The sequence below is a fragment of the Triturus cristatus genome, chromosome 11, assembly GCF_964204655.1.
Source record: "Triturus cristatus chromosome 11, aTriCri1.1, whole genome shotgun sequence".
Classification (NCBI taxonomy): domain Eukaryota; kingdom Metazoa; phylum Chordata; class Amphibia; order Caudata; family Salamandridae; genus Triturus; species Triturus cristatus.
In genome coordinates, this window is record NC_140594.1 from 1,169,717,690 (window position 1) to 1,169,783,846 (window position 66,157).

At 47.7% G+C, this 66,157-nt stretch overlaps 1 protein-coding gene across 2 annotated transcripts; it reads left to right on the forward strand.

The window, feature by feature from the left end:
- The first annotated feature begins 13,532 nt into the window (after positions 1–13,532).
- Positions 13,533–56,119, forward strand: UTS2B (urotensin 2B). Of its 2 annotated transcripts, XM_085634113.1 has the most exons (5): positions 13,533–13,879; positions 25,434–25,535; positions 51,380–51,417; positions 53,268–53,361; positions 55,412–56,119. In XM_085634113.1, exons 1-5 carry the CDS (start codon positions 13,621–13,623, stop codon positions 55,435–55,437), a joined length of 519 nt encoding a protein of 172 aa, XP_085490239.1. In that variant the 5' UTR covers positions 13,533–13,620; the 3' UTR covers positions 55,438–56,119. The 2 variants fall into 2 exon arrangements, with proteins under 2 accessions (XP_085490239.1, XP_085490240.1); XM_085634114.1 differs by lacking the exon at positions 25,434–25,535.
- Positions 56,120–66,157: the final 10,038 nt, after the last annotated feature.

The window sequence follows — 66,157 nt, forward strand, 5'->3', positions numbered from 1 at the left end:
ACTCCTCCCCAGCCATCAAGCTGCTGATCTCCCCATTCACCACTGGGTGACTCATCCTGACTCTGGGGAATCCCTAGCCCGTCACATGACCTCCACCAGCCAATCGCCAGACAAGCCACACATTTTACACTGCACACCGAAGTGCCCACTTCTAGAAGTGGCACTTCCACACTAGGTACATGCACGCCGCACACATCATCGCGCAGCATTCAATCACACGAGTCCGCACATACCAAACTCGGGCCTGCACATCCCACGCATCAGGAACTACCAGGGACACATACATTCCCCATGCATTCCTATGGGAGGGCAGGCCTATCTCACCACATGCACTCAGAATGCGCACGCACTTTCCTCTGGGACACAGGGAAAGTGCGCAGAAACCAAAAAATCACCACACCAAGTCACCAATAAAAAGCCAAAAAAGTTCAGGGGTGAACCTGCCAGAAGGGCCAAGTCCAACATGTCTTATATGCCAACAGCTAAACCCTGGAAGGAAGACAATAGTGGGTTTGTGAAAAAATAGGACGTGAAGGAGGTCCTTTTACCAGAATGCAATTAAATGTTATTGAAATGCCCCCGAGTAACAGATTGAGGTATGTCTTGGTGGTTGTCTGTTTGTTCTCTCGTTGGGTGGAGGCCTATCCGACAAGAAGGAATGATGGAGTTACTGTAGCTAAGCTCCTACTGAGAGAATTCATTCCTAGATATGGTTTTCCAGTAACGATAGAAACAGATAGAGGAATCCATTTCCAGAATTAAATTATCTAGCTGATATGTGAAGCGCTGGATATTCAGCAAAACCTGCACTGTGCCTACAGACCAGAGGCTTCTGGGGTGGTAGAGCAAGTAAATGGCACCATCAAGAATAGGCTGGGAAAAATGTGCCAGACCACAGGACTCAGATGGCCAGATGCCTGGCCCCTCGTGCTCATGTGCATAAGGAGCGTACACGACAGAAAAACAGGTCTGAGTCCTCATGAAATAATAATGGGACGAGTAATGAGACAAACACACTAACCTGTCAACAAACTGCTGACTATAACTGATGACTTAATTCTGGACTATTGCAAAGGATTGGCTGATGTGGTGCATTCTGTGTTTCATCAGGTTTGGCCGGGTGCGACCACTCTTGAGAGAAAACCAGCTCATGATCTGAGTCCAGGAGACTGGGCCCATATAAAAGTCCACAGAAGAAGAAATTGCTTGGTTCCTCGTTGGGATAAGCCACGACAGGTGATTCTGGTGACTATCACAGCAGTAAAGTGTGCAGGTGTGAAAAATTGGATTCATGCCAGCCATACAATCAGAGTTCCAGATCCTGAAGATCGACCTGTAAGTCGACATCTGGAAATATCGGACACAAGTTCGACATCTGAAACAGAACTATCTGAATCTAGTGAAAGACAAGCAGAAGAATTTGAAAGACAAATAATTGATACTGAAACAAGAGAGACTGAAATAATTCACAGTGATAGTGAACAACCAAGTACAAGTTTTGGGGAAATCCCTTCAGAAATAATTGAAACAACAGAAGAAAATCTTGATTCAGACCAAGGATCAGAGATCATAAAATTCAAAGTTAAAGAAGGTGAAGTGAGATCTGAAACAGAATCCGAGGAAAGTGAAGAAGAGATAAGGCAAAGACGAGGACCGAGAAAGAGAGCTTGGAAAGTGGAACGTGGGTAAAAGCAAAACGAACCAAAAAGGTCAAGGAAAGGAGATAATTGGTCCGACGAAAATGAAAGAATGAGATATAAAATAATAAATTTGAATAAAAATAAAGACGAACAAGTGAATGAAATAACAAGCCAGAGAAAACAAATAAAATGGAACAAAGGATAATTGCAGAGACCCAAAAGAGTGAAAAGACGTTAATTTGAAATAGAAATCGCCTGAATGGACATACATAGCACTTCCTGACATTGAAGAGGTGGATAGCAGTCACGAAAACCCAAAAAAGGACTGTAAACAAGTAGGTGAGAGTGAACTGTGCACTTTTTGAGGAGACCAAAGAAACCAGAAAAGACACATGAACTCATAAAGTCAAAAGAAAATTTTTAAAGGACTAAAAAGTACGCTAAAAGCATTTGACTCCGGTCAACAATAAAGAAAGGGGAAAGTGGCGAAGGTCATTGTGGGAGTGTGGAAAGATAAATTTTTCCTGTACATATTTTAGACTATAGTTCACTATGGTGGACACTAAGGGTAGAAGATCTAGATGTGAGTTCCTCCGTAGATGGTGTAAGATGTGTTTCTATTGTACAGGTTTACTGATGCTTATTTGGTTTATTTTAGTGTTAGAATCCGGGGTCTCTGGTTGGCGCAGGTATGCACTTGTGACAAGCAGGGACCCTTTGCTCTAAGTCAGGGCGAAGGATTACTCTGGGAAAATAACCCCTGCTCACCCTCTAGGTAACGAGGCGCGAGCAGTCAGGCTAGATTCCAGAGGGCATTAGGTTAAGCATTCAAGATGTCCCACACAACAACCACCAACCCACCACACAGAGACACAAGACTGTATTTTTGTAAAAACAAACTCGTTATATAAAAGGTTTCTTCAAGCAGGCTTTAAAAATACAGTTCTTCACTTCAAATGGGGTTCCAGTTACTTGTAATGACTTTTCAGCAGTCCACAGTTCTTAAAATGGCAATTCTTGGTTCAACATACGCTCCTTTGAGGTCTGTGCGCTTCGTAGCGCCTTCCGTACGCTTCTTACCGCTATTTGGACACGTCGTGCCATTTCTCACACTTCTCGTGTGAGCACGCGTACGAGGACTTGAGCCGTACGGACCGTACCCTCGTAGGTACGCGTCGTACAAGTCCGGTACACCTCTTGCCGAACCTCACGCTTCCCGCTTGAGCAACGTCTATATATTTTCAACGGTACGGACCGTACCTTCGCTGGGACGCTCCGTACAGCTGGTGCGACCCGTACCAAAGCTCACACTTCACGCGTGAATAGCGTAGCGCGACGCCAGCGCTGGTACGGACCGTACAAAGGCAAGTACGGTTCGTAAGAGGGCACTTTCAGCTCACAGTACCTGGGATCTTTTTAGGGAGTTCGTGGTGGCCTCAGCAGTCCCGCACAGGGCGTCCCGCGTCGCGTTGCAGTCCCGGCTCTTCCGTGGACGGCGATGCTTCGGGGGGCGCTCGGGGACGTCTCAGCATACCACGGAGGTCGGAAGGAGGAGGGGCAGCTCGGGGGTGATTCTCAACGCGTTGCGCTGTCGGCAGACACCAGGTTCGGCGAACAGTGCACCTTGGGTCCTTACAGTGGTCTCAGCGGCTCAGGGTTACAGAGACTCTGCGCTTGGACGCAGGTCGTCTCCCTTCACGTTGCGAGCTACGGCTCGAGGGGGCAGTTGTTTGCTTTGGTCAGGCCAGGCGGGCTGGTCTTCACGGTACTCACAGCAGCCCGGGCAGCCAGAGGCCGTGGTGCTCAGCGAGATGGGGGCACACAGGTTCTCTGGGGTCAGCATTGCAGGGTCACCCACAGCAGCTTCCTCTTCTTCCAGGGAAAGGTAGCGCCCACTTTTGCTGGGGCGCAGTTCAGGGGGCAAGTTCACACGCAAGCCCTTGGAGATTGTTTGTAAAGCACAAGTTGAATAAAAGTCTATTCCTCAGTCTTTTCCTCTCCTTCCAGCAGCAAGGCACCCACCACAGGCCAGTCTCTCAGGCTTATTGACAGTACTCCTCCATGCAGCTTTCCCAGGTCCTTCTCTTCAGGCAGAGTTTCTTCTTGGCGCAAACAGGATCTGATTTCTTAGGAGCAGGGCTCCTTCTTTTATACAGCAATTCTTTTGTTCTTTGTCGCCAGGGGGCCTGGGCCTGGCTCAGTCCGGTTTTGGAGCACTTTGTTGTGGTGACTCTGCTCTTTCTTTCAGCAGCAGGGCAGGGACATCAGCCGCTCCACAGGGGGCGGAGCCGGCATTGTGGTGGCAGAGCACAGGTCTATTCAGAGTCAAGGTGTACTCCTCCCACCCATCCTGGTGTAATCTCTCTACCCACCACTTGGCAGCCAGCCTGTCTCCTGCAATTCCCCAGCCCTGCCCCTCACTGAAACTAGGCAGCACACACACACAGCAGAGGCGGACTGAAATGGCTAAGCAAGTAAATACTAACTTTCTAAAAGTAGTATTTACAAACACAGGATACTAAAATAAACTTTACTAAAAGAAGTATTTTATTATTCTGAGTTCAGGCATACTAAACTTGACTTTCTACCATGCTCTATGAGTCCACTGGGATTACAGCGTGTAGTAATTCCAGCAGCCCATTCTGGCCTATGGAGAGCAGGTAGCCTTCAATAGTGAAAAACGAAAATGGCTGTAATTCACTATTAAGACATGCCACACACATCAGGGCATGTCCTACCTTATGCCTACAATGCACCCTGCCCTTGGGCCTACCAGAGGGGTCACTAATATGTAGTTAAGGGAAGGTTTAGGGACTGGCAAGTGGGTGCACTTGCGCAGTCAGCACGACAGTACCAGACTGCACGCAGGTTCTGCAGTGGAAGACCTTAGACACATTTTACTAGGCCGCTTCTGTGGGTGACACAACCAGTGCTGCAAGCCCACCAGCAGCATTTGTATTTACAAGCCCTGGCACTCCTGGTGCACTTTACTAGGGGCTGATAGTAAACCAAATAAGCCAAACATGGACACCAATCAATGTATACATTTTTCATAAGGGAGCACTTGCACTGTGGCACTGATTGGCAGTGGCACAGTGCTCTGAGCAGCCAACACCAACAAAACACATGAGGCACATCAGCAAAAAGTGGAAGGGAAACTCACGCCAAGGTGCCAGGTCTAACATTTAGCAATAATTATTCCAATTAGACTAGTTGAAGAAAATACATCTAAAATCAACAATGACACAAATAGTGACAAGACATATAACTTAATGGACACCACAACACTGATAGATAACACTGAACTTTAAAGAGACAAGTCAATAACTGATTTTTCAAAGAATGTTTTCACAAACCTTTTGTATGAATATGTAGAGACAATGGACGTCAGGGATTGTTATGTCTGCATGCAGTTACCCGCTTCTGAGTCAGAAGGTGTAACATATCATCACCTTCCTTTGAGGTATGGAATAACTTGTAGTGTTCTAGCAAGCTTATTTTATAAGACAGGCAAATTAGAATATTATCACACTGACATAGATGCTGTGTTTGCTAAAGTTTCCGTAGTCCCTGAGCTAGATAAGGTGAAAATTGCAAAGATTTTTGGAGAATTTTTCTTAGAAACAAAAGAATTAGCATTAGATTACGCCTTTAGACACAATCTTACTTGTAGATTGAGGAAAGAAGAAAAGGTCTTTTTAGACATGATAGAAGACACAAGGGTTAAGTTTCAAAGAAAAGCAACAGGAGAGAAGATGAAAATGCCACCTTGGGTTTTTGAGGAAGGAAGTTACAATAAATGTGAAACCAATGCAGCAATGGTTTTAGATTGGCCACAACAAGGAAAATTGTGTATTAGCAGAGATAACACTATGTATGATAACTATTTTGTGGGTTCTAGTGAGTGCCGAGATACATACAAAATTATAGGAGGATGGGGATTCAAAGGAGGAAAAGATCCAGTATTTCCTGGGATCTATTATATTTGCGGGAACAAAGCTTATTATAGGTTACCGGACCATTGGTATGGAACATGTTATCTAGGCCTGGTCTTTCCAAAGATATTTCATGTGGAAAGGGGAACTAAGGGAATTCACGAGATAGGTAAATCATTAACACGTAGAAGAAGGGAAAGCTTCTCAGAAATAATAGGTGACTTTTTGGAGCATTGATACCAGCAGTGGGTGTATCTTTGAATGCATACAAAATTCGGAAATTATCTACAGTAGTAGATCGTTTGTCAACGAATACTGCTGGAGGGTTCTTGATTGTAAATACCGAAATGGTTGCCATGAGAGCTATGGTGATGCAAAATCGACTTGCCCTTGATATTCTTTTGACAAAAGAGGGTGGAGTCTGTGGAATGCTGGAGGTACAACATTGTTGCACTAACATTCCAGATAAGAGTCACAATATAGAAAAATACATAAAGAACATTACTGAATTGCATAAAGAAATTGCCCCACTGGAGGTTGAAGGTGCTTGGGAGATGCTTGGTAAGAGTTTTTCTTCAATAAAGAAATGGTTCACCGAAGTAGGTAGTTCTCTAATTGGGAAAATACTAATTCCAGTGACATTGCTAATATTGATCACATTGATGTTGAGATTAGCATGTATGTGTGTTAAACGGAAAAAAAGACAAAACAAAGTAAAAAGAGAAAATGTAAAAAATAAGGAAAGAGAGCGAGAAATGTGAGAGATTGAATTAGAAGAATTTAAAGAGAACCTGTATAACAAGTCTAAGAAACAAAATGAAAAGAACACAATTGTCTGAAATAACAAATGCAGACGGACAAGAAACATGATTCCTGAAAATTTGATAAAGATAGGTTTTAGTGGTGATATTAAAAATCACCAAAGGGGGGAATTGATGGAGCAGGGGAAAAACAAAATATTTTTTTGTACCCCTTCGAAATTAATGACCTCGTAACTTTAACCCCTTCCCTGCTCATGACGGAACCACTCCGTCATGAGCCACGGTTGCGCTGTGCTCATGACGGAGTGGTTCCGTCATGCTGCGGCCGTTGGCCGCCGCTCCGCCCACGCGGCGCTAATTCCCCGCCTGTGCGGGCGATTAGCGCAGTGGGCGGAGACGTGACGGAACCACTCCGTCATGAGCACTGCTCAACCGTGGCTTGTGACGGAGCGGTTCCGTCACAAGCACAGCACCACCGCGCTGCCCCCAAACCCCCCCAAGCGCCGCGGCGGAATTCCTGCCGCGGCGAAGGGGTTAATGATACTAATTGTTTGAACGCATGTACTAATCAAAGAAATGCACCTTTATTAGACACTACATGTGGGAAAACTAACTGGCTTTGCAAAATCTAATTTATTTACAAGCGTGGATTAAATAACATAGTTCTTGTCATTTGCGTACATGGATTTGTTGTGTAGTAAAATTATACTGTGGCAAAGAATGCAGATGGTAAGTAAAATGGCTTTAAATGTTGCTTTTACTAGGTAATATCTAACACGGATTATTAGAATGGCGGGTGGTAAACAGAAAGGCTTATTTTCTATGTCTAAATTCTCTTGTGTTTGTTCTTATATTAGTTTCGTTCAGACCTGGTAGGCCATGCCTTAAAAATGTCTGCCGGAGAGGGATGGGATTGCGTGTGCCGAAAAAGATGGCCCCGCGAATGAGCAGAGTGAATGCTCCAGTCACGTGTATGCGGCCTATGCCCGGATTGAGAGATGTCAAGGCCAGCCTGACCTGAAATGAGAGTCTTGCCAAGAGTTCAGCATGTATAAGGATGGGAGAACAGAGCTACAAAGGATGACATCGGAGTTTGTGACAAATTTCATTAACAAGTAAAATTTCCCTTGGGCATTGTGGATCACGAGAACTACTGTATGCACTTATTGTTTGCAAACCGGTTCGAACAAGGAGGGCAATGAGGTGACCATCACCACCCCTCCAATGGACCAATTGGAATGAATTCAGCCCCTAAAGATTTCAATTTTGAGTGTAGCGAGTTAGAAGAAAAGGTATAAATGAGTCTGCGCTTACTTTATGGTGTGCTGGAATCCTTAGTATGTTTGTCTGTTCGGTTTGGTTCGATCAGATTCGATTTGATTCGACATTCCTTCATTTTTCTATCCTGATTCTACAAGAGATTCTGTCATTTTGGACTTCGAACTTTGATGGGGAGTAGGAACGAGACCGTCGCGGGAGTTGCCCCGGGAGGAGATTGCGTCCGAGGAGGTTAGAGGGACAGTCGGTCAGTGTTGGGAGATCTATCCTGTGATCTGCGGTTCATTCTTCTTTCTTGTTAACCATTCTCTTCATCGCCCTATGGCCAAGGGTAATGAGTATTTTCCATTTCTATTTTAATTTTACTTAAATGTTTACGGATATTGTTAAATGTATTTGCCTAATAAAACTTTTCTTATTTACTTTCATTTAATGAATTCAGATAAAATCATTTGCTAACTCTAAGATTGAGACTTCTATTCTTAAATTAAACATGATCAATAAATGTTAAAGGTTTTAATCGTGATTGAGCTGGACTTAATCACCATCAACTGATTCTACTAGTTGGTCCATCGACCGAATAGCGGAGTACCTTGATGTTTAGAACCGACAGTTTATAAGATTAATGTATATAACGTGTATAATGTACATTCGGTCATTTTAATAAGGTACCCCGTTCGTCCAGCAGCTCGTCTACTTATCATGAATCCAGAAAACTGAGTAGATTTGTGTATTCGGTGTCATGGGCCCCAACGACATAGGTTTATATGAGCAAATAGGTGTAGGGGTTTTCTGGGTTGATGTCATAAGGAAAAGGGTTTTTAATAGCCACGCTGCATTAGATGCATCACCTCCTGTGTGTAGGAAGGAACTGATGCATCGGTTTGCTTTTCCAACGCCTCACCTCCCCTGCGCCTTGCACCGTCTTTAATTTTTGACATATCTAAGGTACTTTATTCTTAAACTACACTTGCTTAATCTTTTAAAAGTGATATTTTGACTTGTGTTTGTTGGATTTTTGTCATTTTAGTCTTGTTTTTTTAGATAAACATTGGCTATTTTTCTGAGCTAGTGTGGACTCCTTTTGTTGTGTTTTTACTGTGTTACTGTGTGTGTGGGTACCAATGCTTTACACATTGCCTCTGAGGTAAGCCTGACTGCTCATGCTAAGATGCCAAGGGGGTGAGCAGGGGTATCTTAGATGTGTGAATCCCTCACTCTGATCAGAGTGAGGGTTCCTACTTGGACAGGGTGCAAACCACTGCCGACTAGAGACTCCATTTCTAATACTGTCTATACTCACACACTTCCAAATGTTCGTGTTTGTGGTGTGTTGTTCCTTCATTGTGGTGGGTGTTTCTTCATTGTGGTTTGGACTTCCTTCTTTGTGGTGTGGTGTTCCTTCATTGTGGTGTGTTGCTCCTTCATTGTGGTGGGTGTTACTTCATTGTGGTGTGTTGTTCCTTCATTGTGGTGGGTGTTTCTTCATTGTGGTGTGTTGTTCCTTCATTGTGGTGTGTTGCTCCTTCATTGTGGTGGGTGTTACTTCATTGTGGTGTGTTGTTCCTTCATTGTGGTTTGGTGTTCCTTCCTTGTGTTGGGTATTCCTTCTCAGGGAATTGATCCACAGGTCCTGGCCACATCTGATGGCTCCTGATTGGTGGAGTTTGGTCAGATACTACCAGTCTTCGCTCCTTCCTTCTATGCCTCTTCTGTATTTCTTCTGAAGTCCAGGTCTCTGCATCTGATCCGGAGCCTTGACTCTCCTCTCGGCACAAGAGCACCAAACTCACAACTGAGGGTGTAGCCCAGCCCCGTTCTCCCAGTCCTGCCCTAAGACACCTAGGAAGTGCTTCAAGCTAGGGTGTTGGAGCAGCGAGCTGCTGCTTCTGATGGACAGAGGCTGCTACCATACCTGCCATGTTTAGGTCTTTCCTGCAGACAGTTTTTAGCTTTCGCTGTCTGTTCTTGAAGACCCATTGCGGACAAGTGCAATACACAAAGTGGAACTTGGTCAGCCCATTGCTTACCATTGGTTGGCTTTCTTGTCTATCACACTTGCTTGCCTTCTTCTGTTAGTCTTTCCCCTGTAGCATCACTTGTTTATCACAGTTTTCTGTAAATGACTTGCATCCTTCCAATGCTTAGATTCTATGGACTACTTTTTCCGTTTTTCCTGCAGCACTCAATCTGAGTGATGTGTTTACTTGTTTTCTTCCTCATTTGCTGCTTTCCACTGCAATCCTCGCCACCTGATTTTCCATGTTGCTCCACTTTCACACCCAAGCATGCCTGTTTCTTACCCGTCCCTCATGGGTTTTTCAATTTTTTTCCATATTTACTCCCCCAACCAACTTCTCCTTTCCCCTGCATCTCCTCTAAATCACCTCCAGTCCATGCCACTATTGCATCTCCCTGTCACCATTGCATTCTTTTTTTTAATTCTTTTGTTCACATTTGTTGTAGGTCCCAGCCACTGAAGTTTGCAGCCCAGACACTCCTTTTTAGAGAAGCATCTACTATTTTTTCAATTTTTTTTATTAATGTACTCCATAAGTGGCACCTGCTTAGTTGCAGTGAAAAAAAATATAATGAAAAAACAAAATGGCCGCCACGTCATGACGCCTGTGAGGTGATGCCTGCATGCTCATAGGTGCTGAGGACCTGCCTCCGGTTATGTCATCATGCATTCACATGCAAGCATGATGGCCCATTTGTGCACATACTGTAGCACGCTACTTTTGTTGTTCAGATGCTCTTTTACAGTGGCAAACACATTTGTTTTCTTTTTGCTGATGTGGAGCAGTATCAGCAAAATCACCGATAAAGCCAAAAGGTCGAACACCACCACCACTGAAAGTCAAGACCTATTGGTTTTGCCAATGCTTGTGTTTCTTTTTACTGCCCTATGACCCCTTGCAGCTCAGTCTATGTACCATATAAAAAAAAATGTGAATCCTGTACAGGCAGCTCCTTGTAGAGCATGAACAGTGCACCCTGTACAGAGCACTCCATGTAGAGTATGAAAGTTGGCTGGATGAAGAGAAACTCTTTAAAGATCAACACGGATAAGACCAAGGTATTGATTTTCGGACCTCAGAAGTCCATCTGGTCTAAGGCATGATGGCCTACAGAATGCGGACCTCTTCCTGTCCCTGTAAAAATGACCAAAAATGTAGGGGTCATTTTCGATGACAGTCTGTCCTTTGATGCCCAGGTCAATCGTACTGTTAGTACATGCTTTTATATTTTAAAAACCCTCAGAAAGGCCCTTCCACTCATCCCACCAGAACTCCATCGGCCCTCTATTATCACCTTGATCACTTCTCAGCTAGATTATTGTAATGCCCTCTACCTCAATATCACCGCTGCATCTCTGGACAGACTTCAGATGGGTCAGAATGCAGCTGCAAGACTGATTTTAAACACCCCTAAGGATCAATCTGCTAGAGAACGCATTCGGTCTTTACACTGGCTCCCGGTAAAGGAACGCATCTCATTCAAGACCCTCACTACAGTATATAAGGCCGTGCATTGCAAGGGTCCGTCCCAACTCAAATCTTTGTTCCACCGATATACCCCTGGAAGGACCTTGAGATCATCCACACAGCTTAAACTTGTGGCGCCCAGATTTAGTAAATCCAGATGGGGCGGACGCGCTTTTTCGGTGGCTGCTGCCAAGCTTTGGAATCTTCTCCCCCCTGCCATCGTCAATGCTAGTTCCCTCTCTATTTTCAGAAAACTTCTGAAAACTTTGTTATTTTCCTCTTAGCTGGTGGCCGTGTTCCGTCCTCCCTACTGTGCCTGCTTAGTGCCTTGACACCTATGGGTATAGTGCGCTCTATAAATGCTATCTTATCTTATCTCATCCTGCACTCACAGCGATCACAATGCACTCACACTGATCACCATGCACTCACATCATTCTCTCGCTCACCCTGCACTCACAGTGATCACTCTGCACTCACAAAGCACTTGCGCTGTTCACCCTGTACCTCACCCTGCAGTTGCACAAGCACACTACTCACCCTGCACTCATGTGACACTTCACTCACTTGTCCCCCTCACTACTCACTCTGCAATCTCACTCAAACAAGCCCATCACTAACCATGCATTCATTCAGCCCATTCTGCACTTACATCCGCACCCAAATTCATATGGTCACCTCACTCACCCTGCAGTCACTCCTCTTACCCTACTCTCACACTGTCGCATCGTTCACCGTGCACTCACATGGGCACTTCTGCCACCCGTGCAGAGGGTTAATGTGCCTGCTACAAAGAATGTGAAACATAAAGATCACAGAACTAAGTATTAGTAAAGTATGAGTAGCGCTATAAATAAAATGAAATGTTTGTCAGAAAGGTGCTATAGAGAGATGGGGTGCATTGTTACTGAGTGGTAGTGAGGGAATTCATGGAGAAGGAGGAAATGGGGGAGGGGGCGCCAAAAAATGATTGTTGCACCGTCTGCGACCAGTGCTAGGGCCAGCCCTGGATGGGAGTGTTAGCCCCCCCAAAGTTCGAGGCTAGTTACGCCCCCGGCAGGGGTAAAGGTGGGTGTAAGGGAAGAAAAGCATGTACATCTAGAAGTCCATTGCAAAATGCTAAAGCAGAAATCCCGGAATCAATCTTGGCCTTCCTACGTGACTAAATTGTGTGAACCTGGGCAATTGTTTTATTTCACTTCCCCCCTTTTACTTCATTGTGACATATAAGAGGACCTTAAAATACGTGACCTCAAGATGTACGAAACCTCCCGTGTTTGATGTAATAAACTATAATGTTGTCTGTGCACATTTACAAACCAGGCCACCCAAAGGCTTCACACAACAACTGACTAGCCTCCTAGTTCACTATTAGCACTCTTGTCAGGTTGGTTGGAACCATTAATTTGTCTAAATCCATGTTTGAAAACAATCATATAAAATATATATATATACATATATACTTCCCAATGCACTGATATAATTTGTACTGAAGTAAAGTGGTTCTGCATGTCAATGAAACACACTTTTTGAATTTGAAGAGAATGAATCTGTACTTTTACACATTTATTGCAAAATGTCTTTAAACATGAAGGTATTCCTGAAGCTGAGCGCTGCAGGACACCCTAGTTGCTTTCTTTGCTTTCAATGAAATTGTAAATAATTGCATGAACGTTGATTTTACACGTGTAATGTTGGTGCTGAGGCGAGTAAACAGCAGCCCGGTGCTGCTGTTGAGGGCGGTGTGGGGGGGCACATTTACAGGCCAGGAGGGCCGCTGGTGGCCCACGGGCCGTATTTTGAGTATCACTCAACTAGAGTTAGTCCAACCAGCCCAACCTTTAATTCCAGAATTACTTTCTGCAGTTTGTTGTGTGACTAAGAATCTCAGAAGATGTCTCCCCCTGACCCAACGCGGGGCTGGACAGGACGGACAGGCCACGTCTCTCCAGCCAGACAGACACGCGGCACAAGATTAAAAAAGTGTCATTGATGTATGGCGCCAGGGGAGCTGGCGACGTGTCCGACTCACACCTGGAGCCATCGGCTCAGAGGACAGGCATCGATCCCCGATTAATCACGCCGCAGTGCCGTTCAATCCCAGCCCGGTGCCCGTCCGAGCCCCCCCGACTCTCGGAGGACATTCGGCCTCTCTGATTAATCTCAGACCTGTCCTGATCTTGTGTTCCCGGACCCCTTTGTGTTGCTTCCTCCAAGCGATCTTAAGTCCTAAAGCCGAGGAGAAAAGAAACAGTTTTGGAGCCGGGCCTCCCACCTGCGCAATCAATGGCGACCACGCCCCCTGCCGTCAAGTTTGGCCCCACTTGGAAGATCCCCAGGTTAATTAAAACAAGAGCCTAACAACACCTTGATTAATGACCCCCACCTCGACGTCCCACCCTCATTTCTCGCCAGCCCTCATCACACCAATGATGTATGAAATATATGAACTATATCGACCTGCTTTTGACGTCAGTCACGAGCCCCATTTTTCCGTCAGTTTTCCAAGAAGTGACTGATGGTGGCAGGGCGGATTATATTTCTTGGTATATTGCAGAGGATGACACAGCGCGCACGCGTGTCCCACCACATAAAAGGCCCCACGCCCTGGACACCACTCTTCATTCCTCCCTCTGGCCCTCAGCTTCCACTGGACTCGACACTGGTCACCCACCGCAGCATGGACAGGATGACGCTTCCCTTCTGCCTGGGGACCCTCGTCCTCCTGGTGGTGGTCGCGCTTCAGGTGGCGCAAGGCAAGCCCTTCATGCTACAAGGTAAGTCAAGAGGGGCGCCTTGAAGTCATGCCTGTCCTGGAGCCATGGGCTCCCCCCAAACTTCCCTGCCCCCTGGGGATTGCTTAGCTGCGTGCATAGCCCGCCCGCCCGTCCCTGAGGTCAAGTTACAGAAGGGTGAAGGGGCATCACTTAAGGGTCTTCTAGTGGTATCCGTTCCTACTTACCACACAGTTCTCCCTCAGGATGGTGTGGGAACCTCTCACTCTGAGGCTGTAGGAAACATCTACCCATCAGCAGACCTGCTTTATGTTCCACCTTCAAAATGTTTTGGTAAATTTATCTTAAATCCGCCTCCATGTGCCTCGAAGATATTAATATATCATCAAGGCACCTATACGTGAAGTTAAGCGTAGTACACCTGGACTTACCTACATAGCCTTACCTTCAAGATATCCTGAAAGTTTATATTTTTGCAACAATATTTTGGTAGGTTGATATTAATACATCAATATTCTGGAAGTCACCATTGTTACCGCTAAATTTTAGAAGTTCAGTGTCAATAAGCAGATCCTCTGGGAGTCAATATTTCCCCCAAAATATCTTGGCAGGTCGGGATTAATTCCTTGATACTCTGGTCGCGGATATTTTTAGCACGATAACTTGGCAGATCAATAAAGTAATACGTCTCCGCACAATTTTGAACACAATACTTTGGCAGTTCGATATTAATATGCTATTATCCTGGTAGACAATATTTTTTGTCACAATATTTTGGCGAGTTGATGTTAATGCAGCAACATTCTGGTCGTCCATCGTTTCACCGTTGCCTCCGGGTGATACAGAGACCGCTTCAGTTAGCGCCTGGTTAACACCAATGTGCTGCTGCAGCACGTTATTACCACAGTTCTCGTGTTTAGTATTTCACGTAAGTGAGAGTGGATCCCAGGGTTATGGTAGTGAGTGTGAATGTCGCTCTCTTGTGCGATGGTTCACCAACCAGCCTGTAGAAGATCTTCCTGTGATGACTTCATGAGAAGTCAACCAGGACATCACCGGTGCTGTGTTTAGTATTTCACATAAGTGAGAGTGAATCCCAGGGTTATGATAGTGAGTGTGAATGTCGCTCTCTTGTGCGATGATTCCCAAAACCAGCCTGTAGAAGATCTTCCTGTGATGACTTCATGAGAACTCAACCAGGACTTCCCCGGTGCTGTGTTTAGTATTTCACATAAGTGAGAGTTTATCCCAGGGTTATGGTAGTGAGTGTGAATGTCGGTCTCTTGTGCGATGATTCACCAACCAGCCTGTAGAAGATCATCCTGTGATGACTTCATGAGAACTCAACCAGGACTTCACCGGTGCTGTGTTTAGTATTTCACATAAGTGAGAGTTTATCCCAGGGTTATGGTAGTGAGTGTGAATGTCGGTCTCTTGTGCGATGATTCACCAACCAGCCTGTAGAAGATCTTCCTGTGATGACTTCATGAGAAGTCAGCCAGGACTTCACCGGTGCTGTGTTTAGTATTTCACGTAAGTGAGAGTGGATCCCAGGGTTATGTTAGTGAGTGTGAATGTCGGTCTCTTGTGCGATGATTCACCAACCAGCCTGTAGAAGATCTTCCTGTGATGACTTCATGAGAAGTCAACCAGGACATCACCGGTGCTGTGTTTAGTATTTCACATAAGTGAGAGTGGACCCCAGGGTTATGGTAGTGAGTGTGAATGTCGGCCTCTTGTGCGATGATTCACCAACCAGCCTGTAGAAGATCTTCCTGTGATGACTTCATGAGAACTCAACCAGGACTTCCCCGGTGCTGTGTTTAGTATTTCACGTAAGTGAGAGTGGATCCCAGGGTTATGGTAGTGAGTGTGAATGTCACTCTCTTGTGCGATGATTCACCAACCAGCCTGTAGAAGATCTTCCTGTGATGACTTCATGAGAACTCAACCAGGACTTCCCCGGTGCTGTGTTTAGTATTTCACGTAAGTGAGAGTGGATCCCAGGGTTATGGTAGTGAGTGTGAATGTCACTCTCTTGTGCGATGATTCCCCAACCAGCCTGTAGAAGATCTTCCTGTGATGACTTCATGAGAAGTCAACCAGGACTTCACCGGTTCTGTGTTTAGTATTTCACATAAGTGAGAGTTTATCCCAGGGTTATGGTAGTGAGTGTGAATGTCGGTCTCTTGTGCGATGATTCACCAACCAGCCTGTAGAAGATCTTCCTGTGATGACTTCATGAGAACTCAACCAGGACTTCACCGGTGCTGTGTTTAGTATTTCACATAAGTACGAGTGGATCCCAGGGTTATGGTAGTGAGTGTGAATGTCGGTCTCTTGTGCGATGATTTACCAACTAGCCTGTAGAAGGTCTTCCTGTGATGACTTCATGAGAAGTCAACAAGGACTTCACCGGTGCTGTTCAGTATTTCACGTAAGTGAGAGTGGATCCCAGGGTTATGGTAGTGAGTGTGAATGTCGGTCTCTTGTGCGATGATTCACCAACCAGCCAATAAAAGATCTTCCTGTGATGACTTCATGAGAAGTCAACCAGGACTTCACCGATGCTGTGTTTAGTATTTCACGTAAGTGAGAGTGGATCCCAGGATTTGGTAGTGAGTGTGAATGTCGCTCTCTTCTGCGATGATTCCCCAACCAGCCTGTAGAAGGTCTTCCTGTGATGACTTCACGTGAAGTCAATGTGAACGTCACCAGTGATGCGCATGCGGTTGTTAGATTTTTAGAGCGCTTTAGTCTGAGGATATGCAACGCTGGGCCAGCAGGAGGCGCTTTCCAAAGGCAACAGAAGCTTCCTCCCTGCAGCTCACTGCGGAGCTGAAAAGAGCGCGGGCTCAGAATCTCTCAGGTTTTGCCAGGCTGTCTTCATGATGAAGAGGGGGGCAGTTCAACCATACACTTCAGGGGTTGTGAAAGCAACATGAGGCGTCCCGCTCCCAGGGGCAGAGCGATGCTCGAATATTTTACGGAAAAATTCCAATGAAGCTATATTTAGTGATGGTACTTACATAGCGCATTGAAACAACTGCCCACTGCCCGCACTCGGGAGGCGCTGCTTGGCCTGCCTTCCCATTGCACATTCTCCGTGTCCAAGAACTCCCCTAACACCCTCAAGCGGATGTATGTCGTTACAACGCACACTTTTACAACGCATGGACTTACAACGAATTTTTTACAACGCACAATCCATTACAACGCATGACATTACAACGCAGGACACTACAACGCATTTTTAAAAACTACCTTTACAACGCATTTCCATTACAACGCATACTACCTTTACAACGCATACCATTACAACGCATAATATTAAATTGCATTTAAGGTAAGTATTAGATAGTATAGGGGTAAAAATTACTATTCTAACTCCAGGGGGTGCAACAGTAGGGTAAGTGTTGGATAGTATAGGGTTAAAAATTACTATTCTAACTCCAGGGGGTGCAACAGTAGGGTAAATGTTGGATAGTATAGGGGTAAAAATTACTATTCTAACTCCAGGCGGTGCAACAGTAGGGAAAGTGTTGGATAGTATAGGGGTAAAAATTACTATTCTAACTCCAGGGGGTGCAACAGTAGGGTAAGTGTTGGATAGTATAGGGGTAAAAATTACTATTCTAACTCCAGGGGGTGCAACAGTAGGGTAAGTGTTGGATAGTATAGGGGTAAAAATTACTATTCTAACTCCAGGGGGTGCAACAGTAGGGTAAGTGTTGGATAGTATAGGGGTAAAAATTACTATTCTAACTCCAGGGGGTGCAACAGTAGAGTAAGTGTTGGATAGTATAGGGGTAAAAATTACTATTCTAGCTCCAGGGGGTGCAACAGTAGGGTAAGTGTTGGATAGTATAGGGGTAAAATTTACTATTCTAACTCCAGGGGGTGCAACAGTATGGTAAGTGTTGGATAGTATAGGGGTAAAAATTACTATTCTAACTCCAGGGGGTGCAACAGTAGGGTAAGTGTTGGATAGTATAGGGGTAAAAATTACTATTCTAACTCCAGCGGGTGCAACAGTAGGGTAAGTGTTGGATAGTATAGGGGTAAAAATTACTATATTATGCGTTGTAATGGTATGCGTTGTAATGGTAGTATGCGTTGTAATGGAATGCGTTGTAAAGGTAGTTTTTAAAAATGCGTTGTAGTGTCATGCGTTGTAATGTCATGCGTTGTAATGGATTGTGCGTTGTAAAAAATGCGTTGTAAGTGTAGTGCGTTGTAAAAGTTGCGTTGTAAAGGTTGTTCCCCCCCTCAAGCACCGCCTTACTTTCCACACTCCTACATTTCATCATCGCACGTGGGACCAGGGGCAGCTGGCCTGTCCGGAAGGAGTTGGTACATTTGTCACATTACTTCACGTCTGAACGTGTTTTTTAAGCTATCGGAAAGATAACATAGGTTTCTCCCCACTTTGCAAGGCTGCATTTGTACACCGACCACTAATTGTTGGTTTTGAGACAACAAAGGCCACGCCCTGCGTGAATCTTATAAGTACAAAGCGCTGCTTAGATCTACCAGGTCACCTAAGCCGAACAGGACTACTGTAGAGCCCACGGCAGGCATAAAGCTTCGAAGCACTTGAGGTTGGGCGCTCAGTGTCAAACGGAGAGCCAGTGATTTGCACCCATTCACACGTGGAGTCAGTTAGACATTAATGATGGCCTGACCCCAATGTATGAGCATTCCTACCCCATTCCACTTCTTCCACCCAGCTGAAAGGTACTCCTGCCTCAGGAAATCACCCATCTGTGCATCGGAAGACACGGGGGTAAGAGGGGGCGATGCGTGCTGTCACTAGACTGGTGAATACAGTGGTGCACACGACTGGCTGATGCAGAATGACGTCAATGAAATAGGCCTGCATACCTGCAGAACCCCGGAATTCCAGAGCTGTTGGCACGAGGCGAAGGGGCTGGGGCAGGGCAGGTCAGGGGGGATAAAGGAAATCTCCACCTTAAACTCACTTCCGTCGCGCCCCGCCCCCGCCTTTCCTGTTCACCTTTAATGCTGTTATTACAAATGTTTCTTCTTAGCACTAGGCCTGCGTGGAATTTGCATCATTTCCTTTGCAGAAATTGAACAAAATGTCTAAAACGTTAGGCAAAATTATGCGTTATTATGCAAAATACTCTGGCATTTCGGTCTTTTTTCTCCACAAAATGCTTCCTCGCATCCATTTTGGACACCAGGACGCATAAGCTTAGATATTCGCATATGGGGTATTCACAACATGAACCTTCCCTTGGTTCTGATGCATGTGAGAGCAGCTCCCTGGCTACTGACGTCCCAGCTCACCCACATACCACTGCATTGACACCACATCATCTACTTACTGCGGCGTAGACACCAGTCTGCCTTCACTTACCTCTTGGAAACATTTCATAGACACCAGTCAACCAAGCCTTACCACTACATTGATTTACCACTAGAAAGACACCAGTCCATCAACACTTACCGTGGCATCTTCACACCATTCCACAGTCACCAGTACATGGAGATCCGCCATTGCGTTGACCTACCACTACGTACATGCCTGGACATCAAGACGTACCCCTACATCTGCACACCACTGCAGAGACCCCATCTCACACTCTGGGTTAGGGATAGGAGTACCCTAGTATTCAGGTCAGAGTGAGGCGTGATGCAGGTAGCGCTCTTCAGATGATGTGCACGATGTCCCTACACGCGTGGTACTCTGCGCTCTAGACGTATGTAGATCTCTGTGTTATCAGTCACTCGCTGTCATTCGTGTCTCCACGCCTCGTTACTGGAGTACCCAGATCACTGGATTGTAGGTACAACTTTTCCTTCCCTTCATAGATATAAGAACTCTTTAGGACATGGCTGCCTCTGGGCACAATTTACACTTGATTTTAAACCTACAAGAACTTGTCTGCTCCCGCTGTGTGGTTCAGATTTCTTTTGATGGGAGTACACCCTCTAGCAACGACAGGCCTTCATCTTCTTTGAGAAGACACTGGGCACCAAGAAACACGTATATACTTATGTGTATGTTTACCACTACACCGCGGTGTATCTCTGCACTTCTTTGATGTTCACCATTTCCGAGTGTGCAATTACACATAGGAATGGACTTGCATGTGTCCATCCCTCGAATGAGTTGGGGAAGCGTCCTACGATTGTAGTTGTGTCTGTTAAGTTTCTAAATTAGTTTCCTGCTATATTTTATATTCAGCCTGGTTGGCAGACATGTTCGACAAGAGGGCACAGATCTCGGCCATTGATCTACCTACTGAAAAGTATAGGGACATTTAATAAAGTTTATAAGTAAAAAAACAAAAAATATATATACATATATATATTTATTTCCGTCTTAAAAAATATAAATATAGATTAAGTAAAAAACGGTACTATTTATTGGAAATATTAAATACATATTTGCAGCACATTAAGTCATCAAAATCAATCTTTAAAAAAATTAATTACTCACCCTTCTAACATTTTTCTCTTTCTTTACTATTTAATAAACTTGATTAAAAAGTTGTATATTCAATTAATTTGAAAAATTTAGCATTTTAAAACAAAGTTTAAAAGTTAAATGTTTTTCTTAATAATGTTTATTATTATTTTGTCTAAATATTAACACATACACATATCTGTAACCACTTAGAATATGTACGCACAGCATTTTAAATGTTGAACTTATTTAATTAATTTAACAGTAGTCCCTCTCAGTGTGATTTGAAATCCCTACGATTTGCACCCTCAGCTGCACCCGACACTATGCTTAGGGTCGTAGTCCAGGGGTCCTCGTACCCAAGTCTGCGGCGTAGAATCCTGGTGCGTGCAGCCGATGGGGCACCAGTTTACCGGGCCACGGGCACCAGGATCCTGTCCACAAGGGGGATGGTACTGGTTACCTGTGGTCGTACTTATCACTGGGGTTACTATTGCCTCCAACGGTTTGGGTGCGTTGATGAGAGTTCCTTGAGGTACTTTGTTTATGGTCCCGATGAAATGGCGTGGATCCCTTCAGGGACCTGCAGTGGCATGAGACATGTCGACCACCCCTTGAGATAGCAAACTTCTGACACATTATGTCTTGTTTAGTTTACACTTTGTTCTTAATCAGAACTACCGCCCCTGAATCTGATTAAAAGTGTCCAAGGAGGTGTATTTTAATTTATATCGCTCACCACACCCTGTGCCACATCACATGCTGCTACTTTTCGCTATAGGATAAGGCACACCTCAGCGGGCTCATATAGGAAAAAGACCTCCTATAAAGAGCCCCCTTTTGGGTGCCTGTCGGGCATTGCATCGCCCGCCCGACGAGGAGCAGGCCCGATGATGAAGCATGACACTTTGGTGTGTGAGGACTCTATAATCCTATGTAGGATACCCCCAGGGCCTGGGGTCTCCTTCCGATGATCCCCTTCAACAGCGGCTGGGAGTCTGGAACGGGCACAATCTTTGAGATTAACGAGAAGAGTGCAGTCCAAACTCCTTGGGTATTATTGTTGCTTTTAGGGTCTGCCACAAAAGAGCCATCAGTAAACACCAGGTCCCTGGGCCCTGGCATCTCCAGCATTGCGCTGCGCAGTTTGCACCGCTCGGACTGTGCAGCAAATGCGGGGTACTTAGTACCCAGCTGCTCTGTGTTGTAGGAGTTATTACATGTGTTGATGTGTTGACTGAGGTGTTCAGCCGCTGAGGTAGCGTACTCTCTATGTAGTGATAGGTCTTTAAATGGTAGATTTCCATTTTCAGTGAGTGCACTGTTTTGGGTATTTCCACGTGAACACATCCAAGACTGAAGGTGTCAAACATGACCCAGTTCCACCTGCCAGCTATGTACAGAATATACTTTAAAGATATGACTTTTTTAAAGACACAGGTGGCCAAGTGCAGCTCTCAACCAGTCAGGCTCATCTGACATCTCTGTGCATCCCACAGGTTCCTTTAGCTGTAAGATAGCTCAGTGGGCTCAGGTACTAGCGACATCAGCCACTGTGTTGCTTTCAGGTTTCAATCATTCTATGAAAGCCGATTACCTTTTCGATTCTTGCGTCAATAACCAATAGAAATATATATAGATTTTGTATTACAAAACATGCAGTTGGCCCCCTACAAATGAGGGATGCTCAGAAGCTAGGTACTATAAAGGCTTGTCTGTCTGTAGTAGTCTCTCACCCTTGGTATATATATAAAGACTCTTTTTCCACCTGTGGCTTGGTTTTAAATCCTACTTGCCTGGCTATAAAGGTGGGCACGCCGCTGAGGGTTCAAGGCAGGCTTGAGCCGGACGGCCGACTGCGGCTCAGCTCGGGGTCCGCTTGGAGTTATCACAGTCCCTATGACTTCAGTGATGTAACATTGATGGCAACACCCCCAACCCCCCCCCCCCCCTCTGAAAATTGTTCCACCACCACAGACTTCAGGACAATTCGCTTTGAGAAGTGCAGGAATGAGACAGGCTGATAGCTAGAGGGTTTGAAATTGTCCCATGTGTTTTTTTTTTCTCTCTCGCCTAGAGACAGTTTTATTTGCTTGTTGTCAAAGACCTATTGTTTCTCCTATATTCCAAAATATACATTCGGAGTGCTCTGAATCAACCCTCGCTCTCTCTCCGATGGCGTGCTTGTCTATCTCATTTCCATGCTTCTTATTCAGCGTCTCCCCCCCTCACACCTTGCTTGTTGCACCTCTGGGGTGTTTCCTCTTTACTATCATTTGACTGGATGGCGACTTGTGTCCTTCCACTGCTTACATTGAGAGAACTATGACTTTCTTTTCTTTTACCACTCCATGTGAGTGCATGCCCTTTCTCACTCTCGCACCTTCCCTGTGAGCTGCTTCTCCCTTCACACCATCTTCATGTCTTTTATTTTTATACCCTACACATACTCCATTTCTCCAATGCCTCCTGTTGTTTGCTGCTGCTGCAGGTGATGCTACCCTGTCTCATCTCACAGTCTCATTTTATATTGTATTATTTAATTTGTAAAACATTTAGGAGGGCCGTGTAGCTTCAATTTGCTGCCAGGCTCTATGTTACCAAAAACATGCTTTTGTGCACTTTCTTTCTTTCTTTCTTTCTTTCTTTCTTTCTTTCTTTCTTTCTTTCTTTCTTTCTTTCTTTCTTTCTTTCTTTCTTTCTTTCTTTCTTTCTTGTATTCTCCCAGTATGTCCGCCATCGTGGAACGGTACATTTGAATAAAGGCCATCGCATCATGACTAATGTTTGTGCACGTATGTTGATGCATGTACTCATCATCATGCTTGGGCTGACGTAGCGTCATGACGCCTAGCAGCACATGTTTGATGATAAATGTGACATATACACCGATACCCTTTTATGTGCATTTTAGCATCAGCAATAAACATATTTTGTTTAGTTCTGCTGATGCTGAACATCACCTGCGAAAAGCGCTGGCAAATTCAGTAGCTCTGTGTTGGCAAAGCCATAAGGCGAGATTGATTGACTGCTTGTTGATTATTTATGCTTTTGTTCCTGATTTGTAGCAGGCTACAATAAGTGCCTGACTTGGGTTGGTGGGTGAAGCGGAGTGACAGCAGGTGGTGGGGGGCAGGTGGTGCGAGGGCTCTTATAATGGGGTAACATACAGTTTGAGTTGGGTGCAAGATCGGTTAACATTGAGGAGGGCTGAGGCCAGGTCCTCTGGAGAGGGATCTCGAATGGGAAATGTGTATGAAGTGGGCTGCTGTGGAAGGCTTGAGGGCAACAGAGACAAGCATGCCAGTGAGTTCTGAAGAGTTGTGTTCTTTGAGGAGAAGATGGTCACAAAGTTGCTGATCGAGGGATGTGCTGCAGTGAAACAGAAGAGCGTGGGGTGGCAGAGACCAGACCGCCCAGGTAGAATTGCTTGTGCCGTCCCTTTTTAGGCTCACGTCTGCCTATGATGCTGTAGGTGGTTGGCTGACATTGACACCAACCTGTTGTTTAGGCAGGACACTAGGTATCTGATGTCTGAAATGTGTTGGAAGGTGTGCCAAGCAGGACAGCTCTGTATGCTGACCAGAATGAGGGCACGAGGGGGCACGGCATAGGTAGTTCTAAATAGAAGCAAAGTGCTTTCAAATGATTGATCTCACCCAAGCGCCAGCGTACCCCTGAATAAAGCCATTTACACAAGCGCCTACGCACTATGCTCTATGCATTTATAAACCGGTCCCCTTCATAGGGAGTGGTCTCTTAAGAGCCATCTCCATAGCAACAGAAGAGGACATTGATGAAGAACGATGGGGTAAGCCACGGCCAAGAGAAGTGGTACATAACACAGAGATTTGATTTGGGAAATGCTTGTCTCCCTCACAGACTCCTCGCGAGTGATACTCACATATTCCTGCTCTGAAGTACTGCATCATCAAGTTTCATTCAACCAAGGAGGCATGGGCACCTCCCGCCTCCAGAGTAGGGCCCCAGGAGGTCTCATAAGGGTTGCCGGCCGGTGGCATTGAAGCATAGTGTGGATAGTGTGCAGCATCAAACCTGCTACGCCCCAGAGAGGCAATCCGAGAAGGATGGAGAAACCCTGACTCTTTTCAGGAAAACTGTGCGTAGTGGATGGGCGGCTGCCAGGTGTGACTGGAGGACCTTCCCTTGTTCATGATTCTGGGGGACCAATTCTCCCATGAGAAGGTCACCCTAGTAATGACCTGATCTGCATCACCCACTTACTGCTTTGCAAGGAGGTAAGGAGGTCGGAACATCTACATCCAGAGATGGTCGATGCTTTAGGGACAGGTTTGAGACAGATGACCCTTGCCTCTTGCTATGGTGAATGAGCAGGAATTCAGCTCCCAGGATTACCCAGCAGGCAGATCTCTAATCCACCACCTCAGGCACCTTACACCCTCTCTGATACAACTGAGATAATCCCTCCAACATTGTCACCTAATTACTAAGGGTGTGTGGTAAACTCCACTCTGCTGGCGAAGCTCGCTGAGTTTTGCCCACTTCGCACTCCGCCAGGAGCGCGGAGTTCTGGAAAACATGGCTAACCACAATGTATCGGATTTAGAGTGAGCGACACAAATTGAGCGCTAGGACTAATCCCGCCATGATCTCTCGACGTTGGCAGTCACAGCAGGCCGCTACCATTCACGTTGAGAATGTTGCCGCTCAGTAGAAAATCTACTTGAGCGGCAGAAACAAGCAGCACCCTCTGGTGCGGCACATGGTACCGTTTCCGACTATTTTTTAGCACGGAACAAGCTCCCAGTGCTAAAAATATGCACGATCTCTGCTTAAACTCTGCAGACTCTCTTGCAGCTTTTATTTAACTCAGCGGATACCCGCAGAGTAAAATTCCGTGCTTTCTGCCCAACCCTGCCAATTAGGCAAACACTGACACCGCCAACAGCCTCTATAGGCATCCTCTCCGGGTATCAACCTCCATATCCAAGGAGCGGAAGATGTCACAGGTGTTCCTTGACTGGGAGAGTATAATTGAGACAAAAGGCCCTGAATGGAGTTGAACCATCTGTATGTAAATTTGTAAGGGATCTTTCTATGCTTAGAATATGTTGGCATCAGACCAACATTTAGACACATTTGTATGAGGGATTTATTATTTTTTATTTCTTGTTTTAGAAAATGAACTGTTTTCAGAGAAAGATGGAACAACAAATGAAGACATGTTGCTGGCACTGCTGCTCAATAAAAACCTGGGATTTGCAAGACCTTCCAGTTTAGGTACTGTATGACCACCTGAATTATTTGAAACACGAAATAGAAGGTCAGGGCACTCGAGACCTGCACCAGTACGTATATGTCATTTAGAGTATGGGCAGGAATGGTAGTGCAAAGAGCTGAGAACTTGACCTTCCTAGTTCCCACAATTTTGGATGACCAAAAACACAAGGTACAGAATAGCTCAGCAGATACCCAAATGTAAGAATAAGTAACAAACAATATGATACAATATTTGAATTGACAGATAGCAAGCACAAACTAATCTCCCAAATGAATGACTTGAGACTTCCAATTCTTGTAAAAAAAATATTCTTCTTTTATTCTGGTAATTCTTCATTAGACTTCATTAAAAATACAATACGTGTTCATAGCCGACGCTCCGCGTTTCGTCCCCACGGGACTTCTTCAAGGCTGTTTGTGTGTTTATTAATTCACGATCATAGTATACAAAATCAGTTCCTGATGTGTCCAATGAGAACATTTCTTTTCTTTTCCCGCAATTTTAATTCTCATTCATAGTTTAAATTTACCATTGTTATTCAGTTCAGACGACGAAAAATGTTAATGGCTCACATGTCTCATAGTACAAAACAACACTGTTATTTATTATTGTAGCTGGTTATATGTTCATTCTTCTAAGAGGTATAATAGCCCCTAATTTGAGCAAGAGAAAAGACGCGTGTGGTCCAATGTCCTGGTCTAAAAGAAAAGCTAATCTTTTAGACCAGGACATCGGACCACACACGTCTTTTCTCATTGGACACATCAGGAACTGATTTCGTATACTATGATCATGAATTAATAAAAACACAAACAGCCTTGAAGAAGTCCAGTGGGGACGAAACGCTCCGCGTCGGCTATGAACATGTATTGTGTTTTTAATGAAGTCTAATGAAGAATTACCAGAATAAAAAAAGAATATTTTTTTTACAAGAATTGGAAGTCTCAAGTCATTCATTTGGGAGATTAGTTTGTGCTTGCTATCTGTCAATTCAAATATTGTATAATATTGTTTGTTACTTATTCTTACATTTGGGTATGTGCTGAGCTATTCTGTACCTTCATTATTTGACAAACACCCGAGGATGACATGGCCTTCCAGTTTAGGTGCTGTATGTTAACCTTCATTATTAGATAAGAACCTGAAGTGGAGAAGACATTCTAGTTTAGATAATGTTTGGTGACCTTTATTATTAGAATAAAACCTGGGCGTGAGGACACATTAGATGATGGGTACTTTACAATGAGCTGTATTATTGAGTGACCACACAGGCTTGTAAAGACTTTAGAGTATAGATGCTGTACAATGAGATATATTAATGTATTATACTATGAAACTCTGGGCTATGGAAGACCCTCCAGTCTATTTAGGGCATAATGGTTGAAGGAAGTGACCCGAAAAGGGTCACCCGGGTCATCTACAACCACCTAATCACCTTCCAAACAAATGAAGAGTCGGGCATACAGTAGAGTATATAAACAGTTATTTATTAGTAATGCTCTGCAGAGGAGTCCAATCTGACCTGCACCCTAAGATGTCTGCCGAGGGACTGGCCCCCCAGCAGTCTGCAACGCATAATCATTCCTCCCAGAACCCCCAACCACGCCTACAGTGGAAAGTTACCGGCTTGAGCTGAACATAAATAAAGGAGGCACAGAAGGATGGGCTACCACCTGCTAGATGGGTACAGGCTATCACTATCTCAAGGTTGCCGTGCTGGGGCTCAGCGTCTCCTAATGTGGGAGCAGAGTTACACACAGAGATAGGCATGTGAGGGCAGAATGGCCTATTCATTAGTAAGTCAGAATCCAACCTTGAGCAGAAAAGGAAAATAATAACTGAATACAGTGTTCTGCTGAGGCAAGCAAAACGAATAATGAGGCCTAATTCAGACACAGCCTAATAGGGATTACAAAATTTAAAATGGAGTCACACGCGCTAACTGAAGCTTACAGATTGCAGGGATAACTCAGTGGGTTGCATAAAATGGATATGAATGATACCCAATTTAGCCGCACCCCGCTCACCTAATATAGCATAGAACAAGTGTATAACGATAAAGGATTTTTCAAATCTAACATGGTCTGTATTAATTACACACCCGGGCTGGAGAAGACCCTTAAGTCGTGGCAGAAGGTGATGAGGATTTATTCTAGGAAATGTACAATCGTCTGTAGTACCCAATAAAAATCTGCTCACTAAAGGACCTTTGAGTTGAGGCACTGCAGGATGACGTAAATTATTTGAAATGTGGTCTGAGCAAAGAAACCGTGAAAGTACAGCCCTAAAGCACTGTGCTTTAGGACTAAGCACACCTTGAGCTCAATGACCCTTGCCTGATGCTGCCTTCTGATTGACAACATGGACTGCATAGACAGTGGAACTCCTTGTAAGCTCCCTGGTAAGCGACCAAGAAAGTGGACAAAAGGAAAGCTCCTCTGTTCCCCGTAGTTACCTCCCTGCTGACAGCAGTTGATGGAGAAAACGTCCTGGGGTTGACAGAACTTTCGGGTTCTCCTCTGGAGGAAATACACATCCTAATCTGAAAGCTTCTCCTGGTCTGCAAGGCATAAATGAAATGCCACTGACATCTTGGTTAGAAGGTGCAGCTGGGCTGCGCTTGGGGTGGACATGGACCCACGCTTGAAGACTGTGCTGTAGGAAGAATTCCTCTGGTTCCTTGTGGAAAAGGGAATCCTCATCATTAAACAGGAAGTTGAGTCTGCTTGCAATTGCAAGTTAGCCACAAGGGTAGGACAACTCCAGGTTGTTGCTATAGTAGGGGGCTGGGTACGCAACTTTGCCTCCAGAAACCACCTCATCAGTTCTTTGCTGAAACTGTACTGAGCAATACAGCAGGTTTAGACGCAGCTCTCTCGTGCCTTACATGAAAACAATTTCTGCTCAGCTTCACTGGCCTCTTGGGAAACTTCCCACAATGGCCTCACCGCATGCGATCCACGAATGGTGTCTGCAGCTCAGGCCCTTAATCACATGGCAGAACATGAACCTTAAGCTGGGAGCGGTGTGGTACAGCGGCCAGGGCGGCTGACTCCAGAGCACGGGCTCACGGTTCGATCCCAGGCGCCAGCGATAGCTCAGCCCCGCACCCTGTGCCTCTGGGCAATAGCTCGCTCAATCTCCCCGACGGCCCCCAGCGCCTTGAGGCCCTTACGGGTGATTAGTTCGCGCTTTACAAATACCGGGTTAAGTGTGGCAGATCAAAAAGTTTCATAATTCATCTTTCAGACTAAGGTTTAGTTTGATCAAACTTTCACACAACGCAACACAAATGAGCAAGACACCTTGTTGCGCGTCATTGCATTCGAAGGAGAGGGCAGGAACGCACCCTATTTACCAATAAATGCCACATTCCTCCATCTCTGAGTGCTGGAGCACAATGTGCTACCATGTGCTAACGCTGGCACCCTTGAGCCATGGTTCAAGGGTGCCTGCATTGTAGGAAGGGACACCTGCACAAACCCCATCCTCAGAGGTGTGCAACACATGTAGTAAGAGGAAAAAACAAGGAAAAATCAACATATTTCTCCTTGCTACACCTCCCCTGGGAGGGCGTAGCATTTTGAAGCATTCCCACATCTACCACTCATGGGAAATCTGGGGCCCCTCTATCTTTTTTTCATTCATAAATCTGTGAATGCACCAAAATCCACGGGAACACCCATGCTCCAGCCATTGAATGCTTTCCCAGCACAGAGCAACGCAAGGCAGAGACTTACCAAGCACTGTAGGGCCATGAAGGTGGGTTTCTCTGGCGTGGTGATTCTGACTTCGGGATTGCCTTGCCCTCGTAATATCCTGTGTGACGCAAGGTCAATGCAATCCCTTGATAAATCTAGCCCTACATTTTTACCTTTGATGCATTTCTGAAAAGTACCCCACATTTGAAAACTCCATATATTGCTTTTTCTTACTTGCTAGTGCAACATTGACGTAAGACGGAGGCTCTATCCAATGGCACCAATCACAGAGTCACAATGGAGGGGACCCCAAAACTCACAGCCCTTTAAACATTTTATGAATGCTTTAGCCATATAACAGTTATGACGCTGTCCCCAGTAAGACCTAAAATCTATTCCTGAAAATATTTTCAGTTATTAGTCGGAATGTGAACTGAAGCCATGTGAAGCTCAAACAACCAACAATCCTTGACTTTAGGAGTCTCAGCACCACAGGTGTGCGCGAGTGTGAGCGTCTGCAGTGCCAGGTCATACGCAACCTGTTGTCGCCATAGGTGGACTTACAGTGACAGACCTAAGAGGGGAGGGGACTGAACGCAGAGAGCCCCTGCAGGGACAAGAAGGCAGTGGCGGCTGGCATCAATAGGTTGGAGGAGGCTGGTGCGCGCTTAAATTATGTATTAAAAACAAAGCGCTCAAATTATAGATTGAAAGAAATTAACTTACCGTCCTCGATCACGACGTCCTCACGTCCCGACCTCTTGTTAAGAACAAAAAAACGGAAGTAGCAACTCCCTTCGCCAATCCTAGGGCTGTTCCAATCAGCATGAAAGCAGGCCCAGGATTGGTGGTAGAGGCCTCACTCAGTGCTCCACCACGCTCTGGAGGCTTTGGCTTACTCTAACCTAGCTGTCTTAAGACAGCTGGGTTACAGATGTTTAAAGTGCGCAGGTGTGGCTGGCCATCGCAAGACGACCGGCCAAAAAGACATGCGCACTTTCAACAGTGCTTTACCAGCCCACCGTTCTGCCTGCTGAGTGACACGCTGCTGTCACTCAGCAGTGGCCCCGCCCCCATCCTGACACTGTTCAGGACTGTTATTTTTCAAGTCTGACGCTTTTGGCGGGAGGAGGTTAAGTGCAGCGACGCTACTCTGCTCCAATGGAGGAGCCATCCTGCAGGAAGGAATGTCCGAGGTCAGACTAGGACAGAAAGTAGAAACGGGCACCAAAATAAAAATAGCCCCATTAGTGAATTAGATAGCTATAAAAGTGGTCCATGTCTGCAAATTGGGAGAGTTTTGAACTTGTATTGACACAATTTATAAGCGGTTTGTGAGATATGGAAGACTGCGTGGCTTTGAGCTTGCTACAGCCAATGTTTGTTTTAATGTCAGGGAAATTAACAGCAAAACCTGGGCCAGCACCAGCACGCACACTGGCATGTCAGACCAGCCCTTCGGGTATGAATGATTGCCCTATAGGCCGGTCTGACCATAATAATGACCACCTGGGAGGGCCTGGTTTTCAGTCTGCATAAAGTGTGAATGAGATTGGGTCGCAGGTAGGAGCTCAGAACCCAGATCTGTCTCAAGAATGTGCTGATGAGCAAGTCAATGGAAATGAGCCAGTTGGTGAGTGAGTCAGTGGAGATGAGTTAGTTGGTAAGTCAGTCAGTGGAGATGAGTCAGTTGGTGAGTCAGTCAGTGGAGATGAGTCAGTTGGTGAGTGAGTCTGTGGAGACAAGTCAGTTGGTGAATGAGTCAGTTGGTGATTGAGTCAGTTGGTAAGTGAGTCAATGGAGATGAGTCAGTTGGTGAGTGAGTCAGTTTAGAGGAGTCAGTTGGTGAGTGAGTCTGTGGAGACAATTTTAGTTGGTGGATGAGTCAGTTGGTAAGTGATTCAATGGAGATAAGACAGTTGGTGAGTGAGTCAGTTTAGAGGAGTCAGTTGGTGAGTGAGTCTGTGGCGACAAATTTAGTTGGTGAATGAGTCAGTTGGTAAGTGAGTCAATGGAGATAAGTCATTTGGTGAGTGAGTCAGTGGAGACAAGTCAGTTGATGAGTGAGTCAGTGGAGACAAGTTAGTTGACGAGTGAGTCAGTGGAGACAAGTCAGTTGATGAGTGAGTCAGTGGAGATCTTTCCGTTGGTGAGTCCGTCAGTGGAGATGAGTCAGTTGGTGAGTCCGTCAGTGGAGATGAGTCAGTTGGTGAGTGAGTCTGTGGAGACAAGTCAGTTGGTGAATGAGTCAGTTGGTGAATGAGTCAGTTGGTGAGTGAGTCAGTTTGTAAGTGAGTCAATGGAGATGAGTCAATTGGTGAGTGAGTCAGTTTAGAGGATTTAGTTGGTGAGTGAGTCTGTGGAGAGAAGTCAGTTGGCGAAAGAGTCAGTTGGTGAGTGAGTGAGTTGGCAAGTGAGTCAATGGAGATGAGTCAATTGGTGAGTGAGTTGGTCAAGATCATTCAGATGGTGAGTGAGTCAGTGGAGACATGTCGGTTGATGAGGGAGTCAGTGGAGACAAGTCAGTTGATGAGTGAGTCAGTGGAGAGGAGTCGGTGAGTGAGTCAGTGGAGATCATTCAGTTGGTGAGTAAGTCAGTGGAGCCGAGTCACTTGGTGAGTGAGTCAGTAGAGCTGAGTCACTTGGTGAGTCAGTCAGTGGAGATGAGTCAGTTGGTGAGTCAGTCAGTAGAAATGAGTCAGTTGGTGAGTAAGTCAGTGGAGCTCATTCAGCTGGTGAGTGAGTCAGTGGAGGGGAGTCAGTTAGTGAGTGAGTCAGTTGGTGAGTGAGTCAGTGGAGAGGAGTCAGTTGGTGAGTGAGTCAGTGGACCTCATTCAGTTGGTGAGTGAGTCAGAAGAGAGGAGTCAGTTGGCGACTGAGTCAGTGGAGAGGAGTCAGTTGGTGAATGAGTCAGTGGACCTCATTCAGTTGGTGAGTGAATCAGAAGAGAGGAGTCAGTAGGTAAGTGAGTCAATTGGTGAGTGAGTCAGTGGAGATCATTCACTTTGTGAGTGAGTCAGTGGAGACAAGTCAGTTGATGAGTGAGTCAGTGGAGAGGAGTCGGTGAGTGAGTCAGTGGAGATCATTAAGATGGTGAGTATGTCAGTGGAGCCGAGTCACTTGGTGAGTGAGTCAGTAGAGCTGAGTCACTTGGTGAGTCAACCAGTGGAGATGAGTCAGTTGGTGAGTCAGTCAGTGGAGCTCATTCAGCTGGTGAGTGAGTCAGTGGAGGGGAGTCAGTTAGTGAGTGAGTCAGTGGAGATGAGTCAGTTGGTGAGTCAGTCAGTGGAGATGAGTCAGTTGGTGAGTGAGTCTGTGGAGACAAGTCAGTTGGTGAATGAGTCAGTTGGTGATTGAGTCAGTTGGTAAGTGAGTCAATGGAGATGAGTCAGTTGGTGAGTGAGTCAGTTTAGAGGAGTCAGTTGGTGAGTGAGTCTGTGGAGACAATTTTAGTTGGCGGATGAGTCAGTTGGTAAGTGAGTCAATGGAGATAAGACAGTTGGTGAGTGAGTCAGTTTAGAGGAGTCAGTTGGTGAGTGAGTCTGTGGCGACAAATTTAGTTGGTGAATGAGTCAGTTGGTAAGTGAGTCAATGGAGATAAGTCATTTGGTGAGTGAGTCAGTGGAGACAAGTCAGTTGATGAGTGAGTCAGTGGAGACAAGTTAGTTGACGAGTGAGTCAGTGGAGACAAGTCAGTTGATGAGTGAGTCAGTGGAGATCTTTCCGTTGGTGAGTGAGTCAGTGGAGATGAGTCAGTTGGTGAGTCCGTCAGTGGAGATGAATCAGTTGGTGAGTGAGTCTGTGGAGACAAGTCAGTTGGTGAATGAGTCAGTTGGTGAATGAGTCAGTTGGTGAGTGAGTCAGTTTGTAAGTGAGTCAATGGAGATGAGTCAATTGGTGAGTGAGTCAGTTTAGAGGATTTAGTTGGTGAGTGAGTCTGTGGAGAGAAGTCAGTTGGCGAAAGAGTCAGTTGGTGAGTGAGTGAGTTGGCAAGTGAGTCAATGGAGATGAGTCAATTGGTGAGTGAGTTGGTCAAGATCATTCAGATGGTGAGTGAGTCAGTGGAGACATGTCGGTTGATGAGGGAGTCAGTGGAGACAAGTCAGTTGATGAGTGAGTCAGTGGAGAGGAGTCGGTGAGTGAGTCAGTGGAGATCATTCAGTTGGTGAGTAAGTCTGTGGAGCCGAGTCACTTGGTGAGTGAGTCAGTAGAGCTGAGTCACTTGGTGAGTCAGTCAGTGGAGATGAGTCAGTTGGTGAGTCAGTCAGTAGAAGTGAGTCAGTTGGTGAGTAAGTCAGTGGAGCTCATTCAGCTGGTGAGTGAGTCAGTGGAGGGGAGTCAGTTAGTGAGTGAGTCAGTGGAATTAGTCAGTTGGTGAGTGAGTCAGTGGAGAGGAGTCAGTTGGTGAGTGAGTCAGTGGACCTCATTCAGTTGGTGAGTGAGTCAGAGGAGAGGAGTCAGTGGAGAGGAGTCAGGTGGTGAGAGAGTCAGCGGAGAGAAATCAGTTGGTGAGTGAATTAGTGGAGAGGAGTCAGTTGGTGAGTGAGTATGTGGCGATCAGTCAGTTGGCGATTGTGAAGAGAGGTGTGGGGCAGTGGAGAGTGCTGCTTCATCATGGACCGGAGTGAGTCCTCCGGGTTCTCTTTTCTGGGTAGCAGAACAGGGTGGGGAGATAGAAAAGAGATAATCAGGTGGACACTAGGTCGTCGTGAGCTGCTGCACATAGCGCCTTGAAGTGGTCTGATCCACCAATGGGAAAAGCTTGGCTCTGTAAGCATCACAGTGCAGAACCCCACAAGAGGAGAAACAAGTGGTGGCATGTTTGACCCCCACCTAGGGACACCAGCCCCTGGCATTGACTCTGTTACTTGGTTATTCGCCATGGGTGGGTGCTGCGGCGCCCTCGCTGACCCTATCCTCAGAAGTCCCTCTGTCCTCCCTGACTCTGTGTCTGGTCTGTGAGTCCTCTGCACCCTCTCCCCTAGCTCCCTTGACTGACCCTGTCACCGGGTGTCCCTCCACCTTTCCCTCGCTGTGTGCCCTCCACACCCTCTACGACTGCTCCACATTTGCAGTGGCAACTGTGTTGTTGATGTCATAATTAACATGCAAGGTCTATACCACCCTGTACCGGTCCCTCCAAGACAGACTCTCTTCACTTGGCTATGAGTGTGCTTCTACTTGCCCATCCCCACATGCCCCCACCATCACCAGCTTTTCCCTTGATGTTGTCCTGATTGTCTGTCAGGGGGCACTGGGTCATCTGGTGTCACTGCCATGATGTGCATTAGTTCAGAGTCCTCAGGTGGGGGATAGGGCAAGCAGGAGAGCAGTGCACACTGGGGCACCACCGGTGAGTGCGCGGCTGAGGGCGAGTCATGGTGAGTGGCTGGAGCCAATGTGGGCAAAGATAATAAGGGGAGTGGCCTAGGACAATCGAGATGGGCGTGGAAGGGCAAGATGCTGGCAGGAAAGGACACCCTGAAGGGGCTCAGGGCACCACTGAGGGATGGAGCTGGTCATTATGCCGGATAGAGCTGAGAAGCTGATGGGACACCGGCGGAAGTGACGGGTCACCAAGGCAAGGAGGGCAATGCACCTTAAGGAGAGATGCCCCCCCCCGTGTCTACCGGGCACCCATAGTCAATGCCTGCTTTGATGGCGTCCTTGCACCCCCAAAAATGCAGACTCATATCATGTAATGTCCACATATCTTCGAATTGATAACTGAGACCATGAGCTCCAGAGTAAAGGTATTGGAGAAGCCTGTTTGCATCACGCCACGTGCCACATTAAGGTTCCTCTTCTATCTGCGCCGGCTCCATGCTTGCGCACCTGTCACTGGGCACAGATCCTGCCAACGATGCCCACACACCAGGTGTTGGGTCTGTGTCTGGGATTTCCTTTCAGATGTAGTTTGCAGGTTGTAATAGGTAGGCTTGTGGTTGAAAGTGATGTGATGTGATGGTGGTCTGCAGTGGCGTCCCATGCATGACTGGCTTCTCAACCTGGGGTGAGGTCTGAAGGACAGGAACGGCCTCGTGTGCCACCTGGCAAAGGCTGGAAGTCAGGGAACCTCTACGGAATGTGCTCGGCCCTGATGCAGACTTGCAACGTTGCTTGTTGTGTCAAAACCTTTGCAAATCTCACTCAGTGGTTAAGGAGACACCACACACTTAAAACCTTTGCAAATCTCATTCAGTGATTAAGGAGACAACACACACTCAAAACCTTTGCAAATCTCACTCAGTGGTTAAGGAGACACCACACACTCAAAACCTTTGCAAATCTCCCTCAGTGGTTAAGTAGACACCACACACTCAAAACCTCTGCAAATCTCGCTCAGTGATTAAGGAGACAACACACACTCAAAACCTCTGCAAATCTCTCTCAGTGATTAAGGAGACACCACACACTCAAAACCTTTGCAAATCTCGCTCAGTGGTTAAGGAGACACCACACACTCAAAACCTTTGCAAATCTCACTCAGTGGTTAAGGAGACACCACACACTCAAAACCTTTGCAAATCTCATTCAGTGTTTAAGTAGACACCACACACTCAAAACCTTTGCAAATCTCACTCAGTGGTTAAGGAGACACCACACACTCAAAACCTTTGCAAATCTCACTCAGTGGTTAAGGAGACACCACACACTCAAAACCTTTGCAAATCTCACTCAGTGGTTAAGTAGACACCACACACTCAAAACCTTTGCAAATCTCACTCAGTGGTTAAGTAGACACCACACACTCAAAAACTTTGCAAATCTCAACCAGTGGTTAAGGAGACACCACACACTCAAAACCTGTGCACACGCATGCAGTGTGAGCATCGCTGATGGCATGATGAGTCCTTAAATACCCCCCAAAGGGTGTAGATCGTCACTGGCACATGCAGTACCCTTGGTCTGGCAGGATACACCACTCTCCACACATGTGCACTCGTCAGTAAAGCCATCACTGGCTGAATGCTGAAACTGGTAGTCTGCGACCTTCCAGAAACCCTACGGCCTCCAAAGTCGCAGTCAAACATAGTGAGCTCTGGTGCGTCACACGCGGTTGAGCAGGTTACACTGGTGCCAAACTATAAGAACTAACTCCCTAGGTAGAAGCAACTTGTCTCTCAGCATGGCCGCCACTACTCCAAGGATGCCTCTCAGCGCCCCCTCTTCTTGTATGGAAGGACCCGGTGCACCCCCACACGGCCAAGAGGGTCTCCACAGAGCGTCTCTACTTCAGGCAGGAATCAGGTTCTGTTCCAGGAGGTTCCACAAATAAACCACCAAGGGCATCGCCCTCTTGACGCAGAGCTTTGGCAGCAGATCACAGGATCCGCGGCGGATGCGCGCCAGGACACAGTGCAGTGCCAGCGGCTTCCTTCTGCAGGACGCTGCACATTGAGAACTTCTGCTGAAGTTGCATTTGCGCAAAGGTAAAAAAACAAAAACGTGCCAGGCAGTGGAAGCCACGTGATTCTTAAACTCGCCCCCACGCTTCTGTTGTAGTCGCTCTTATCTCGCCACAGTTCCTATTTTCAACATAAATGTGAACTTGCGTCCAAGTCCTCACGTAAAAGGTAACAGTGGATTTATAAAGCACAGTGGAGGAGATGAGCAGGGCCATAGAATAACCCTCTATCGCTGGTTCTGTTATGATTTCTGCAGGTTTCTTCTTGGGAGTGTCAGACGTCAGTAGATGAACAGTGGGGAGTGTCTGCTTCGATTCCTACAGAGCGCGTGTAGAGGCGTCAAAGTGCCACTAGGACAGATGTGAAACTGTAGTGCACAGGCACCAGGACATGCCTAGACATCTTGGCATTGAGCCGTGTGCTCTGCAGCACATGTCAGCTTTTATCCCAGCCCATCCAGTCTCTTGGAGAACCAAGCGCTATGAAGACAACGCAGGGGATGAGTGGCAATGAACCCTACTCACTGTTCACACTACTAATTTATAGCGGCCACAAGGACTATCCTACAAGTGGAAATCACACCTCCTCTGACAGACAGTTCCACAAAAGAAGGAACGATTCAAGCTGTGTTTGCTGTCCAGGTTTGTTCAAGGTCTGTGGCCGAGTGACGTCATAATATTGTAAAATGGCGGACAGCAGTCCTCCTGCCAGACTGAGCCCCTTTGCATCAAGCTTTTACTGTCTGCAACGATACTGCCAACAAACACTGGCAACATGCAAAGAACGCAAACGATCATTCTATGTATCACTCACCTGCACATGGAGAGTGTCTTGGAGTTAGGGACAGTGCGTTATCATGGCTGGGAATATAGGGTTCTCTCCGGGTTTGGGAGTAGGTGCTATCAGCCTTTTAAAACAAGGATCTCTCCTGGTTCAGAATTAGGCGATATCAGTCCTTTGAAAAAACCCTCTCTCCTGCTGGTATTAGGTGGTGTCACTCCTCCTGGTTTGGCATTAGGTGGTGTCACTCCTCCTGGTTTAGGAGTAGGTTTTGTCAATCCTCCTGGTTTGGTATTAGGTGGTGTCAATCCTGGTTTAGGATTAGGTGGTGTCACTCCTCCTGGTTTGGCATTCGGTGATATCACTCCTCCTGGTTTGGTATTAGGTTTTGTCACTCCTCCTGGTTTGGCATTCGGTGGTATCACTCCTCCTCGTTTGGGATTAGGTGGTGTCACTCATCCTGGTTTAGAATTAGGTGGTATCACTCCTCCTGGTTTGGCATTCGGTGGTATCACTCCTCCTCGTTTGGGATTAGGTGGTGTCACTCCTCCTGGTTTAGAAATAGGCAGCGTCAATGCTCCTGGTTTAGAATTAGGCGGTGCCAATCCTTTCGGTTTAGAATTAGGTGGTGTCAATCCTCCTGGTGTACAATTAGATGGTGTCAATCCTCCGGCTTTAGGATTAGCTGGTGTCCATCCTCCTAGTTTAGAATTAGGCGGTGTCAATCCTCCAGCTTTAGGATTAGGTGGTGTCAATCCTCCTAGTTTAGAATTAGGTGGTGTCAATCCTCCAGTTTTGGTATTAGGTGGTGTCAATCCTACTGGTTTAGAAATAGGTGGTGTCAGTCCTTTAAAACAGGTCTCTCTCCTGCTGTGGAATTAGATTTGTTCATCCTTTGAAATAGGACTCATTCCAGCAAAACATGCTTGCCAACTGGGAGCTGGCCCTCCACCAAAAAGCAGACGGCTGTGGTGGCAGCAGTACGCTGGAGGAGTGTGGTGCAGAGATGACTGCTGTAGTGTGTGCAGTATGCTGGAGGAGTGTGGTGCAGAGCCAGCAGCTGTGGTGAGAGCCGTACACTGGAGGAGTGTGGTGCAGAGCCGGCGGCTGTGGTGTGTGCAGTATGCTGGAGGAGTGTGGTGCAGAGCTGACTGCTGTGGTGTGAGCAGTATGCTGGAGGAGTGTGGTGCAGAGTCGACTGCTGTGGTGTTTGCAGTATGCTGGAGGAGTGTGGTGCAGAGCCGACTGCTGTGGTGTGTGCAGTATGCTGGAGGAGTGTGGTGCAGAGCCGACTGCTGTGGTGTGAGCAGTATGCTGGAGGAGTGTAGTGCAGAGCCGACTGCTGTGGTGTGTGCAGTACGCTGGAGGTGTGTGGTGCAGAGATGACGGCCGTGGTGGGAGAAAAACACCGGAGGAGTGTGGTGCAGAGCCGACTGCTGTGGTGTGTGCAGTATGCTGGAGGAGTGTGGTGCAGAGCCGACTGCTGTGGTGCGTGCAGTACCCCACGCCATCACCTCCACGGACTACATTCTACTCGGTGACCTGAACTTCCACCTCGACAATGGCAACGACCCCGACTCCGCTGCTCTCCTCGCCAACCTCGCCAACCTAGGGTTGAAGCAGCTCGTCAACACACCTACCCACAGACCGGGCCACACCCTCAACCCCATCTTCGCGGGAGGAACAAACATCTGCTTCCGCCACACCACTCAGCCCCTCTGGACTGACCACCACTGCACTTCACCTTCAACACCACCACCGCACCCAAACCCGCCCTACGTCCGCCACAAAGGAACTGGAGTAAGGTCACAGAGGAACTCCTAAACATGGCAGCCTGGATGAAGGACAGCTGCCTGAAACTAAACTCAGAAAACACCGAGGTCCTCATCCTCGGTCCCTGCACCTCCACCTGGGACAACACCTAGTGGCCCACTGCCCTTGGGAGCCCACCCACCTCTACAGACCACGCTCGGGACCTTGGCATCATCCTTGACGTCTCTCTCTCCATGAACCGCCAGATCAACGCTGTCGCCTCCACCAGTTTCAACTGCCTTCGACTCCTCAGTAAGGCCTTCAAGTGGATCCCCTCAGACTGCGGAAGGACCATCACCAACGCACTCATCTCCAGCAGACTAGACTACGGCAACGCCCTCTACACCGGAATCAATAAAACCCTCCTGCGTAGACTCCAGACCATCCAGAACGCCGCAGCCAAACTCGTCCTCGGGACACCGTGCCATGAGCACATGACTCAACACCTACGAGGCCTCCACTGGCTCCCCGTCGAGAAGACGGTCACCTTCAAACTCCTCATCGACGCCTATAAATCCCTACACAACATCGGACCCAAATACCTCAGCGAAAGAATATCCTTCCACCTACCCAAGAGGAACCTCCGCTCCGCCGACCTCGCCCTGGCAGAGGTCCCCCGCATCTGCAGACACAGAACTGGAGGGAGAGCTTTCTCCTACATCACAACCATGACCTGGAACGAGCTCCCTGTGATCATCAGACGCTCCCCGACCCTGCACACGTTCAGGAAGGACCTCAAGACCTGGCTCTTTGACTGATCCCGGAGCCGCCCCCCCCACACCCCTCCCAGTGTCTTGAGACCATCACGGGTGAGAAGCGCACTATATAAACCCCTGATTGATTGATTGAGTGTTTGATTGAGTGTAGAGCCGACTGCTGTGGTGTGTGCAGTACAATGGAGGAGTGTGGTGCAGAGCCGATGGATGTGGTGGGAGCAGTACGCTGGAGGAATGTGGTGCAGAGCCAATGGATGTGGTGGGAGCAGTATGCTAAAGGAGTGTAGTGAAGAGCCGACTGCTGTGGTGTGTGCAGTACGCTGGAGGAGTGTGGTGCAGAGCCGACTGCTGTGGTGTGTGAAGTATGCTGGAGGAGTGTGGTGCAGAGCCGACTGCTGTGGTGTGTGCAGTACGCTGGAGGAGTGTGGTGCAGAGCCGACTGCTGTGGTGTGTGCAGTATGCTGGAGGAGTGTGGTGCAGAGCCGACTGCTGTGGTGTGTGCAGTACGCTGGAGGAGTGTGGTGCAGAGCCGACTGCTGTGGTGTGTGCAGTACGCTGGAGGAGTGTGGTGCAGAGCCGATGGCTGTAGTGGGTGCAGTACGCTGGAATAGTGTGGTGCAGAGCCGACGGCTGTGGTGGGAGCAGTACACTGGAGGAATGTAGTGCAGTTCTGATGGCTGTGGTGTGAGCAGTGTGCTGGGGGAGTGTGGTGCAGAGCCGATGACTGTTATGGCAGCAGTACACGAGAGCAGTGTAGTGCAGAGCCGATGTCTGTGGAGTGAGCAGTGTGCAGTAGACTGGAGGAGTGTGGTGCAGAGCCGATGGCTGTGGAGGGAGCAGTACACTGGAGGAGTGTGGTGCAGAGCCAGCAGCTGCGGTGGGAGCAGCATGCTGGAGGAGTGTGGTGCAGAGCCAGCAGCTGTGGTGGGAGCAGTACACTGGAGGAGTGTGGTGCAGAGCCAGCAGCTGTGGTAGGAGCAGTCCACTGGAGGAGTGTGGTGCAGAGCCGACAGCTATGGTGGGAGCAGTACGCTGGAGGAGTGTGGTGCAGAGCCGATGGCTGTGGTGGGAGCAATACACTGGCAGAGTGTGGTGCAGAGCCGAATCCTGTGGTGTGAGCAGTATGCTGGAGGAGTGTGGTGCAGAGCCTCTGGCTGTGGTGGAAGCAGTACGCTGGAGGAGTGTGGTGCAGAGCCAGCAGCTGTGGTGGGAGCAGTACACTGGGGGAGTGTGGTGCCGACCCAATGACTGTGGTGGGAGCAGTATGCTGGGGGAGTGTGGTGCAGAGCCGACGGGCTGTGGTGGGAGCAGTACGCTGGAGGATTGTGGTGCAGAGCCAACAGCTGTGGTGGGAGCAGTACGCTGGATGATTGTGGTGCAGAGTAAGGGTGGGCGTAGTTCGCGAAGTAGCACTTCGCGAAGCTACGCAAAGTGAAGTTCGCACTACGCGAGCTACGCGCAGCACTTCGTGAACTGCGTAGTAACATGTTCGCACTGTGCAAGATGTTGTTTTCAATGATTGCACAGTGCGGACAAGCAACCGGCACTGTGCAATCATTGAAAATGGCATCTTGCACAGTGCGAGCTGTAGTTTTCTGCTGCTCGAGTAGATTTTTACTCGAGCGGCAGCTTTCTCAACGCGAACTGGTAGTTTCTCATCGCGAGCGGTCGCGAGCATACGCGACCCCTCGCAATGAGAAACCTGACCTCCTCGCGTTGGGAATCTCGCCGGGAGGTTTATTTTCCATGCTCGCGATCGCCAACTTGATGTTGCTTATCGCGAACAAGGAAAAAGTCTCGCCGGGATGTCATTTTGCTTGCTCGCGGTCGCCAACTTGACGTTGAGGACCGCGAGCAAGCAAAAAATTACCGCAGCACTACGCAACACTACGCTACGCGTGTTCGCACTGTGCTACGTGCAGTTCGCGTAGTGCGAAGTAGCGCGAACTTCGCAAACTACGCGAGCGGAGCGTAGTGCTACGCCCAGGCTTGGTGCAGAGCCAGCAGCTGTGGTGGGAGCAGTATGTCATTTGAGTGTAGTGTAGACTCGGCAGCTGTGGTGGGAGCAGTACACTGGAGGAGTGTGGTGCAGAGCCGCGGCGGTGGTATGAGAAGTATGCTGGAGGAGTGTGGTGCAGAGCAAACTGCTGCGGTATGTGCTATATGCTGGAGGAGTGTAGTGCAGAGCCAATGGCTGTGTGGGAGCAATACACTGGAGAAGTGTATTGCAGATCCAACGGCTTTGGTGTGAGCACTACATTGGAGGAGTGTGGTGCAGAGCCTGCAGCTGTGGTGGGAGCAGTCCACTGGAGGAGTGTAGTGCAGAGGTGACAGCTGTGGTGGGAGCAGTACACTGGAGGAGTGCGGTGCAGAGCCTACGGCTGTGGTGTGAGCAGTACGCTGGAGGAGTGTGGTGCAGAGCCTGCGGCTGTGGTGTGAGCAGTACGCTGGAGGAGTGTGGTGCAGAGCCGACTGCTGTGGTGTGAGCAGTATGCTGGAGGAGTGTAGTGCAGAGCCGACTGCTGTGGTGTGTGCAGTACGCTGGAGGAGTGTGGTGCAGAGCCGACTGCTGTGGTGTGTGCAGTATGCTGGAGGAGTGTGGTGCAGAGGTTACAGCTGTGGTGTGAGCAGTACACTGGAGGAGTGCGGTGCAGAGCCTACGGCTGTGGTGTGTGCAGTACGCTGGAGGAGTGTGGTGCAGAGCCTACAGCTGTGGTGTGAGCAGTACGCTGGAGGAGTGTGGTGCAGAGCCGACTGCTGTGGTGTGTGCAGTACGCTGGAGGAGTGTGGTGCAGAGGTTACGGCTGTGGTGTGTGCAGTACGCTGGAGGAGTGCGGTGCAGAGCCTACGGCTGTGGTGTGTGCAGTACGCTGGAGGAGTGCGGTGCAGAGCCTACGGCTATGGTGGGAGCAGTACGCTGGAGGAGTGTGTTGCAGAGCCGGCAGCTATGGTGTGAGCAGTACCCTGGAGTAGTGTGGTGCAAAGTCGATGGCTATGGTGTGAGCAGTGCGCTGGAGGAGTGTGGTGCAGAGCCGACAGCTGTGGTGAGACCAGTACACTGGAGGAGTGTAGTGCAGAGGTGACAGCTGTGGTGTGAGCAGTACACTGGAGGAGTGTGGTGCAGAGCCTACGGCTGTGGTGTGAGCAGTACACTGGAGGAGTGTGGTGCAGAGCCTACGGCTGTGGTGTGAGCAGTACGCTGGAGGAGTGTGGTGCAGAGCTGACAGCTATGGTGTGAGCAGTATGCTGGAGGAGTGCGGTGCAGAGCCTACGGCTGTGGTGTGAGCAGTACGCTGGAGGAGTGTGGTGCAGATCCGGCGGCTGTGGTGTGAGCAGTACCCTGGAGTAGTGTGGTGCAAAGTCGACGGCTATAGTGGGAGCAGTATGCTGGAGGAGTGCGGTGCAGAGCCTACGGCTGTGGTGTGAGCAGTACGCTGGAGGAGTGTGGTGCAGATCCGGCGGCTGTGGTGTGAGCAGTACCCTGGAGTAGTGTGGTGCAAAGTCGACGGCTATAGTGGGAACAGTATGCTGGAGGAGTGTAGTGCAAAGCAGATGGCTGTGGTGTGAGCAGTGTGCTGGAGGAGTGTGGTGCAGAGCCGCCGGCGGCTGTGGTGGGAGCAGTACACTGGAGGAGTGTGGTGCAGTTCTGATGGCTGTGGTGTGAGCTTTGCGCTGGGGGTGTTTAGTGCCGAGCCGACGGCTGTGGTGGCAGCTATACACTGACGTAGTGTAGTGCAGGGCCGATGGCTGTGGAGGGAGCAGTGCGCAAACGAGAGGGAGAATTATGTTTTGTGCACAATACTGTGCAGTTTCAAGAACAGAAAGAAAGAACTCAAGGGGGGGGGGTGATGGCAGAAAATTCAAGAGCTAAAACTAAAATAACTGAAAGAGCAGAACCAAAATATAAAGTGGAAATACTTCACTTTTGAAATATTTTCTGTTAAAAATGTGTTTTTTGTTTCTTCTTAACATAGTGTGCTGGTGTTTTGTAAAAAAAGAAAAAAGAAATAATAAAACAAACTTTTAATGCACTTTTACAACTTGATTTGCCTTCTGAAGTGTAAACTGTCAGGATGCTGTGGGCAGGATGAGGGTCAACGTCAGGTTTAATTGTGAATTAGATGGTCTCTGTTTGTGGGAGAGGGGAGCTCCCCCAGGTGGAGACTGCTCCGGGGTAAATACCTTAGCCACAGACAAGGTAGAGATAAAAGCGCTCACGCTTGGACATAACCCACTGAGCTGCATTGGTAGAACTGGAACCTGTAGATTCATAGCACTGCTGTGTGAATAAGGAATCACTGAGGGAAATGTGAACTCTGCGTGGACGGCGATGGGGGTTAAACCAAACGTAAAGAAACTGCTCTACGGGCCAGGTTACGTGTCTGACGTGCAGGACCGGGAACGCCCCGCTGCTGCATCGCCGAACCTGTGTGCACAACACCCGCCAGATTAAGACTTTTTCAGTCAGTGGCGGGCGGTTGTTTGACATTCCCACGGCAGTGCCTATAAAACGTCAAAGGCAGAACCTGCACGGCAGGGACCGGTGTAGTTCATGCTGTGCAGGTACTGGGGTGCATGCACTCAGGGGGGCCCAGAGGCAACAGGGGGCCCTTTGTTTCCTCTCTGCCACGGTTTTCATGGAGGAGGAACTCTCCATGAAAACCATGGGGGAGAGGAAACTCGTAATATGCTCGGCAGGACTCTGGCGATCTCGCCAAGAATATTGCATCCTCAGACCGCTGCGCCACTGCCAGGGATCTCTGGCGGTTGCAGTGGTGCAATGGTGTTCCGACAGCCCTAGTTGTAATAGGGCGGTCAGAAGACCGCCACTACAGCGCCCCGTGAGTCCCACCAGACTCGTAATCAGGCCCTAAGTCATGTATCCCTCTTCACATACACAGATTTACAAAACAAACTGTGCAGATAATCCCCAACAAAGTTCTTTCACCTACACAACAGCACAAATCTTTGTCACTATCAGGAAACTTCTGGGGGAAAAAACAGAGCTGTATCCTTTCTGATACAGGAAACTCCGCTACACAAAAAACAAAGTATCACAAGAGAATGATGGCTCGTGTGTCTCTCACAGGCCCAGAAAGTAGCCGTGCATCCTTTCAATGATGCCTGTACCCGGTACTTACTGAGCTGGACCACGAGCTACAGGCATCTGGACATCACAGCTGGGACACACGGAGCAGTGGACGACTCTACGTGCATGACAGACACTGACAAAGCCAACAGGTCAGGCTTACCTTTAGTGCAGAGGACAACTCAACACGCACAACAAGCATTGACAAACCCAACAGGTCAGGCTTTCCTTTACTGCAGTGGACAATTGTACATGCACAAGCACTGACAATGCCAACAGGTCAGGCTTTATTTACTGTGGTCGACAACTCTACATGCACAATAAGCATTGACAAATCTAACAGGTTAGGCTTTCCTTTTATGCACGCGTCCTCACCATGTGCAACTGAGTCCTTCTCTTTAAATGTAGACTAGAGATGCCTGTTGAAAATGTAGTGCACATCAAATGAATACATTTGAGGGGAGTACAGCTGAGCCGGTAACCAGGCGGCCACCATTTCTTGAGCTCTGTCTCCTCCACGTTCTGCGGGATGTCCCGAGCACAGACTGAGAGGTTTGGGCTGGGAGCTCACTCTTGAGACAGAAGAATTCCCAGATGGTGCTTGGACTCGGCGGACGTTGCCCGTCGGCAGTTATCACGGTTAGTGCAACAGCACCCCCCCACACCCTCCTCAGCGCCTTGAAACCCTCACGGGTATGTAGTGCGCTTTACAAATGTTTGATTGATTGACTTGGTTTCGTTGGACTCATTATCTCTGGAAGAGCGGCACTTCTCTTCTACATCATGGGTTTATAGAAAAAGTCCCCCAGTTGTGCAATAAAGTGAGACTGATGTGGAGGAGCAGCACCCCACCTTATGTGTGGGTGTAGGAGGGAAGTTCCCTATTCTGAGTTCACTCTCGGGGCAGAATGACCAGCTCTCACCAGAGGGGGATGTGTCACGTAGGTGGTTTCCACCATCCTTTGCTCCTCTGAAGCATGTCTTGTCTCATAAGGCTAGACCATGGAAAGCCCCTTCACCAGGATGTGTGCAGGAAACTCTGTGGTCTGTGGGTGCAACTGCAGAACCACAGACACACAGCCAGCTGCTCGCTGCTTGCAAACATGTGCCTGAGATACATTTCTACTCCCACTTATAGTGAACACCATAGATGAAGGTGCAAAATAGCAATTCTTGTAGCATTTGGGTTTGCATCTCCAAACATTGCTCAGCATCCTTGACAACCCAGTGGGGGGACCACCAGCCCCCCTTCTCGGGAGGAACATGATGACAACTGTCTCGAAACATGACTGTGAACCCACAGACTCAGCAGTTACACGGAGACTAGTGAGTTTACGTCACAGGCGGTGAGGTCCAGGCCTGAACCAGTGGGACATTCAACTGCGCCCCAGGGGCGAGTCTTGGAGTAAGGGGCATCACCTGCCAGGTATGTAATGACCCGGCCCACCTTGGACCCTTCCAGGTGCCTGGAGCGGCCCCTCGCGTCCTCCACATTGTAATTTGTAATTCGAATTTATAAAAGCGCATTAAACCAGACGGCGTCAAAGCACAGAACCGGATAAGAATCGCCGGGGTGGGGGCTTGAGGGGATATAAACAGATTAAGGCATGATTGGCCCGGCAGCTCACGAGGAAAACTAACAAGAAAATAACCACGTTTTCACCTGCCTTTGGCCAATCAAGTTCGAGTTTAAGCTCCTGATATGTTCAGGGAGGGAATTCCACAACCTGGCAGCTGCCACCCTGGAATCTCGCCCCCCACCAATCTAACTTTCCTGCACCTAGGTCATTAGAAGTGCCCATTCATACTGAGGCCTCGTCTGCACTTCCCATCACAGCTCAGATCTTCCTGTCCCCTACCGAGGGTTCAGCACATAAAACAGTCCTTATGGGGCACCGTCTTGTTTGTGACACCAGTGTCTTAAGAGAAGGGAGTTTGTTTTTTTAAACAAGGGGGGTTGGGCCTGTATTTACATCCAAGCTAGGCCACCAATAACTAGTATCAAAAAAGAGAATTGGACGTATTATTAACGTGAATTTCTTTAGGAAAACCCCTTCTTTTAGACAAATAAGCAGGGTTTGGTGTTTTTATTTCACATTTTTACTTTCACTGTTAGTTTTTGACATACAAAAAGGCATTGAATTCATGCTGTAACAAAAGGACAGACAGTGAAAGTAAAAAGGTGAAATAAAAACACCAAACCCTGCTTATTTGTCTTAAAGAAGGGTCTTTCCTAAAGAAATTCGAGTTGTTAATATGTCCAATTCCCTTTTTTGATACTAGTTAAGAGAAGGGAGTGTCACAATGCCTATGTTAGCTCACCATGTGGTGTACACCCGGCTGTACTGCACATAGAAGCGCTTGGTGACTGACTGCCATCTTAGTGAAACACACAGTGATCTTACCCTGGGATTTGCACTAAAGCAGCGCGTAATTTCATCCTGTGCTGAATAAATGGTAATCTCTTAAGAGAAACTAAACGGAGGGGCTGTCAGGCACTCTGCATTCAAAATGACTTACCCGGCAACCTCAGGAATTAGGGGGTGAGGGGAGCAGGGTACTCGCCATAGGAAAATAATGACCCAGTAAGGTGCTCTGCTTAGCACTTATTTTCATTGTTGCTTGGTACTCATTTTACCAACCTTGGAAGGATGAAAGGCTGAGTGGACATGCTGAGATTTGAACCTGTGACCATGAGGCAAGTGAGGATACCAGTAGGGAGCATTGATACTCATGTTATCAACCTCAGAAGAATGAAAGATTGAGTGGAGCTGCTGAGATTTGAACCTGTGACTATGAGGTCAAACAGAGATTTCTGAAACAGGTACATTATACGTTGAGACACCGAACCTCCATGAAATCAGCCGCCTGGTAGAAATGACCGAATTATAAGTTCGGCAACAAGAACTCCCCTTAGAAATGTGTATGTACTTGTACTTGTATGGACGTTTGTGGTGTCTGACTTTCTCTCTGGGAGAACGGGAGGCACTGAATGGCTTTAGCTCGGTTCTGGACTATGCTTCAGGAAGAGGGTTTGGCAGCAGGTTGTCTGACCTCCTTACTGAGCCTGGGAGCACCAGGGGTGTGGGGGAGGCTGTGGTTCTCTGGTGGAAATATTCATGCTAAGTACACTCTGCAACACAGGGCCTCGCAGATACTGCTGATCTGAGACAGGGTGGCCTGGAAGTAGCTGCTTTTCTGGCCCACCAGCCCTTCCATGGGCACTAAAGGCTGCAGCAGGAGCTATCTGACTCCATTGGTGCCTGTCAGGGCCCCTCACGTTCTCTGCAGACTCAGAGTAAAGAGACCAAATGGCGCCTCTCAAACTCCTTGGCTCTCCAGTAAAAAAGGGTGTCCAGTTTGTTGGTCTAAAAGGTCATTGACATTCCTTTCAAACCAATACCTGAAGGGGCTGGCCCATTACCCCTTGCTATGAATGTAGGCTGTGTGCTAACCCAACATCAACAGACCAAAGGCTAATCGACTAGTTCATTTCTTCTTATTATTATTAGTGAAAATGTTTATTTTTAGGTCTCGCGTAGACAGTGCCTGCACTGCCTCTTAGAGACATTTTGTTTACTGCTTCTGGGCTTGGAACCCTCCCGTTACTTACCATTGGTGGGCTTCAAAGCCACTCTCAATTGCTTGCTTCCTGCTGGTCAGCTCTGTGGTCACCACTTCCCTCTTCTTGCATGTGACCCTCCCTTAGAGCATGGCCCAAGTACTTGTGTCCTTACACTGCTCAGACTTTTGGGACTTATTATTTTTCTTTTTGTTGAGCCACTCTACAGAGTGCATCTTTCTTATCTGGCTCTGTTGTATAGTTGTTGTTTTAGGCTGTCCAGCTTGACTTCATCTCTCCTGAGAGCAGTCCATATTTACTGTATCCTCCTGAGTACTCACTATCTGTAAACAGGCCTTTAAATCTTGCTATTATCTTGTCTCATTTGCTGTGGATTCAAAGACAGAGGTCACATGTCAGGCTTTGTATTCCAAGGGCACTTGGTGTTTACTTTTCTTTCATTGACTTCAAAGTGGGAGAATTTATTTGACAATCCATCCCGCTGAGTACCCATGCGAGAGGACAGGCTGTAGGATGTTATCTTTTCTAGCACACAACAAAAATGAATTGTGCTGATATTTCAGAATAGATCAGAATAAGAACTTAAGAAATGTAACACTTTTTAAAACAATTCTTAAGTGTGGTGAAAACAAATATTTTAATAGATCAAAACAAATCAATATCCTTGGTGATGACATTTCCACACATTATCATTTGTGTCCAGTAAAACTGTATGTCTGTGCAAATGTAAGGCCATTTTCAATTGGAAATTTGTTGTCTGTAATGGAAGTGTGCATGCATACTCCACACTATGCCAGTCCACTTTATATTACAACACTCTACACCACTTCACTCCACAACACTCTGCTCCACTCTGTGCCATGCCACTCCACTATAAGACACTCTACGACATGGCTCACCTCTCTACTCTCTGCCACTCTACTCTACTTCCCTCCACTTCACACCACTCCACTCATTCTACCCCACTCCAACCTACCCCAACCCTATCTACCCCACTCCACTTCACTCTAATATACTCCACTCTACTTCTCTCCAATCTACCATTCCAATATATCATACTCTAATCCACCCAATCTACTCCACGACAATGTACCCCACTCCACTCCAATCTACCCCATTCTAATTCACTCCAGTCTACCCTGCTCCGCTCTATCCTACTGCAATCCACCTAATCTACCCCACTCCACTCTACCCTACTCCAATCCACCAAATCTACCCAACTCTACACCAGCCCAATCTACCACACTCCACTCTACCCCACTCCACTTCACTCCAATCTATCACACTCCAATCTACTCCATTCCACTCCAATCTAACCGACTCCACCCCAATCTTACCCACTCCACCCCAATCTACCCCACTTCAGTCTAGCCCAATCTACTCCACTTCAATCTACTTCACTCCAATCTATTCCACTCCAATCTACTTCAACATATCCTCTCGTACTCCACACTAATTTACCGCACTTTGAACTTCCCCACTGCATTCTATCCCATTCCAATCTACCCCAGTCTAACCAACTCCACTCTACCCCAATCTATCCCACTTTATTCTAATCTACCTAACTCTAGTCTACATAATCTCTCCCACTCCAAGTACCTCGGTCCACTCTTATCTACCCCACTCCACTCCACTCCAACCTACCCCACTCCATTCAAATCTACACTACTCTAAACCACCCAATCTATCATACTCCAAGCACCCCACTTCAATCTGCCCTACTCTACCCCACCCCACTCCACTCCAATATACCTCAATGCACCATACTCCACTTTTCATCAATCTATCCCATTCCAATCTACCCCAAAATACCTCCCTCCACTCTACCCCAATATACCCTGATCAATCACACTCTTATCTACTGCAATCCACCTAAATCTACTCCAATCTACTCCTATCGTCCAAAATCTATCCCACTCCAATCTACTTCACCTTATTTCACCCCAATCCACCCCACTCCACTCTACCCCACTCCACTGCAATCTACTCCTATCTTCTCCACTTAATCTCCCCCGCCCGTTCTTCACCACCGCATTCTGGCCTACTCCAGTCTACCTCACTCTACACCAATATACCCCACTACAATATACCCCACTCTACCCCACTCCACTCTAATCTAATCTACCCCACTCTATGCCATCGCAATCTACACCACTCCATGCTAGTCTAAACCAACCTACCCCCTCCAATCTACTCCAGTCTACCCAATTCCATGCTACTCTAATCTACCCATTTCTACACTACCCCAATCTACCCTACTCCAATCTACCCCACCCCACACCATGCCACTAACGGTTAGCCATACTGAAGAGCAGCCACACTAGTGTGCAACATGGCTAAAACATACTGCCAAAGCTAATAGCTTTTGCATAGGCAAGACTTATTGGGTTTGCCAGTGCTTGTTTAGTACAGGTTTCTAATGTTATATGCATTGTTTAGCTTGTCATTGGCAGCTGTGCTGTAATCTGCTGATAACTGCTTGTCTTGTTTACTCGGCACTGTAAACAATTGTAAACTCAATGATAAACATAGAAAGTGGACTGTCCTCCAGAGAACATGGCAGGATCTCCGACTGGAGGAGTCTGCATGAAAAGTCCTCTTTCTATTTCAATTCTCTTTCCCTTTTCTCTGTTTTTACTGATATTTCAGATTCAATCCCCCCTTCACTTGAAATTTTCTTACAACATTTGTTCAGCTAAACACAGAGCAAGAAATAGCCCAAACCTTGGTAACAGTATGTTTTGTGTTTGCAGAACTGGAAATGGCGAACAAAGTGGAACAGCTGGAGCAGGTTAGTGTCGAGTACAGCTGTGTCTGTGTCAGATGTTGGTGTGGAGGTTAACTTACTTTTATAGGCGACCAGTGCCTCATCTGTGCCCCTGGTTGAAGGTATTGTGTCCTGGCACTCATGTTTAAGGCCCAGGACTTTATTTGCATTACCAAACTTTGATCAAGATTCAGAGAAAGACAGAAAAGGGGAGAAAATAAGGATTAGAAATATATAAAATAGTAACAAGGGGACAAAAAAAGAAGGAAGAAAAAGATAGGAAAACAATGCCAAGACCATTAAGCGAGTGAAAACAACCTGCAAGGGTATGATAAAGATACAGGAAGTGTAGGGTGGTGGATGTAAGTGACATAAGGGGGACTCAAAAGTAGGCAGTCTCGTTATCTGGCAACCCAGCCAATCAGCAGAATAAACTTTGGGTCCTGGCACTTTTTTTGGTAGTAAAGATCTATTTTCATTTGTCGTAATATAAATGAAACGTTAATACATTCTTTCCTGAGACTGTATTGATCACTCTAAAATTGGTGCACACAAAAACATGTCAGGGTGGGTCCCAGTGCTGTGTGACATTGTTCGTTGAGGGCTGAGTCCTGTCAGATGTTCAGGATGGAAATAATTTGTATTAAGATTAAAATATCAGCATTTATTTTACCTGGATATCCGAAAACCTTGGCTTTTGTCCGGCCCTTTTCGACCCACTTTGGACACCCCTTACAAGAAACAATAAGTATCTCTTCAGAGATAGAAGGGTGGCAAGTGCATGTCATGGGTGGGTGCATAAATGAGAGAAAAGGCAGAGCCGGAGACGAAGTACCTTCGCTCCTGCAAGGGGTAGAGGTTGGCCAGGGGAGAGGGGTGAATGGTCTCTTGTCTTCCAAACATCTCTAAAGCTCTTCCTCTGCATCCTGTTTAGAGCTCTTATGTGTCAATCATGATGGCCCTCAGTGACTGTCCTTAGCTTTTTGGTACTCGAGGGTGGGACCTTCTTTCCTATTTTGGATGTGACATGGTGGTTGAGAATGATTTTGGAGTGTTTGTTAACAAAGTCAAGAGCTGGTCCCCACCAGATGTGGAGTGACCCCAAGGGGAGTCTAGGGACTGCTCCTGGAGGCCAATGACCCCATGGTTGTATTGGCCTATTGTTAATGGCTGCCAGCCCTGTGAGCAGACTCCAGGTGAAGAGGCAATGCAGGCGCCATATTGGTAAAGTTAACAATGGGTTATCAGAAATATTCTGGAAACCGGAGGACGTCTGTGGAGTCAAGAGGATCAAGGTGCTGTTTGTGCTATATTCGTCTGACCAGCGCGTCCTCATGCCCTTACATGCACAGGTGCATATTAACATTGGAGTTGTATGAAGCGACAGGGTGGACCGGGTCGGACTGGCCTATAGGGCAATCAGGTAGTGTCCAATGGGCGGGTCTGGCAGGTCAGTGTGTAGCTGTTTTTTTTAGCAGTTCGAGGGCCTGTTTTATGGCCAGATGAGCGGGATTTGACTATTTATTTCCCTGATTTTACCACAAACATTGCCTACAGCAAACACAACTGGATGCTGCCTCCCATAATACCCATACAGCGTGTCCATACAAGTTCAAAACTAGCCTGATTTGCAAACATGGGCACTTATTTAGCTATCTGGCTCAATAATTGGGGCCCCTTTTGTTCTGGTGCCGGGCCAATTTTCAGTCCCATTGCGATCCTGGGGTCGACTTGTCTGTGTTCGCCTTGGCTTTTCTTCACACAATAGTCTGTGCTGATCTTACTGGAGATTCTGTTAAACTCAGTTCTTTCTGTGCTTTGATGCCTGTATCCTTGGCTGTAGATTCACTGCCCTCTGTGTTTACTTTTAACAGCTGGAACGGCTGAAGGAACACCTTCTTCAAGGGAAATCTCCTGAGACGCCCTACGGTATCCAGGACTTGTCGCCGTCACATCCTAAAAAACGAGGTGAGTGCTCTTGGTGAAAACTTCTAGGCTCTAGACCAAGGCTCAAAGGGATCACCATGTACCACTGCTTATGCACAATCTTTCTTTGGTGGTGAGATGTTGAGTCCGGCAGGTCACTAGTAACATGTGATAGAGCGTGTATGTCCACCTAGGGTTACAGATCTTACCCACTCGCTCTCGTATCACTGTTCATCCGAAGCTTACGACTGTGTCCAAATTAGTGACTACAGAATGTTGATGCTGAAGATGTCCCTCATCCTCCCTCTGGTGTAGGAGTGATAGATGTTGGTGCTTCTTCTGAGTGTGAGAGGTTTGCAGATGGTTCAAAGACCCACAAAAGAGTGGACCTGCCTGTTGAGGCATCCAGAGATCCATCAACAAGCCAAGGTTTGGAAGCACCCAGAAGGCTGTTCCTCCAGTCAGTTCACAGGGCAATCACTGCTGGTAGATGACTGACTCTAGCCCAGCTCTATCAACCTTTCAAGCAGCCTGTAGATACATCATTACAGCTCACTGTCAGGGACTCTTATCTGCACAGATCACTGCACACATCCTTCTCTCCTCATCCGTGCACTCTCTGCTCTGTCTGCCCCTCTTCTCACTTGGTATGTCAGGGCTTGCACACTCATCTCTTGCTTCCTAACTCCCTAAGGCTAGCTTCTCTATCTTAAGGGACATTATCTTAACCAGTCTGCCCTCTTCTCTGCCCTTTGTCTGGGAGGTTGCTGGGGTTTGCTCTGGGCAGGCGATGCAGTCATTGCAGAGTAACTTCTTTCCTCCAAATGTGCAGGGGTTTTGCTAGCGGAGATGCTGTGAGTCCAGGCTTTTCTTTCCTCCCTCTCTCCCTATACCCACCTTCATGGTAAACAACTCTGTGATCTGCTTCTGTGTCAATGTTTTGCAGAGGAACCCTCCAGGGCAGACCCACCCCTCCACCATTTTGTTGCACTCCCCCCACCCCCCCCCTCTTCAACCTACTCCAGAAAACGAATTGGGAGGGGTTCAACGGGGGTAGCAGTAAGTTCCAAAAGTGTTAAAAAAGAGGTCAGGGTGGGTTAGAATTTGCCCTGAATTGGACTGATTTAGAAAGTGCTGCAGCATCGTCTAAAATAAACTGAAATGGACTAAACAAGGTAGAGAATGCTGGAAGGAGGCGAGACAAGCGCCACGTAAGTTAAGTCGACGTCCATTGGACAGGGGTTACCGTGGTTCGTTGTTTCCTTCACTACTGCATGGTCAATCTAGTGGCACGAGGCGCGGTTTCAGTGCAGTGGGAGCAGGTGAATGTAAGCGATATAAGAAGGAATACCCTTCACTTCTTGGTCACTAGCACGTGTGTGCAAGTGGGTTTGTGATTCACCACCCCATTTCACAGTGTTTCATGTAAGGTGTAAAAGATGTAAGCTGTTACAGGTGTAAAATACGTGGCTCACTATGACATCATATTTGGTTGACAGCTGTGGGGGCGTAAAATCACCATGACGTGACTTCACTAGAGGGTGGAAAAGTTGCAGGAGCAACATTTTTTGTGCTTTGGAGTTTCTTGGATTTTGATCTGTGCACAAGAATGGTGATCAGAAACATTACAAAGGCAGCTGTTGGTGAATCTGGCCACCTTGTTGTAAGGTACACTTTAAGTTAGCAAGAAAATGAACCATTTCATTCTGCAAGGCAACACAACCCTCCAGAGCTCATCTTGGAGAGCTCCCTACAGCTCCTGGTAAAGTGGTTTAAATACAAAAACATGTTGATCGTGTGGCTAAAGTCTAGGAAAGTACTACTTGATGCCCCATCACCAAAATGGGACACAACTCAGACACTGTAACCACCCATACACTGGCCTGGCCTTGATGGGCAAGTAACGGCTAATCCTTAAAAACACATGAAAGCCAGTGGCTGAAGAGGGTGGACTCAGTTTCGAATTGCATATTTTAGAGTACTTGAATAACTGAGGTCTCCTAGACAACCCCGGAAGCCAGACTTAAAAACATTCTAAGAAGAGGACTTGCTTCGCACCACCAGTAACTTTTGCTTCTTCTCTTGTTTGCAGCCTGCTTCTGGAAGTACTGCGTCTGAAGACCCCTCAAACTGCACAGACCAACCTCCACCCAAGAAGACCGTGCTTTCGTGTGTGCGATGATTGTATCTATAGCTAACATCGACATAAAGGCGGATAGCTGCAACGTTATTTTTGTAAATCATCTATGATGTCTTTTGATTATCTTTGCTACTGTGCGAGTGACTGAAGATGAAGGTACCACCACAGGTCACCTTCAGCGGTGGTCTTATCTCTGGTCCAAAGTGTGCTTTGAAGACCATTGTGTCACAAGGAGGGCCACCTTGTGGGACATGTTGTGCCTTTACAGGGACTCACCCTCACTAGACCTGACAAAGGGTGTGTTCATACTTATCTTTAGTCAGTGGCGGCTGCTAGCTATGCCGAGAGGTAGGGTGGGAAAATGGGTGGTGGGTGTATACATGGGTTATGTAATGCATGTCGGTGATTTAGGTCACACATGCACACATTCAATACATAAAAATAGGAAATAAGCTCATTTACCTTTCTGCAGGTCCTCGCTCCGCCCTGTGATCTTTTCTCCCCTAGCGTGGGCCCAGCCAACTCCCCTAACCAATCCTGGTGCTGCTGTCATGCTGCCAGCATGAGAGATGCGACAGGACTGGATGGAACAGGCTCTCTCAGATCTCCCAAGGGCACTAGAGGCCTATGATTGCTCTCAACCCAACTGTCCAAGACAGCTGGCTTGAGAGGTTTAAAGTGTGCATGTCTGGCTGGTCGTCGCAAGACAGCTGGCCAAAGAGACATGCGCACCTTAACCTTTAAGCACCCTGCCCATCACTCCTCTCTGCTGCTGCCACTCAGCAGCGGCCCACCTCATTCTGACACTGGGCTCTGGATGTGGGTTAGCTGAGTTCATGATAAATAAATGGTAATAATGTGTTCGAGGCATATGAGCTGCAGATTACACACTTTTGCATAGATCGCCATCTGGTGTTGGGCCCGGATGTTTGCAGTTTGTTTTTCCTCTTGGAAAGTCCTTGGAAGTCACGAGGTCGGTGACTCCTCCTTTGGATCGTATTGCGCATGGGCTTCGGCTCCATCCTTAGATTGTTTTTCGGGTCGGGTTCGGAAGTGATCTTTGCGCTCCGGATCCGAACAGCTTCCAGTTCGACGATCGACGCGCAATCCTCACCCTAATCGCTGTATTGTTTCGATCACGATCTCTTCAATCAACGCGCTTTCTCATCGACACAAACCTTCAGTTCCAGTCGTCGACGGCGGCCTTCGGGCCTACCCAGGCTCCGGTCCCGGCTCATGGAAAGAACTCCATTCAAAAAGTGCCCTCAATGTGGGTCCAAATTTCCCCATACCGATCTTCATGAGGTATGCAACCTTTGCCTCTCACCGGAACACGAGGCTGGAGACTGTCCGGCCTGTAAGTCTTTCCGATCCAAAAAGACTATTCAGGACCGAAGAGCCAGAAGGAACATGGCACACTCCTCGACGTCCATTCCAGTCGACATCTTCGGAGACGACATCGACGATCCGGAACATCATCGTACCGAAGAGGACCTCGTCAGCGCTTCCGAGGCCGACGAGTCAGATGTGGAGGACATCACCCCGGCGCAGAGGGTCGTGAGTACCAATCTACCCCCTCCCACACCCGCGCCGAAACCCAAAAAGGCTTCGGTCACGCCTTCGCCTCCGGGCCTAGGCAAGACCAGAGACACTGCTTCACACACCCCACCTTCGGGCCCGGTGAAGAAGCCAAGTAAGCCTTCCGGCAGCTCAGGCTCGAGCCAGCCTGCCAGCGGTGCCGAGAAACACACTTCGGCACCGAAAAAGAAGATGGACTCCACCTCGACACCGAGCTCCGCACTGAAGCCCTCGGTGTCGAAACCCAGCTCTTCGGCACCGACGCCACTTTCGGTGCCGACCAAACCACACAAGGCCACCAGCCCCGACACTTCCAAGCCGAAGCACATCTCGGCGCCGACCAAGAGACCGGAGGGTCCCAAGCCGGGTTCTAAACAAACCGGCACGGAAAAACCTAAAAAATCGTCGGCCCGACGCCTTCGACGCCGACGGACCAAATTACCTCACCAGAGTTATTTACACCGGATCCCTTGCAAAAGACTCTTACCAAGGATCCAAAAACTGGACATTTGACGCTCTCTACTAAAAAGAGACATTTGGAGAAGCCGGCTCCGCCTCCACCTCCAAAGAGGAAGGACTCTGCTAACTCTCCATTCAGAATACCATCCCCTCCTCCACCTCCTCCTCCTTCCCCACCTCCACCCCCTCCACCCTCTCCACCCCCTCGTTCTCCTACTCCATCTCCAGACGATGATGATCATGGGAACCCATATTATGATACAGGGGATGTGCCACAAGACCCCACCCCTACAGGATCTCCAGACCCATGGGACGATTACCATATACCAGATATTCCCAACGTCCCACAAGACGATATTAACCCTCTAGACCATCTCCACCTGAAGATTCACTAGGGTTTAACCATCATCTGCAAAGAGCAGCACATTATCATGGGGTGGACATGCATAATGACCCTGTGGAGGAAGATTTCCTCCTAGACACATTCGATACTACACAGATCCACCTCCATACTGCCCATGCTCAAAGGGGTGGTAAAGCATGCGGCAGAAGTTTTTAAAGACCCAGTGAGAGCCAGGGTCCTTAACCCACGTATCGAGAAGAAGTACAAACCTGTAAATGTAAATGTAAATTGATACTTGTATAGCGCACTACTCACCCGCAAGGGTCTCAAGGCGCTTGTACGAATACCGCTGTGGAACCCATCCTGGCTTTCCCTGTGAGGCGTCCACTCCTGGGCACCCCCAAGGTGGAGGCAAGGCATCCTTAGCGTTGTGGGGGCCGTTGTGGAGATTAAGCAAGCTATTGCCCAGAGTTGCAGAGTGGGACTCCATGATTGGAATGGCACCGAGGCGAGAATTATCAGGTCCATGGAATTTTTGAGCCCAAGACCCGCTGAGGCGGGGAATTGAACCCTGGTCCCGGGCTAGACCTCTGCATCAGGGTCTGCCGCTCTAATCATTGAGCCACACTTCTCCACACCTGCTCCCTCAGATCCCTCTTACATCAGAGGACCAGCACCACTAAATTCCTTAGTGGTCTCTACGGCACGTAAAAGGGCAAACTCACAAGCGTCAGGTGATGCACCACCACCTGACACGGAATCAAAATTGCTAGATGCTTCAGGCAAACGCACAGCATCCCAGGCCACCAACATATGGCGTATAGCAAACACTCAGGCACTGCTGGCCAGATATGACAGGGCTCATTATGACGAATTAGAGAGCATAATGCAACATCTTCCTGAAAAATATAAAAGTAAAGCCAACAAGTTGATTCAAGAGGGTAAAACAATCACAAACACCTCTATACGTTGTGCCCTAGACACAGCAGACACAGCCTCCAGGGCCATTAACACCAGCGTCCTTCTCCGTCGTCATGCTTGGTTAAGAGTATCTGGGTTTAAACCAGAAGTACAAGCCTCTATCCTTAACCATCCCTTTGACCAGGAACACCTATTCGGGCCAAAGGTGGATGAGGCCTTAGAAAAGATGATAAAGGACACGGATACCGCAAAATCCATGGGGGCCTTACAGTCTCACCCGTCCAGACGCTCCTTTCGCCACTCATCCTTTCGGAGTGCATCCAGAGGCTACTCCTCAGACACAGCGTCCACATCGTACAAGTCCCCTACTCAGACCACCTTTACAAAAGGTTACCAAAGAGGCGGCTACAGGGGTAACAACAACAAGGGCAGAGACAAAACAAACAAAGCCCGTTCTGCCACACCTACTACCCAATGACTTCCCCCCGCTCCCTCCAGACCATTCCACTCCAGTCGGGGGCTGACTCACAAATTTCTTTCATGTCTGGGAGACCATCACCTCAGACAAATGGGTGACCCAAATAATTCAGTCAGGATACTGCCTAGAATTAACATCTACCCCCCAAACATTCCACCCAGGCAACGCCAAATGTCACAAGAACATTCCACATTGCTAAAGCAGGAGGTAATCTCCCTCCTACAAAAACAGGCAATAGAACACGTTCCTGTCAATCAACAAAATTTGGGGGTTTACTCCCTATATTTTCTAATACCAAAAAGGGATGAGACTCTACGACCTATTCTAGATCTCCGGCCCCTAAACACATACATACAGTCAGACCATTTTCACATGGTAACGCTTCAGAGGGAAATTCCGCTCCTCTCCCAGAACGGCTTTCTCACCACACTGGACTTGAAAGACGCGTACTTCCACATTCCAGTGCACTACGCTCACAGAAAGTACCTCAGATTTGTAGTGGACGGACAACACTACCAATTCAAAGTGCTCCTGTTCGGAGTCACAACAGCACCACGGGTATTCACCAAGTGCCTAGCAGTGGTGGCGGCACACCTCAGGAGACAGCACATTCACGTCTTCCCATACTTGGACGATTGGCTGATAAAAGCCACTTCATACAACCAATGTGTACACCACACCGCCACCACAATCCAACTACTTCACCAACTAGGCTTCACGGTGAACCACCAAAAGTCCCAGCTAACACCATCCCACTTAAAACAATACCTCGGTGCCACCATAGACACCTCAAAAGCAATAGCCTACCCCAATCCGGCCAGGATTGCAAGCATTCAGGCTTTACGACAAAAATTCATACCTCAACACTCCCTTCCAGCACGAGTGTTTATGCAACTGATAGGGATGATGGCCTCTTGCATTTTCATAGTGCCTCACGCAAGACTCCAGATGCGTCCACTCCAAGAGTGCTTAGCGCGCCAATGGAACCAGGCCCAGGGGCAACTGACAGATCTGGTGTTGGTAGACGGTTGGTACCATACAAGAACCTTTTCTTCAAATGCACGAGAACAAGGTTGTTCTCCGTACCAACCCAAAATTCCTACCTAAAGTCATTTCCCCTTTTCACCTAAACCAATCTGTAGAATAACCAGTATTTTTCTCGCAACCTTGGACCGTTGCAGAAAGGGCTCTGCACACGCTAGATGTCAAACGAGCCTTACTTTACTATATCCAAAGAACACAACCTTTCAGAAAGACCAAACAACTGTTTGTCTCTTTCTCGCCACCACACAAGGCCAACCCCATCTCAAAATCAGGGATAGCTAGGAGGATTGTAAAATGCATCCAGATTTGCTACCACAAAGAAAAACGAACGCTTTCCGTTCCCCCTAAAGCCCATTCTACACGGAAGATAGGGGCTTCCATGGCTTTTCTAGGGAACATCCCATTAGATGATATCTGCAAAGCAGCTACATGGTCAACACCGCACACTTTCACTAAACACTATTGTGTAGATGTGCAAACCAAGCAACAAGCTAGTGTGGGCCAGGCTGTACTAAAAACACTATTTCAAACCACTGCAACAGATACCGGTGGTCGCCGCTAAGGTTGGGAACTGCTATATAGTCTATGCAAAAGTGTGTAATCTGCAGCTCATATGCCTCGAACAGAATATGCTACTTACCAGTATGCATCTGTTCTTGGCATGTAGAGCTGCAGATCTACACACGCCCACCCGCCTCCCCGGCTACCTGTATCAGTTCCAGTCTATCTTATTTAGATACAACACACATGGGTTTCTTCACTGTTGTTACTACGCTCCATCTTTCCCTGCTGGTGAAAAACAATGTGAGGATGGAGCCGAAGCCCATGCGCAATACGAACCAAAGGAGGAGTCACCAACCTCGTGACTTCCAAAGACTTTCCAAGAGGAAAAACAAACTGCAAACATCCGGGCCCAACACCAGACGGCGATCTATGCAAAAGTGTATAGATCTGCAGCTCTACATGCCAAGAACAGATGCATACTGGTAAGTAGCATATTCCTTATTTCCATTTTACTTTTCATCTTAGGGCATTTTAATTGGGAGGGGCCTTAACAGTGAGCCGCCCCCGTCCTAAGCCCCCCCCCAAAAAACATCCAGTTGTTCTTCTTTAAATATTTCATCCAGGCCTGGTAGTCGACTTGGAGTCCAGTACTAGTTTTGATTCCCCCATTATTAAATTTAGGACTCCAAGTAGCAGAAACAAAGGTCATTGTAATTATGTAACACATACACTGTCCCTATGTACACCACCAGGAGGTGCAAACAGGGACTTTGCACCCTATTACTATCAGCGTGCTGCTGTCGGGACAGCGCATTAGTGCAAGATGGAATTCAAACAGCTGCTCTGTCTTTCCCCTGCATCTAAAGGGGAGGGGGTGGGGGGGGGCAGAGATCACACTGTAGACGGGCCCAGTGAGTTATTGTACCCTGCGGCAATGGGATGTCTGGTGGGTCCAAGGGGTCCCCGGTATCACCTCCAGAGGACTGCCCTCAGGAGCCATACTGAGAGTGAGACACATGTTTGTGCCACACTGTCCAAGCACTTCCTGGCAGTCTCTTTGCCTCTGCACCCACTTCAGTAATACAGCTCGGGCACAGAAGCAAACTGTTTCTCTTGCTTGCATGACAGCACCGGCACTATGTGTGTGCCAGGCATACAGTACTTAAAAAAGTGCCGCACAAGCATTTGCACCTAGCTCTATAAAACAGCAGCGCTCCGGTGGCACAGAAACTGGGCGCATACTCTTGTTGTCCCCTGGGCCACTGTCCGTAATATGGACCCTCGATTGGTGCAATCTTCGATCTAGAATTGGTCGGCACTGAATTAACATTGGCCACCTGGATTCTAGTACAGATGCTCACTGGATGAACGACTCACACCTGATGAGTCACAACCTGGTATTTGGAAAAGGTAAGGTCTAAGTATAGGCGAGCTACTCAGACCTAACACAAATAAACGGAAGTCTAGAAATACCAGGATTCGTGTGAGACTCGTGTTTACTGCGACCCACTGTTCGATCAGTGCCTGCAACCCCTCTTCACAAAGACTAGGGTCTGATCTAGATCTCAGCGGATGGGTTACTCTGTCATAAATATAAATCCCATTATATCCTTTCAGATTTATATTTCGGCAGACGGGATACCCGTCACCGTTGTGATGGAGTAACACGTCCACCGAGGTCTCAATCAGGCTCTAGGTCTTTTGATTTCAGGTGATCTCGGAGTTTTCCTACAGTTTTGTCTCCTTCTCTGCCTGAGAGGAAGGGTCAGCGAGCTCTTCAGGGGTACGCCGCCTCTCTTCTTGGCCTCTCGCTCTATACCTCTATGTCCATTCTGTCTCTTACATGAAGACCTGATGAAACCCACACAATGATCTGCTCAAACTGCCACACGTATGCTCTGTTCCACCACAAACACAGCAGAGTCCACCAAACACACCTCAACAGCTACAACACAAGCGAAAACGAGGTCCAGCATCAGTCCTACCTCTCAGCACCCAGTACCACCGATGCATTAGAACATACTTGACGCATTAACAATACACAACAGAAAGTGGCAAATGCTACACATGTGGTATAGTGTCCCCCCAACAACACTGAAAAAAACGGAACACACTGCTCACACTGCTGTGCTCAATCACAGCAGCAAGGCCATTGCTGAGACATTCTGGAACTCAGTCTGAAGTTCCTCCCGTGCGTGCCTGAGGGCCGCGTCCAGCGCTCTAAGGCAGCCGTGGGAGACATCTACAGACCCCGAAGGCCAGCGATGAGGCTCTGCTGATCACCAACACTTGGGTTGAGTCACACGGGGCCCTACTGTATTTGGCCAGAGCTGACTCACAAAAAAACTTAACTGGGATTTATAAAGTATTCCAAATGTTAATTTATGGCGGCAAAGTGTGGAAAATGCACTCACTCCTGGGTTTTAACAAGACTAGCTGTGCTGCTGCTGCAGAAAGGGTGTGAAACAGCTGGGTTGGAGAGTTCCTCGAGTGAAGTACCATGGCCAACTCTCTGGCTTGAGTATCAGAAGACACATTGGGGCAAACTCCAGTGGATGAATGTAAGTACAGACACCCACCAGGTGTGGACTGTCCGCCCCACTGTCCACGGTGTCCAATAGTACCTCAGGTCTCAGGCACACATACCGAGCTCCCTGGCTAGTCATACAAGGTCAAATACATACATACATACATACCTATATGCATCCGTGTACACATACATATGTATAAACCAAGTGGTCGGCTGCCACATCCAACATGGACAACATGCTTTCCAATGTACTTATGCAAGTATATATGATATTATGTATATCTGCATTAAACGCCTTTTGAATACAAGAAGACCAGCAACACATGGGACACAGCCGTGAAGTGACTGGGTGGGTTGTGGATCCTATGGTATCAGTCTCGCTGTGTGTACAACAGCACAGGGCTAGGAAAAGAGACACATGGATATGTGAGGGTGGAATATCTCCCTGTGAGGCGTTTGTACATGTGAGTAATTGATGAAAATGACAAGCTGATGAGTATAAAAGATGCATTTACTGAAAATACCCCAAAAATATTTTGAGGCACAACATGTTTTTTTTTTTTTTTTTAATGGCAAGCCTGTTTTGGGAAATATTATGGCATGGCTGATGGTGATGCTTGGTGCACACGAGTGGTCACTAGTTGGGAAGAGTTTCCTTTACCAGAATCAGCTCTTCCTATAAAAAAGATTGGAGACGTGCTGTGAGAAATTGGCCTGATGTATGATGTCACTAGTTATAGTGTACACCTTATATCAGTCCAAATACCCTTATGGTGATTGGTTGTAAAGTCAACCTTATAGACCAGCTATCCTAGTGGTAGCATGGACAAGAGCAGTCTTAGGCTAAACTCTGAATGGCATGTGAAGCCAGCTGTGATACCATATATAATCCCTTGAATACCAAATGAAAAGACACCACAACAGATATATATATAAAATAAAGTGTATTTATTCTAAGCAAACCCTCAGCACTCTTTATGGGATTAGAGGTAAGTACAACACAGTCTTATTAATGCATACAGTAAGTCACACAGGTAAGTAATACAGTTAGGCCCTAGGGGCCACGCAAACCATATACTAAATAAGTGGTATAAGAACCACTGTCACGGAAATAGAATAGGCCTAGGCCTAGGGAATCGCTGGGGCTACACTACACTAGCGTTAGTTAGGAAGTGGGAGGCCCACGGGATTCGTGTGCAGAGTGGAAACACTCACGCGTAATGCGTAAAAGTCAATAGCAATAGTACAGTTTAGAAAACGGTAGATTTAGGACACTTCCGGAGTAGCTAGGAAGTTGAGACTTGAAAACTAGACACTAGGATAGTCACTATCCTGATGAGCACCGGAGTACCCAAGTTACCTAGCCCACAGGCTGCGGGTGCATAGGGGTGAAGATGCGTCGTTTTCGTCGTCGACTCCTATGGATGCCTGAAGAAAGATGCTGACAGGCAGTCAGTGAAGAGTGTCCGGTGGATCCCAAGGCTGGGATCAAGAAGAGAAGAAACCTGCAAGCAGAAGGGACAGAGTCAAGGTCACTAGCCAGTGACCACGTGGAACCAGGAAGGAACCAGGCGATGTCGTGAAGAGTTGCAGGTGAAGGGGAAGCTTGTCGCTGCAGCCAGGAGGACCAGGAAGCGTCGAGGACGACCAGGACCAGGAGGCGAGCTGTCCCACGAAGGCTCTTGCTGTCGGCGGCGTCGAAGTTGGACTAGGACTCACCAAGCCTTGGCAAGCGGAACCCACGAAGAACGAAGGACTTGCTTCTGGTGCAGACCAGGAAGGTCTGGGGTGCTTCTTCTTTGCAGAGAAGCGGGAGCCAGTCTGGAGGAGCCAAACCAGCGCAGAAGATTTCAGGGTGCGTCGTCACAGAGGCCACTAGCCAGCGGGCAAGCAACCGGATAGACGCGGCAAGCAAGAAAATGCTGAAGGGCCCCACGCAGGACTCGTGGAGTGTGGGGGGCTGATCTTCGGTGCAGATGGTGCTTGGGGTTGGGGCTTCTCAATCCCCGGTGCACAACTTCGAGGGTACCTCAGAAGCTGCGCTGTAAGTTACTAGCCACTTTTCCCAGGTAGCCGGTCCCACGTCGCTCGTCACCTCCACGGATCTCAGCTCTGCTGCAGATGTGGATGAGGGTCGGAGAAGTCTGGAAGTCAAGGCTCTGGTCGGGCTCTGCAGTCGGTTCCTCGTAGAACGGTCGCAAAGCAAAGGGTAGTCTCTTGATGGTGCCTGTTTGCACAGGGTAGCCACTCCTTGGCTACAAGGGAGATTCTTCAGTCTTCTTCTTTCGTCGAATGTCGAAGGTCCAGAGTTTCTGTTCAGTTTTGCAGGTTCAGGATAATCTAAAGTCTTGAGGCCCAACTCCCACTCTTATACTAATCTGGGGGGCTGGGATACCTGCTAGGTCACGCCTTATGGGTGGGACCTGGGAGGGGGTGGTTACACCCACTGCCCTTTGTCCAGTTTCGCGCCAGAGCTGGGGCTGGAGTGCCCCAGCGCCGGTTTGAACTGGACTATGCAAGGAACACCTTGGGTGCCCCAGGCATGTCTCATTCCTTTCAGCCCACCCTGCCCCAATACACTAAAGGCTGTCTGGGGAGGTGCTAGCACCTCCCCAAGCAGGAAACCTATTGTCCAGGCCTCCCTGGCTGGGATCACTCCCAGCAGCAGGAGGTCAGACTTGTGCCTGTGCAGCAGCATCCATTTTGTGATGCTGAGGCTTTGGTTAGAGTTAAACAGCAAAGTAGGATTTTAACATGTCTCTCCCTCTAGAAGGGAGGAATAATATCCTCACCACCAGAAATGGTATGGGGGTATTATTCCAAAGTGTTAGACACCTTACA

Excerpts from the sequence above, each read along its gene's own strand:
- UTS2B (XM_085634113.1), top strand. The coding sequence starts at position 13,621 with ATGGTGGCAGGGCGGATTATATTTCTTGGTATATTGCAGAGGATGACA. Across the intron at positions 13,880-25,433 it reads CAAGCCCTTCATGCTACAAG|AAAATGAACTGTTTTCAGAG; the intron begins GTAAGTCAAGAG and ends TTCTTGTTTTAG. Across the intron at positions 53,362-55,411 it reads GTCACATCCTAAAAAACGAG|CCTGCTTCTGGAAGTACTGC; the intron begins GTGAGTGCTCTT and ends TCTTGTTTGCAG.